Source organism: Chelmon rostratus, chromosome 21 (genome assembly GCF_017976325.1).
Source record: "Chelmon rostratus isolate fCheRos1 chromosome 21, fCheRos1.pri, whole genome shotgun sequence".
Classification (NCBI taxonomy): domain Eukaryota; kingdom Metazoa; phylum Chordata; class Actinopteri; order Chaetodontiformes; family Chaetodontidae; genus Chelmon; species Chelmon rostratus.
In genome coordinates this window covers 2,936,720-3,008,808 of record NC_055678.1, presented here as the reverse complement: position 1 = coordinate 3,008,808, position 72,089 = coordinate 2,936,720, and the positions used below count along the sequence as shown (strand labels likewise).

Below are 72,089 nucleotides of genomic sequence, written 5' to 3'. Positions count from 1 at the left end.
TGGGCATGGAGGAAGAGGAAATTGGTCTAAACATGCACTGACTCATGTTGTAGAAACAGACACATACAGATGGATATAGCTGTCACAGTGTGGATATGTAAACCCAGCTGGAGGAAATAAACTCATCTTAACATCACAAGCAATTTGCTCTGTATGTTGCTGATTGCTCCAGCAGCAGTGAAGTGCAGTGAAAGTGAACGACTTGAATAGGTGGCATACTGTATGTATATCCGGGCATAAACAGTAATGAGACGATGTCTGATTCTGCCGGGCGTGACATCCGTATCTGTCAAATAACATCCTGCTGTATTCAGAGGAGTACCTGGAGACATGAAACGTTCAGATGTGAGATGTTTGGAACATCTGCTGCCTCCTCCTCTGTACCAAAATGGAAATTTGTTTATGCTGCTCACAATCACTCATTCCTTTAATTTTCAGTCAACGTACTGATCGATTAATCGACAGCAATTTTGATAACTAGGTAATTGTTTCTCATCTTTTAAGCAAAAATGGCAAAAAATCCCTGATTCCAGCTTCTCAGATGTGATTACTGACTGCTTTCATGATGCTGAATTGAACATCTTTTGGATTTGGTTTGTTTTCACACACAAGGTCACCTTGGGCTCTGGTAAAATCTGATCGGCATTTCGCACGATTTTCTGTCATTTTCAAGATCAATTGATCGACAGAATAATAATCGATTGTTGTGGCCCTGTGGACAGTACAGTCCATCTCCAGAGAAAAATGTCCTGGTTATTCTGAATAATCCTCATTGTTGTCATTACAGTCATTAGTCACATGTTGATTAATTGCAGAATGTTTCTTCTTTACAAAATAGTTCCAGTGAAAACTAATGTGGAAAGAAAAATCCCCATATGGGATAGTTGGAAATATCTTGAGTTCACTATCACAGATGAGTAAGAAAACTAGAAAATATTTACACCTGTGAAGCTGCATCTGACTGATATTTGCTGTTTTTGCTTGTAAAATTACCTAAATGATCAATCGATTGTCAAAGCTGTGGCTGATTAATCTTCTGTAGATCCACTCCAGATTAACTGACCAAATAACTGCATCCTGTGTATCTCAAAACCTTCTTGGATAAAAGCTAAACTACCTACATAGCTAGTTAACACTAGTGGTCAGTGGAACAATAGCTGCGTTTCCATTTACCCCTAGAAATGCGCAAATCCTAAATATCGCAATAAAAAAACGGTAATGGAAACACCTAAATTTCAAAAATCCTCTCAAATATCGCAAAAACATTTTTCCACTCTCATGAGGTGGTTTTTCAGACGTGTCGATATTTACGTGTATCGCAAAAGTGTAATGGAAACACTTTTTTCGCATTTACACGTCTCCGAGGTCAGCGGGCTCCCCGTTTCGGGCCGGCCGCATGCAGTCAGATATAATGTCTTGTCAATTTTGTAGTGTTTGTATGTTTTCTGGATCTCAATAAGTAGCAGACAAAAACACTCCAGCTGTTCCAGCTGTCACGCTGGCTGATCTGTTAAAGACAATCCGACAGCTGTGATCTCGTCCTGTGAGCACTTTGCAAAATCTAATCATTACGTTTTCATTAATCGTGAGATGAACTTGTGATGAGTGTGTGCACCTCAGCTATGTGGGAGACACGCGTGCACGCCATTAACTTTAATATTTACACATAATTGCTGATAGAAAATATGTTCAAAGCACACTTCAGTAATTCACAGTCCTGTATTCTGCTGCTGCTCCGCCGGCGCGAGCTGACGCTGTCAGAGCGAGCCGACGCTGTCAGAGCGAGCCGACGCTGTCAGAGCGAGCCGACGCTGTCAGAGCGAGCCGACGCTGTCAGAGCGAGCCTCGTGTAATAACAAAGTGATCAATAATAGGCCATTAAAATCAGTGATCACTCTAAGTCAACAGATCATTTCTTTATTTCACCTTCAGCATGTGCTTTTTAATTATAGGGCTTTGTGTTAAGTTTTACCGATGCACAGCACGCACACACATCTCACGGGACGTCCGAGAACTTACCTGAATTTCGGCTGGTTCGCAAAACACTGTTCAATGGAAACACCTGCAAGTCGCATTCGAACTTTGCCGAAATTTCAGAAATATCGCTTTTATTTTGCGAACAACTGTAATGGAAACGCAGCTAATGTCTTTCTGTAATTTGGGTAAAGCAAACCTTTTAATATCAGAACATTGAAAGGCTGCAGTTGCTATACATTGTCAGGATAAATTACTAACACAAGCATAGGTTTAATAACATAATGTAGGCAACTGGAGGCAGTTGAGTTCTTGCTCCTCAAACATTCAGCCTGTTTTAATATGTTGCCAGACATTTCCAGATGGGATAAAGGATAGTCTGAGTCACTAACAACATTTGCATAGTGCATCTTTAAAAGTGTTGCCAGAAACGAGTACACAAAACTTCAAATGTAGCTGAAGCCTCTGCACAAACAAGCCCGACACAAAACACTGCGTCGGCGCCGAAATGACGCCGAGGTATTATCGCGTCCTAAGTGCTTGTATAAACAATAAACATGCATTTCTCAATGGCACAGCTGGAGCGGTGGTGTGATCACACAGAGGAGTCACTGCGACACGAGCAAGCCCGGACGCCGTGGCGTCGTAAAGACCTCGGTGGAGGCAAAAAGAGGAAAAGGCTTGATAGAGTTGTAGCAGTCATTAAGGGCAAGAGCGCTCTCTGCAATTCTGGCTTATCTACTGCAAGGTGGAGGCATGGGGAGGGTAATTCTGCTCAGGGCTCATGTGCAAAGCCGAGATACAGAACAAGAGGGAAGTAGAGGGAGAGATAGAGCTGGTTCATTTGCAGCTCGTCCCCGTAGACTGTGGAAAGGATTATACTCAGAGAGGGAGAGAGGAGAGGGAGAGAGAGAGGGAGAGAGAGAGGGAGAGAGGGAGAGAGGAGAGGGAGATGCTCAGGCTCTGTCTTAGCACACACTGAGTACCCTGCCTCCAATCTTCTACACTGCACTGTGCACTCTCCCCGTCTCCTCCACAGCTCTCACTTCTCTCTCTTTCCTCCACACACACACACACACTCACTCACACACACACACACACACACACACACACACACAAGTGCAGACACAAACACACCTGTGCCATGTAGAGTCTCGGCCAGAGGGGGACACCAACCTGCACAGGACCACGAGCCAGGTAACGCTCCATTCATTCGTTTCTGCTCACACTGCCACATTATGCACCAGCAGATTTTTGGGCTGTCGCTGTAGTGATCCAGCCACTCACTCTCTGCAGAAGACTCTCGCAGGCTGCATGCACCAGGATTATCCGGCTTCTTTGCATAGCCCCAAGAGAACCAAAAAAAGATAGCAGCGAGAGAGAGGAGCCAGAGAGAAGAGGAGAGAGGAAATGTGGGGGGGTGAAAGAGAGCAGAGAAACTAAGCAGTGTTTTGTCACGTAGGGCAAGAAAAGTCTGCGGTGGGCAGCCAGCTAACCTGGGTTGACCTTCACGTGGAAAGCAGTGCTCCTACTGGGAGCAACAGCATGTGGGACACTGTCCACGAAGACCCCCCCACCCCACAATCTCTTCATATCCTCTCTCTCTCTCTCTCTCTCTCTCTCTCTCTCTCTCGAGGGCTGTATTAATAATCATACATGCTGAACATGCTCAGGAGACTTGCTGCAATTGGTGGAAATGCAAATGAGCAGGCAGGCTGATGATTCCTTCCTGTGAGATGAATTTGTATTTGACAGAGAATCGGCGTGCACGAGGAAACCGGCGCGGCCGTCGCCGGGTCCGTTCTCTGGTGGTAACACATGCTTCAGGCTTCACCTGAGAGAATAGTGTTGATTTATTTGAGGTGTGTCAAGTTTGTACACCAAACCCCCGCGAGAGCAGCACCACTGAATCCCAATCAATTTCAAGCTTTTTGAAGTGGATGTAGTACTCTGCTCCTCCCCCCCCCCCCCCCCCCCCTTTCTTTCTGGAGGATGTGGTGACTCAGAATCTGGGGCTTCAGAATTCACTTTGATGCTGGTTTGATATCAGTTTGTACATCTCGAGACTGCGGGGCCCTTCCTCTTTCTGGAATATGGTGGAGTGAAGTTGTGATGGCCTGAAAACGCAAAGCAAGCTCCGTATGAAGCTTTTAATCCGAGTCATTGCTGACGTTTTCCTTCTGTTTTCTTTGATCTATCACTTACCAAAGAGTCTGCGAGACGACTGTCTGACAAAAAGCTTCAAGATAAGAAACAAATCCGAGCGTTCGGATGGAGCCCTTTGAAACAACTGGAGTATTATTCTGTTAGTTGTTTATTATGTAAGGCTTTGCTGTATAATTAAATAACAGCTCTAGTTACGTCATTGTCAGGCCAAAAATCTGTTGTGTAATTCTTTTCAAAACTGTCAAATCTCTTAATGGCACCTGTATATGTTTGGATTGGCAGCACACTATAAAAAGTTAACATGTAGATCAAAGCTGATGTCGTCTGTCGCTGGGACAAACCACGAACCTGCATTTAACCAACCATGCATACATACATCACTGCTTCTACACCAAATGTATGTGCGTATAAGTATTTATACTTGATGTATTTGTTGCGTTAATGCAACCTGTTATGTGGTGCAGACAATCCTATAGATTTACAACACAGAACAAACCAGACACAAACATCGCACAACCTCACAGGTGCTGAATTGATTTTTTTCTCTCGCAGCTGCCTGAGATATGAGAATATATAGATGTTGATAACTGTGCAGGGGTCAGTGTGAACCACATACATGCACAGGTGAATCGTCTATCTATCAGGTAAATAGCTACATTAGAGAAAGTAATGCAATCGATCGTGAAGCCAGTGTGATCAGCACACTATGACACTCGCTCGCTCACCATATTGTCAACAGACCGGTTTGTAAGAAAAAGTAGAAAAAGCCGCTACAGCGCTTCCTGTTGTGCGTTAGTTTAAAGTGCATCATCTTGACCCAGTTAGGTCAAAATGGAAGGGGATCACATGGTGGTGCGTTTGTATCACAGTTAAAGGATGAATGAATGTCATGAAAACACCAAAACCAACAAGTATTTGATCCAAATGACAAGAATTCTGCGTGTATGGAGAAATATACACGATCCTGATGCACCTGTTCCACGTCAGTAAGCCGCTGTGCTGCTCTGGATGACGTGACACCATCCTGCTCAACAAATGGGTCTTAATCCACCGCTGAAAATAGTCCCCAATAAACGCACCATTTCCTCCTGTCTGAGTTATGTGTGATATAAACCACGTCGCCCAACTGCTTCAGGAAATGAGTTCTCTTTTTAAAGAATGAAGTGATGTACTGGTGAGCTGCTGTTAAAGACAGACGTCTCCAGGAGGAGTCAGTGTTGTTGGGACTGAGAGTGGCAGATGGGAGGGAGGTCATAAAGTATTGACAGACCCATTAGCATATTTTTGGTTTTGGTCTTTTTTTTAGAGGATTTGTTGACAACAATAAAATTACAGGATACCACCAGCCTTAAAGTGTAGGAATGAAAAGCAGTTTAGCTCACAGTTGAAACTCACTCTCAGTACTGTCACCCCCACACCATGATTTCCCCGTGGCTGCAACAATTACCTGAGCACCGAGGCGCCCACGTAAATCGGAGCTTATGCATACAGAGTAACAATCGCTGTAAAAGATATTAAAGCCCCTCACTTAATGTTCTGTGCGCTTCCATTGTACCTACCATGTGTGCATTTAGCAGCATTGCACACTTTGCAGCATCAGGGTCGATGAAGCTAGTAACCAGTCATGTTGTTTTTTTTTATTATTATGACGTGTATATCATAGAGAAGCAGTGAAGCTGTGAGGAAGAAAGAGGAAGACGTGTGACACCAGCAGTGCTGCGAGAACATGACCCGGCGAGCCACCGGGGCGCGGCCTCCTGTTAACCGTATTGTGATTGTGTGTTTGCCCCCCCCCAGAGGGAGGCTGACCTACAACAGAGTAGAATCAGCTCTGGCTCACAGCCCACTGAGCTGTCAGCCTCACATGCCAAAGGCTAAGAGGAGACGGGGGACATGAACAGTACGGAGGAGATCAGGGATAACAAGCAGAGACGGAGGTAGACTGCAGCCTGTCTGAGTCCGCCTCCATTAGTGATGCTGGAAGGAACTGAGACGGCGCTCGGCTGAATAATTCTGTGGGCTTGAGATGGTGAAGTGAGAGCAGTTTAGACTTTACAATTCATATATGCCACAGTGTTCTCCTCATGTCCCTGACAGAGTGGGCAGATTTGAGGAAGTTGTTGTGCTGGATCCACAGTGACATTACACATCCGTCGGGTCACAGAGCCCAGGTTTTACTCAAGTCCCCTGAGCTGCGCGTCGGTTGACAGATGAAAGACTTTTCGAAATGCCAGGTGGAAGAACATTCCCGGCAAGTGTCGGAATGAGTTTTTGGATATCAGGGCTCATGGTTATTTATGGATTTGTGTGTTATTTGTATAAGCAGTTGGCACTTATGGTGGTGGGATTTCATTATCAGCGAGGCAACTTTAAGCTTTGAATTTCTGAAATATGCATACATACAGGCAGGCAGACACACACACACACACACACACACACACAGTCCTTTGAAACTGCCTTCTCAGCTGAGTGGATTTCCCTCCTCCTTCACTTTTCCTCAGAGCACATCAGTCTTGTTAATTACCTGGCCCACTCCATTTTTCCCGTACCAGTTGACTTATGACCGTTGATGTAACATGTTGCCAGCCAGGAATAGACTAATCTGCAAATCACGCTAGCGCCCCATCTGCAGGCAAAGCATATTTTTAGACAGTATGCTGGGAAAGGACCAGTTTGGTGAATTATTTTGATTAAAAACACCATCTGCTTATAAACTACAATTTTTTACCCTCAGTAAACCTTACACCAGCTGGTGGACTTAGGATGAATGAAAAAATCTTACTATTATTATTATTATTATTATTATTATCATTTTTGGCATATTGTGCCTTTTTGAAAGCAGGCAGATACCCCATCCTTCAGAACCAGAGAGATCTTTTTTGTTTATTTATATATTTATTAACAGTCCAAACAAGACCCAGACCATTATCTTAGCCCTGAATTCCAGAGGGTGCGTTCAGTCTGCGATGTGTCCACCGGAGCTCATCGCTGCCATTCTAAACAATGCTAAACATGTGTGCAATTCCACTGGGCGCCTTCTGTCCGTGTTTCAGGCGCGTCTCCGTGGAGAATACTGGTCCAGTCTGGTTTTGATGGATGTGTCAAGCTGCACACAGCAGATCCAGACAGGAAGTCAGACTCCGCAACAGTGTAGAGAATCCAGCAAATTTTCCAAATTAAACACTGTGTGCAGACTCCCTGTCGTACATCAACACTGAAAACAATAAAACCGACAGAAAAAAAGTCATTTAACTACAAACTGTACTTACTCAGCACTAATATCAAGGAAAAATGACCAAATCAGCAAAATCTGAGCGTCCTCCAAATCAGGAAGGCAAAACGCTCTGCTTCTGATTGGTTTGAAGGGTTTGATGCTGTGCGGCAAACGGAACAAAACCACGTCGCGGCCGGAACCTGACGTAGCCTCACCTGGTGCAGGTCAGTCAGTGCGGTCCATCGGCTTTAGAAAGGTCTGAAATGTTGTTGAAAGACTTGCACTATACCACGTGAGACCACTGGCCAATCCTGAGACAAGTCTGAAATTCACTTTGGAACCCAAATCTCTGAAATGTAGCCTCAGCCTAATGGAGATCTCCTGAATTCTTGGACTACAGTTGTTGCTCGCAGCAGTTAGTTTCTCTCTCATGTATATGAGTATACATACATACCAGATTCCATTGGTAAATTGTGTAATTTTAAGCCGTGTGCACTCAGTGCTCTCTGGATCAAATCAAGAAGATGACTTTTAAGTTAACACGTCATGTTGTGTCTGGAAAGAGACCCTGAAGAATATCTTCTCCTCTCCACCTAAATACTCAAAGCAATTGTTATATTTCATCTCATCTTTGTTCCAGCAGTAATTTGGCTCCGTCATTTATATTTATACACAAAGATGCTGATGTTCTGTCCCAGTATTTATGTGATAAATGAATCATGCTCGTCAGATTTCAAAGAGTCAGAGTTGCCCTAGTTGCGGCTCAAATGTTTTGTGTTGCATATTTTAATACGGAAGAGTTTCTTTTTCAAGTGAGATTTCCACCATTTGAGAAGAGTGACAGTCAAACAGATAAAATGACCCTTCCATCAAAATACATGACAAAATTCACCCATTTCCCCACAGGCATTTTGATTGGCTGCAGTAAAACCTTACAAATGTTTACAGACAGTACATTCAGCAATGTTGCTCGCATTTGTTTGCTGTGCTTTGTGACACAGCACAAAGCGGGGCCAGCAGTCATCCAGCTGGCTGCCTCCCAGAGCCCAGTGTGAGACACTGATTAGTGGCCACTAATAGATCTCGATCCCTGACTCATCCTGTCCCACTGTTCACTCAATGATACCAATTACTCACCTTCAGGATGTGTCCTGGGCTCAGACAAGCCAAAAATATCACTTTCTAATTACCAGAACTTCCTATCTGAGTTGGAATTGATGTCTGGCCTCAGACCAGGTTTTGTCCTGTGTTTGGCTGTGAGGTGTGGAGAGGGTGAGCCCGAGTGTTGCTGCAGGTGCATTCAATTTAGTGGTGTAACTAGAAAAAGAGGCATGTGTATTAGCTGTCAGCTCTTCAGGGGCTGAATTCAATCATGCGTTTGCTTGATAACCTCAGTCGGAATACCTGCACTCACCACCCGCCTCACATCTAACGTTCTAATCATGCAGCCTCTCATCCTACTTTAATGGCACCGGGGATGAACTGCATCCTGGGTGTTGGTAAATTGATGCACTGAGTGTCCCAAAGCTTGATACTTGGACCAGGATGAGCTGATATGAGTGTTACTTTTTTTTTTTTAAAGTAGCAGGTAGGGCTCATATTCACAGTACATGCAGTATAGATCCAGTACAAGACAGTTAGAGGATCAGAGAGGAGGGTAAAATGAAAGAAGATTTAGTCTCAGCTGTCCCCACTTCTCATCATGGAGGCATGTCTTTTCTTCCAGACTGTCCTAAATTATTATTCTCTTTGAAGACGGATCATCAAATTTAAGATCTACTCCCAGTGAGTCTCAGAAATCTTTGGAGTGGTTTGTTCTCGGCATAACGAGTGTCCTGGCTGCCACGACGGCTCAGAGATGACACCCAAAAGATGGTGTCGTCATATGCGCGAGGCTAATGTTGATACAGTGATAAATGTCAATGTTTACTGACCGTGTAACAGCATCAGCCATGGATAAATGTCACATGGGCGCATCACGTGGGTTGAAATGTACCTTTTCTTAAAGCCCTCATTCCTCATTTCATCCGTCTTCAGTATTTAAGTGGTAGAATAAGTTGTTTACGTCAATAAAAGTACTAATACGCACTGTGAAAATACTCTACTACAAGTAAAAGTCCTGCATTCAAAATCTTACTGAAGTGAAAGTGTAATCAGCTCATAGTCGTCATGTAGCAGTAAAATGTTCCTGTCAGTATTTTTCTATCATAGCTGATGTTTGTGGATTAATATTCCTGCTGCATTAATGTGGATGCTGCATTTTACTACTTTAATCTACAGCAATGCATCATATTCTATAGGATCAACAATGCATTTTCCAGCTGATCCAACAGGCTTTTTAAAAAGTTGATTTAGCTGAAGGAGGAGGAGAATTTTCTCAACACTTAAAGTGTGCTGCTGGGTGAAGCCTGGTTGCTAAAACCTTGTGGCTATCTGCCACTCAAAGCGACCATGCCCATAATTATGCGTAACTTTAAGCCCAAATATAATTTAAACGAGTGAGTGATGTAAAAAATCACCTCCTGTGCTCATTAATGGGGAAATTAGCTCTAGAGACCAAAATGTTTTTTGTACCAGGCTGTAAACATGTTTATTTCTGCTGTAACTTTTAATGTGGAGGTCTATGGGGATTGACTCACTTATGGAGCCAGCCTCTAGTGGCAATTTGAGGACCTGCAGCCCCAGAGCTTGCAGTTTTTGTGATTTGTGCTGTTTTCCTTTAATTACTTTTCATTTTTAGTGTTTTTTTTATTCTGTTAACATCTGAGACCTGCAGCTCTGAAAAGTGTTTAGGAGACTGTTTATTGGTGGCTCTAAATGGCCTGGATCTGTGAATGTGATTGTGATTGGTTGCCTGTCTCTCCACCCTTCACGTGATGTCAGCTGGGGTCCTGCCTCCCAAGGATAAGCTGGTACAGCTCAGGGATGTTCCTTAAATTCACAGTTAAGTTGTGTTTAATAATGTAATGTGAGACTGTAGTGTGTCGTTTTCTCTTGTACTCGTTTAGCTACGCTGTTAGCGTTTAAATGCAATCTCCCAAGTTAACAGCCTCCTCTGTGCTCCCTCCTTTAGACTTCTCAGCTTTTTGCTTGCTTTGTTGTTGTTAGTAGCTTTTAAAGATTAGAAACCTTAAAATGCTGACAACACTGTGGCACTGTGGTTCACGCTGGGTTCATTTACGTGACGGTGGAGGTGGGAAACAGTATCAAACCTCAGTATTGTGTTATTTTACTGTTTTCTAGTACATGTATGAGTCCTCATTCACTCCCAGAGGAAATTTCTTGCTAAAACATCCAAGCACGCTTTCACAGCTCTCTGTCATCTCAATCACTCCCCTGTGATTCATGCTGATGCTGTACGTATGTCAGCTTCAGGCACAGGTTTTTAACCGTGAGTAACTTGAACATTTCTTCCATAATTAGTGCTCTGTTGAAATTCATTCGGCGTGACATAGTGAGATGTTGTGGTTGTTACACACATTACGCTTTGTGGGTAAAGAAAGGAGGGGGAGGTGAAGGCGTGGGAGGACAGAGGGAGGAGAGATGCTGATGTGACAAGAGGGCAGAGAGATGGACTGAGCGTGCTTTCCCAGCAGAGCAGAGGACATTAAGTTTCCATGGTGCAGTGATGTTTATCTGGAGCTTAACCAGTTTGTCTTGGAGACACACAGAGACACACAGACTGGACCCTATTTTCCCTTGTTTTGTCTATAAGTGACTAATAGGGACAAGTTTTTGAAATTGGTCCAGTATTTAGCGACAGCTCTGCAGCCAGTAGCCATGAAATGAGCTGCAGTATAATCCCTGTGTGTGTTTATGCACCATCAAAGTACTTTCACGAAAAGTGCTTGTTTTTGCCAGTGACATTATTGGACATTATTTAAAGGATCCATAACAGAGACAGATCTTCTTGTTAAAGAGTAAGATCTGTTTTGTTTAAGCTGTTATCTCGCTCTCTCCAAAGCCACCAGACTCCATTTACAGAAACAGCGATTTTATCATTGTAATATACAATTAATGAGCCAATCAAGTAAATTATCTGCATGTTAAGCAACAATAAAAGTAATTGCTGCTTGAAGCTCTACAGTGCATCACCTTGTGGTATTTATGAACCCTCCATGTACATGTGGACACACAGGGGTCATCAGCCTTGTTTGGTCTCTTTCCCCTCTCTGTCCTCTCTCGATCAGTCCCAGGATCAGTCAGAGCCAGCGCTGCCTGAGGCTCTACAGAGACCACATGTCCAGGCTCGAGTGTCCTTCAGGGCTGTTGATGCTGCAGCTGCAGGCTGGAGCTTGACCAGAGGTGGTGCTCTGGAGCTGGACAGGACTGGGTGATGCGTGTCGGTAATTTGCTGTCTGCTCTGAACCAACTCTCATATCAGGAGATGTTTTTAATATTTTAGAAAGTCTCTCCAGTATTTTAGACGCCCCGTAACTTTTTTTTAATCAATCTTCAGGCTGTAAATGAATTATGAAGCACTCTCAAATTGAACTGGAGGTCAAAGAAAGTGGTGGAGGCTTCTCCATTCTGGACTTGTTAAAGCAGTGTACAGCATATTACACACTTTGTTCTCCCACAGCAGGATTACTATTGGTTTTACTACTAAGAACTACTGTAATTATAAATCTGTGCTCAAGGACCATAAGTGGTACAAGTCTGAGAATAGTAACGCTGTTAAATGTAGGAGAGGCTAATGTACATGTGACCTGAAGGGAAGGCACACTCTGTTCTTAATACGGGTAATGGTAGGTTAGACATGTGAGGCAGGCACCACCTCTTTCTAAGCGTAGCTGCACGCTGGCTCGCTGTGATCCTGAACGCCTCCCTGCCGGCAACAGTTTGGAGAAATTTTGTATTCAGCAAAGGCAGACCTTGTTCCAAATATAGCCCGCTCGGTGTTAGCGTTCAGATCTTGTTTGGGTTTTATTTTAATTTTCGAGTGCCCCGGAGAGTTGGATATTATAATTTGTGGATGGAGGAGCACCATTTTTTTTTTTCTTTCACTCATTCCTGCAACAGTGCCTCCCCTCGTAATTAATGATCTCTGGTGAATAGAGAATTTCTGATGGAGAGGGAGACAGAAAGGCAGAGGTAGAAGTGAAGTCAGTTGCAGCCGGTGGAAGGATGCCACCGGCTGGATCTTAGAATATGATTGAGATTATGAAAAAATGAATACATGAATAAATGAATGAGTCAGTGGAAGGAGGGCAAAGACGACAGAGAAACAAGGGGCAGGTGGAAAAATGCTTTTCACTGTTAGAGACAGAAACCTATGAACAGTGTTATTAAACAAACAGGGTTGAAGGCTGCAGGTTGTGGCTGTATGTCCTGATTGAGGCAGAGGTTTGGACACAGATATGAATATATGAGAGTTACAAATAAAGTTAAAAATATGTCTGTCGTATTTTTTAATCATATCACAGAAAATTTAGTGACATTTAGATCACCCTGTAAATTTGTGTTTTTTTCTCTTAATGTGGTCAGAAGTGGGACCTCTTTGCAGAATATGTTGTTCTCGAGGCTTGGTGGTGTGCTGATTACTCGCAGGACTAGTTAGTGAACAGCTGTAGCTAGCAAGCTAATAGCTAACGTGAACATGAGAGCAGTTACAGTAGCTCTCTAGGCTTCTTTGTATTCAAGCTGCGCTGTGCCAGTTACTCCTGCTGACATTTCATGTAAAAGTTTGAGTTAAGAGGAAAGAAGCTTGTTGCTAACGGGACAATAAATTTAGTTTATTTGGACTATCGATCAGTCTCATAACTGCCTGCAGACCATTCCTCTTTTGTTGAGCATTTTATAATCTGACAGCGGAGGTTAAGTAAAAGTGTAAAGTGCAACACAGCTAATAAGCTACGTTAGCTTCCTCCTGCTTAAAGCTTCCTGTTCTTTGTGTCTGCAAAAGTCAGTTATGTGACGACGGCTCACTGGGGGTCAAAGTTCACCACAGCTGAACTGTACTGCGTATACTTCGCACCATCTTTGCAGCCCTGCAGCAGATGCATGTGTTGTAACCCTTGACTACAGCTTCTGTCTCACCATTAATCCCAGCGCCGCTATAGACCAGACAGTGCACCGTATACACAGCCGTCAGCAGGGCGCACACTCCAACAAACCACAGCTTCCAAGTCAAACAGGAGCAAAATAATTTGAAGTAAATTTGAGTGAAGCTCAGACGAGTACAAATGATTAGACCTCAGCCCGATGAAACCATAAAACTAACAAATGGCCTCTGTCAGACCCTGGCCATCAGTGGCCAAGGTTGTACTGCGCACACACACACACACACACACACACACACACACACACACACACACACACACACACACACACACAGAGCCTTGTAATGAGAAATGTTTGGACGTGGCCTTGAGCAGCATTTTGGAATGTGTCCCAGACAGCTGAAATATGGTATCAGTGGCACAATGACAATCACTCACTTGGTTTTTAGTCTCCCCTCAACTATAATGAACACAGAATAATGAATCATGTGGATAGGCCTGCATGGTGTGCGTGTGCGTGCGTGTGTTTTAATGTCTGCTTGTAGTTACATGATAGTCCTCACAAGTCTGGTATTGTTATTCCTCGTGGGCTTATTCAGCACAGTGTTCCTCATGTGAGTGAAGCTGAAATATGATGTCTCCCCGATGGCAACATCACAGTGAAAGATTCAACAATGTGAGCAAAGTAAGATAATTAAAGGGGAATTCATCAGCTGGACTGGCCGCGCTGTTAGCTGTTAGCAGAGCCATAGTAACAGAGGTGGTGCCAGGAGCAAGCTGGGAGGAGGTGGCAGCCCATTAACTACCACCACGAGCAGTAATGACATGGTTGAGTTAAGAAAAAATAGACTGCAGGGCTGGAGCTGGTTTTACACATAGTGGAGTATAATGTCATGATTTAAGTCATATGTGCCAGCCTGGTCTATGTGCAGGAAGTGCTTCTAGCTGAATGCACAAAATAGGTGAGGCAACATTACAGCCCGAAACTGAGCAGAAGGAAAAGGAAACAACAACATCTTTACACACGGCTGTAAAACCAGTCAAAACAGGACCCCCATCACAGAAACACCTGAGACAGGTAACATTTCATCAGTCGTTCGACGTGCCCTGGTGGACTTCCCATCGGCACTCGCCCTCGAGGGAATCCCCGCCGCCATGTCATGACATTTCTCTGGAAAATTCCAGTGAACTTTGTGAGATCGACCCTCCGAGGGTCGCTCAGCGCTGCAGATCAGCCGCTCAGCTATGTAGATCAGCTGCTCAGCGCTGCAGCTTCTCCTCATTTCTGCTGTAATTTACAGCATTTAAAGCTCGATGTTTGCGATTGGAACAAATGAGCTACAATTATCCAGATGATCGTGTTGAAATTCAGGTTTTGTCCTCCTGTGGAATTTGTTTTGTGCAGCTACTTCACTAGAACGTTAGAATTCCCTGTTTGCATTTCCAGCTATTTATCTCGCTGAATTATGCTGTTCTGCACATTATAGTAATGTTAGTAGGCCATGCAGTAGTGATTGTTTGTTATCGTGGTATTTAACGGTCAGAGGAGACGTAGCTCGTCAGTGAAATGCATCAATGATTATTGTGATGTATCTGCAAGGCACAATAAAGCGCTGCACACATACCCGGCTGACGATCCATCGAGACCACTGACTGCAAGAGCAAGTGGATCCCGTTGAAATCCAGTCTCCCTCTGCTCTCCGAGCGGCCTCCCTGCGACATATGCTGTTACATAATACAAAGGGCTGAGGGGAACTAATGAAATGCAGCTCCTGTTTTACGGGTCCATCAGTTCCTAATGATAATTCCTAGAAAGTTTCCTGGAAATAATTATGTAATTTGGTGCTAATTACAGGTAAAACAGAGACTAATAGATGTCGAGTTGGTGCATTTCCAGTCAATTACTGCTGATTAAATGCAAAGGCGGCGTAATGTAAAGTCTTTTAGTCAATGCAGAAAGCTGATCATGTGAACATATGGTTAAACATAAATAATAAAAAAAAATTCCAATAGTATTTACTTTACTCCAATAATTGTCTCAGAGCCTTGTCTCAATTAGTAGAACCAAATTACACTGGAAATCATTAGGAAATAACAGAGCCGTTAAGTATGGCATTGCCAACAAATACACCATCAATAATAGATAAAAGAACTGCATAAATGACAATAAGAAAAGCTGGATGGACTATAATATTCATGAGAGAGGGAGAGACACTAGAAGGAATTATTCATAATCAGCATCTTGATGTAAAACGTATCATAAAAGAAATTCAGAAGTGACATATAATACATAATGTATATGAAGCAGTATATAAGGCTAATATTAAAAAAAAAAAATTACAATAACAAATACAAAAATGTGTCATCAAAAAAAAAAAAAGAAATCAGCTGTGTGTGTGAGCAGGATGTCATCAGGCAGTGAGCGAGGCAGCCAGCACTGGTCGCACTGGGCAGCTGCCAGTTTTGATTGCATGTATTTCTCTGAATATGAATCACACAATGAAACGGTGACGCTCGGGATGAATCGATTTAAAATGTGGGACGGCTGCTGTGCATCTTCACTGTAACACAGTTGTTTTTAACGGTCGCTGCAGTAAATTCCTGCAGGTATTCCAGCAGATGACCAGCAGAGCTTCTCATGGTAAAATATAGCATCTCTTTGTCCCACATACATCCCCCACCTCCACCCCCCCTCACATGCAGGGCTTTGCTCAAGGCTTCACATAAATTAAAGTGACAAGCTCTTGTCTGGATGTTCCCTCTGTCTCTCCCTCTGTTTTATAACTCTTTTTCCTTCCTGCCATGGAAACACACTGGCATGCCTCTTTGCTCCTATTGGAAGATTTACATCTGGGACCAACTCAGAGGTTTCCTCCAGACACTTTACAGCTGCAAACACTGCTGTTGTTAGGCTGAATCCCTGGACAACCAACATCTCAGGCATGAATGGAAGTGACTGTGATGATCAGACCAGCTTAATGAAACCCTTTTAATTTCGGGTGTGCTTTCCAGTCAGTGGGCTCCACTCACTGTAAAAACCCCACAGCCCCTCATTTCATTGTGACACCAAACCTGTGCCCGTTTCTCCCTCCATAATTCACTATGTCGGTGGCAGTAATAGATGCTTCTTATACGCTGGCTTTGGTGCATTTATAGTGAAAATATAGCTAACTTCTACCTCATCAGTTTCTGTAGTCTGAAGCTGAAGTTCATCACATAGTTTAAAGCTAAAGGACTTGTTTCAGTGCAGCTTTGTCGCCCAGCTTACAGCACAGAGCAATGATGTAGAGACTCTGTCTGCTGAAACTGACAGTTCATGTGATTTATGGTTTGAATCTAAAAGATAACTAACCTACAGAAACTGGAACAAGTAAGAAGCTTGTTGTCTCCTGTGTGTCCTCGCTGTTCGTACTGTCTGTGTCTGTTTTAAGATCATTTGGCTGCACAGAGTTTGCTCCTTTCCCGGTTTGCTCCATTCACTTCCCGTTGCTGTTGCAGTCAAACGTCGTCTCTCAAAGTTGGAAATGTGACCTGACAACAACCCATGTTTTAGATTTAGAAACGTCGGATTTCTTAAAATCCTGTAGAGCATATTTAAAAGAGACTGTTTTCACAGTGTTGTCTCGTGTCAGAGCCTCTGTATATCTACTGTTCTGTTGTATTTACAGTATATAGAAGTGTACAATAAGGCCTCCCTGCACATGTCCATTGTTTTCTTTTTTTGTTCTATCATGTAAAGACCTTAACTGTAACAGATCACCTTCACCAAGTCAGCAGTGCTTTATGTATCACCGGTCACAAGAGGGCAGTAAATCTGTCCCCATACTAGAGGACCTCATTTCCATTTATGTCACTTCTCCTTGACTGATTTTGACACAAGTGTGAGACAGTTCTGCTGTCATATAATAGCAGGAGACGTTGCTGTGCGACAGTTTTTTCTTGCCTCGGGGTTCCCAGGACAGTTGCAGTTGTTGGAATAGACAGATGCTGCAGCTGTTTTCACAAGGGCTCTGCATTGCTAGAGGTGTGTTTGTGTTTTTGTGTTGTTTCCCTGTGTGTGTGAGTGTGTGTGAGTGTGTGAGTGTGTGAGTGTGTGAGTGTGTGTGTGTGTGTGTGTGGAACAATAGGGCTGTGTATTCAGGTTCAGGGAGAAACAAGAGACAAACAGAGAAAACTGTGTTTCTTCTAGACATTAATATACTGTGCAGGTTGCTCAAGGACAAAGTCAGCGCATGCATGTTAGTGCTGGAGTATTGACAGTCCTCACATTAACACTCTGCTGCTCAGCTGACACGCCTCAAGGTCTAAACCATTAACTGCTGTGTGTTTACACAATACAGTTAGTGCAGTGATACTGGCACTAACCTCCAACCTAAAGTCTCACTTGCTTCCAGTGTAATGAGCGATTTGAAGCCTCGCAGCACATCTGGTTATCCGTTTGCCTGTTCACTATAAACCACACATACTTTACTTTACTGCTGATTATTATCAGATTGACTTTCCACTTTTCAGGCAGCGTCGCTTCGATTTATTTCACAATGAAAATGAACTTGCAGACACTTGAAATGTACTGATATGATGTTGATTGCTTTGAATGAGACCTTTAAAGCACCTTTTAAAGTTGTGTTGAAGCAACAACAAGGACCTTTCATTTTGTGTTGATTTTGGCGCCCCCTGTTGACAAACGCAATTTGAGCGCCATCGCCTCGTGTCGTAAAGATCTTCATCCATGAGAGTGCATTTGTTTTGGGCTGTGAATGAATATAAGTTTGATTATCTTATTTCAATGATCAGTGATTGTTTTGTTTAAACTGAGCATCAGATTCATTCATGAAAACAACCGTTTACTAAACAGCTTCCAGCTTTATTATCAGATAAAGTGACGGCGTCACCAGGAACATTTGTAGTTGTCTGATCAGTCCTTCACTTTCCATCCCTCTTTTAATCCAACCCCCCGTCCCTTCACCCCACCCTGACAACCCCCCTGCTGCAGGTCGAGAGAAGAGAAAGGGTCCCATGATCTCTGCCGGTGATGCCGAGTTCCCGCGGGATTACCACACCCTGGCCGGCGGCGGTGGCCGCGGGGCCCGCCGGTTCCCCAACAACACCAACGGGGGGTTCACGTCGTCCTCGCTGGACCGCCGGCACAACTCCGTGGCCGCCAAGAGCCTGGAGGCCCTGAACAGCATCCACAAGGCGGACATCGAACGCCAGCGAGACGCCCTCATGGATCTCCAGAAAAACAAGTACTCCAACAGCCCCGGCAGCATGTCGCAGGGCTCCGCTGCTGCGGGACGACAGGTAGCTTCACTGCACACGTCTCGCTCCTAACGAGCTAACAGCAACAAACAAAGTCACAAAGAAAGCTTTGGTGTTTTGTCGTGCTTACATGAGTATTATTATTTTTAGTAGTAGTGTTTTTGTCAATAAAATCCTTTATAATCCTTAATAACACATATAATAAGCAACATTTCCGACACTGACACTGTTGATTTCCATAAAAATAGAGTGAGATTGGACAATTCTGCTGCTTCCTAGAATTGTCCTGAGGGCCAGCAGACATACACGACTCACTGTATGTGGTAGTATGGTGTTACTATGGGGATCACGAACCAGGTTCTTTTAAAGAGAGTCAGGAAATACAGACAGTCCTTTGAGAATACCGACAGAAAATACCAGACATACTGAGAAATATCAAAGGTCCAAAATGAATAATAATAATCCATTTTTAGGGTTTTAAATGTGTCCAAGTGACCCACAGGACACAGAATAAAACATCATGTTTAGCCATAATCATGGTTCAAACTCTGGCTGATATCTGTTTACTCCCAGTGTCTGTGCCGGGCTGTTTCATGATTAATATTTGAGGAGGTGATGCTTCTGGTCTGTTAGTTTGTCTGAAAAGATGCATTTCCATCCGTCTGTTTTATGCAAATGTTTAGTGTCTGTGTCATAAAAACACTGAGTGGAAATTAAGGAAAAACAAGTTGAAACATTAACAATGTTTTTACGTTTGCTTGAAGTAGAAAAGTCGGCACATCGTAAATAAGAAGAAACACATTTATGTGTTAGTTTATTTAACAGGGACGTTACAGACAAACATAACAAGCCGCAGATCTATTTTACATCCTCTATCTGAAACTTATTCATGCTCATTTGGCTTTAAAATTCAGGTTAAAACTTCACAAACAAAGAGATAAAAAAAGATTCTCGTTCGGCTGTAGAGCTGGGACGTCTGTGTTAACCCTGAAGACCCCCGACGGGTTAATTAGAAAACAATGACCAGGATTACGTCAATGATTTCTCAGATATTTGGTATGTTGAACAAGCCAAAAACAGATGTTTTCAACTGGTTATTTCATCCATCTGGAAGGTTTTTCAGTTGGCTTTACTATATCACAAGGTGTCAGTATTGCAATATAAAATCACCTTTACCTCGACGGAGAATTTCTTCCACTTTTACACACATGGATCACAAGAGAGAAATTAATAAATTGAAAAATCGGAATCAGCCCTGAGAGTTACTGATGCACGATGTAGTGGAGTCATGTCGATGAAAACATGCAATGAAATTTCAAAAATTAGCTTTTAGGCTAACATTTGGACCAGAGAACTCGTTCTCAGCGTTAGCGAGCATCCAGGAGTCTTCTTGACATTGTGACGTCAGGTACTTTTCTTAAAAATATCGTGTGATTCTCTGAATTTTAACACAGATCCAGATTTTTATCCAATAACAAATCTAGGAGAGTGTAGCTGGGGGGAGGACGAGCTCTCTGAGTGCTTTCTGTTTCCACATGTGAACATTTTCTTCCTGGGAGATAATAACTCGGAAACCCACACGAGCGCATTATGTGGCGAGACGCCTCTGGGGCTGCAGACACACACACTTTTACACACATTTTTACGACTGACTCGCCGGGTCAGTAATGGCCACTTTTTAAGTGGTTGTCATCTGAAAGATTCAGCAGTAGGTTATGGAAAAAAGGATTTAAGTGAGACAGTGAGAAAATGTCAGAATGTGAAGCATTAAACTCACAGCTCCATCATATCTCTTCCCTCTCTGTGCTCGCTGTGTTCTCCCTTTCATTTCGCCATCAATCTCCACACGCTCTGACTTGATACCTGTGACAGATGGTCAGCACAGAACAGCCTGCGTCAGCGTGTTTAGCCTAGCTTAGCATAAAGATTGGAGGCTGGCGGGAAAGCAGTCCAACGTGACAAAATATGTCAAGTTTCATGTGGGAACTTTTTCTTGATGAACAGCTGTTTATCTTTCCGCCCCGTACCTCTATGTAACGTCTCCAGCTGTAGTGCGTGTTGGAGGCACAGTCCCTGAGCGCAGACTCTGCCTTAAGCTGTTTTTAGTGTTTGATGTTAGACTCAAAATCATCATTTGCCATTTTGTTTTTGTAGTCAACAACTGATGTATCGGCCCAGTTGACTTAATTTTCCTTTGATGGAGAAGAAAGAAATATGTGCATCTAAGAGCCAGGAAGTTAGAGTTAAGATAGCATGAATTCTGGGCAGCACAGACAGGGTATGGTTCAGGGAGAGAACTAACAGCACGATTTGCATCAGCTGCTTCGTTCATGCTTCACGATCGTAGGCTCTTTCATTAGCTGTGTGACTTGTAAAGTCCTGTCATATTCATGCAGGTGTGGATCGTGGACTTAACTAAGACTTAATGTTGAAAATAAGACCAAACATGCTAATCCCTGCACTTTAAAAAGGTGTGTTTCCTCACTGAGCCAAGCTAGCTCATGCTAAGCTAGGCTAACCACGCCCTGACACAGACATGAGCCCGACATCCTCTCAGCCTCAGTAAGAAGGCAAATAAGAACTATTCCTTTAAGTGTTCCCCCCTCTCTCCCTCCCTCCAAACCTCCGTCAGCTTCTGTCCATCAAGGCTCAGTCTGCTCCGTCTTCTCTCATCTCAGCCGTCCAGCTCCTCCTTCCTCTCCACCCACTCTTTGCTCCTTCATGTGCTGTGTCTATTTACCCAAACCACACCACCTATCTCCCGATGAAAAAGGTGGACAGAAAGAGAGAGAGAGAGGGAGGCAGAGATGGAGAAACAGGTGGAGTCTGCTGTCGTCATGGCAACCTACCGTTTCCCATATAAGGCAACTGTGTGATATCATATGGTTGGCACTGCCTGGGCTTTGGAAGGAGGCACAGGCTGTACCGAGAGAGAACGAGCGACAAGAGGAGAGACGGTGAAGGAAGGAGGGAGGGTTTTTTTACCGTTCATGTCAGCGGGGATGAGGGGCGAGAGACACTGACAGAGAGAGAGAGAGAGAGAGAGAAGAGGTTAGGACAGAAGGAGGAGGAGGAGGGGCAGGAGGAGACGCTAACTGCCTCTTAGGCGCTACTACGGGTACCAGCGAGGGGGACCGTGGCGGATCCTCAGGGCGCGGGAAAGACTCAGAGCCGCAGTGGAAAAAAATGGAGAGGGGGGAGGAGGAAGAGGGAGGCGTGTGGAGCGGGAGGATGCGCCAGGCGGCCGACGTGCTCGTTAAGTAGCAACGGTAACTCTCTCTAACCCCGTCCTTGCATCCTGAGCTGAGACGTCTCCTCTGCTGTGACTGTGTGACGCTGCTGCTGCTGCTGCGTAACGATGATGGAGTGATGTGAAGTACAGGAGTGTGTGTGTGTGTGTGTGTGTGTGTGTGTGTGTGTGTGTGTGTGTGTGTGTGTGTGTGCATCCTCTTAATATTTGTGGAGGTGTGTGTGTAGTGCCAGTAATGCGAAGACAGGTAGACCTGATGATCACACACCTCATCTCCTCCTTCCTTCCTGTGAGTAAGTGTGTGTGTGTGTGTGTTTTTTTTTTTTTTTTTTAGGGGAGGGTCCATTCGCTCCCATGCAGGCAGGTGTTGGCCAGGTGTGTCTGTGCTGCCGCAGTGATGTATGTGAACGCATGTGTGCAAAAGAAGAAAAACAAGAAAGTGATCGTGTGTCAGCACAAACACAAGTGTGTATTAGTGTACGAGTGAGTGCACATGTGTTGGTGTGTGTGTTTGGGCTGAGAGGAAGCAAGGCGGACTGTGAGTGAGGGGGGGGAGAGGGTGGGTATAAAAATGGCTACTTGGCATGCAGGTCAGGCTCGCATGTCTCTCTGCTCATCCCTCTCTCGCTGTTTCTCTCTTTCTTTTCTGTCTCTCTGAGCTCTGTCTGTCTCTGTGCGTATGAGCGCTTTGGGATTTCAGCTCAAGTGATTGAGAAATATTGCAGGCAGTAATCACTGAGTCACGGTGCATAGGGGGCCTGTTTGTGTTAGATGAGACAGGTTTTATGTTCCAAAAAACGTCCGCTTGTTGGTGCATTAAATTATTTGCAGAGTGACTTGCCGGTAGATTTTTAGCCGTTGCAATTTAAGGTGAACAAACGAAGCGAGCGGGTGATTACACAGTGCACAGCTCTGTGTGGATGCTAAGGTATATTAGGGATTATAACACAAAAGGTGCTTGACTTTACAATTATCAGCCGTTAATTTCTGTCAAAATAATTCTGACAAGCACCTGTGAGAACGGTGATAACATTAACGCCTGTTCCCCAGCTGTCAGCTTGTAATTATGAAGCCACCTCATGAAAGCGCCTCAAAGTTGAAAGCATGAAGTCGGCTGCAGGTTATGGAGGTTGTTGCCTCTAAATCTTGGGAAATGATCCTTGACAGCATTATTATCCTTTTGCGAGGATAAGACAGAAAGTAAACTGGTGAGAAGTGAACGTCAGGAGGGGGAATAATCACAAACATCCAGCATCAGAACGATTTCCAGAATTTCTGACAGCATGTGAAAGTTGGTCGTGATCATGTTGATTGATTAATCTTGATGAAGAGCTTTAAAATATTACGATGTCATAGAATAGAAGACAAGTTTATTGTGCACCAAAGTGGAAAACTGCCTTTAGCTCATCAGGCATGAAAACATGTTGTACATATAAAACAACACTGAGAGGAGGAATAATGGACACAAAGATGAACCAAAACACAAAAAGCCTGTAATCAGTGAGCCGCTCAGTTTCCCTGTGGGACGAATTCAGGTGTCTTATATGATCTCTGTCAGCACAGGGACCTCCTGGAGTTCAGGCCCCTGGAGAACGAGGCATGTCCTGCTTGCTCCTGTGTCTACTGTTCATGTCAGATTTACAGATTTGCTGGCTCAAATATAGTGTGTTGTTTGAGCTAATGCAGTAAATGTGTACATTACACACATTTCTTAATGACGTATCAACATTCACAGAGAAGTGAACCTCTAAGTTGTCTTTGGTTGATAGTGACTGGCTCAGTTTTAAAGTCCTGTTTGGAGCAGATCAGCAGCTCTTTTGTTTTACTGCAGTTGAGCTCAGGTTCATTTTGCTGACACCAAACCTGGAGAGCAGTCACACGATTCAAACGCCACCTCTTCATTCACAGCAGCATCACACAAAAGGCCAGCAGAGGTCACGTCAGCTGCAGATTTGTACAAACCATAAAGAAACTGACAGTGTTTATAATGTTTATCAATTAATCATTTCTTAAATGTCTTTCTGTCAACTTTTCCATGTAAGATCAGCCAGAATCTCCTGGATCACACTCACATAGACGATCAGAAGTAACAAGAGCTCACATCAAAAATAATGAAAGAAATCAGAGTGTGAGTGAAACCTAAATGAAACCAGAATCAATTATTAATAATAATTAAACTGTGTTCACTGACATCAGTTTCCTGAAGTGTTCCTGAGTCCAGGTATTAATCTCTTTATCCAATCACGTGTTGACAAAGTGGTGAGCCTCGCTCCATCCTCGCTGTGAACCACTGAGCCTTTCAATCATGATACTATCACCTGTTACCAATCAACCTGTTTACCTGTGGAATGATCCAAACAGGTGTTTTTGGAGCGTTCCACAACTTTTGTTGCTCCTGTCCTAAGTTGACAGGAGGTCAGACTTTACATATGTTGACTTTGTGCTGTTTTCAGTTGAATAGATGGAAAAATGATTCGCAGGTTTCATTGATGAAACAGAACGTGACAGATTGATTCAAATTGTTGTAGAATCGGGTCGTACACCTTCTGAAAATGTTTCTCTTCTCAAAAACGATGAGCTCAGATTTCAAGACTTACTTGGCTGATATGCGTCAATGAGTCAAATAAATTCAAATTCAACACTTTATTAGATATTACCTGCTGATGTGGTTCTGTGTGTCGGCCTCACTAATCTGCCCAGTGTGAAGAAGAGGAACGTAAGGACGGCAGGGAAGCAGAGTCTGGCCGAGCAGACTTTAATCGTTTTGTTTGGTCGCTGTGTAGCTGAGGTTAGCTGACCTCAGATCAGGTTGTCCTGGTTTGGTCACCGGGCTCGGGCAGAGGCCTCCAAACCACACAGAGCTCTGAAATCTGGGTCACGGCAGCCCACAGGCCTGTTGGTCTTTCTTTCCCAAACCCGGCTTCTTCCGCCCGCTTCTCGCTCTAAAATCAAGAATAAAGTGAGATGGATTTCAAGAGTTGCGACTGAGATTTCAGACGAGAGCAGAGGAAATATTTGGAATCCAGGCAGCTCCCAGAACAGCTGCTCAAACATGAATTTAGTTCCACCTACACCTGAGTTTAATTATTAAGGGAGTTGTTTTTTTCTCCAAAAGCTCTCACAGCATATGTGATGGAATTCAGACGCGCAGACGATATTAACACCCGCGCTCTGAATATGAAGTTACTCAAAAGTGGAAGTTAGTGTTTGCATTAATGCAGTGATGTCAAATCTGCGCTCTCAGTTTCCCTCAAATGGTTGCAAATGGTTTGTAGTGAGGGTTATTTGGGGGTTTGTTCTCGACATGGAACAGTTTCAGTGTCTCGTACGTGTGATGACTCGGGGTCAGAAGTTTCTTTTTAATGATGCGGTCTGTAGCTGTAATCGTCCCCCACAATCAATGCAGCTGGAGTCTCCTGTCAAAACATGAAGGAGTGATGCTTCTCAGTTCTCTGCTGCAACGTTTTCTAAACCCCACGGACGAGCCCGCGGTGCTGCTTCATTGTCTGTTCCTGTATGTTTCTGTATGTGTCAAATGTGACTCAGACTCTCAGCTGCAGGCCTGTTTGGCTGAGATGAGGTCTGCACAGCCTTCGCTCGAACAGACGCCTGCATTTACTGTTAACCTGCACTAAGAGCCCCTGATCAGCCACAACTTGTCATAATGTAGAAAAAACATTGGAGTCAAACAGTTATATGTATAGAAGCGGACATCTTGGCACAAATACTGAAAGAGCAGCCAGTTCTAATCATCCCATCCTCGCCCAGAAGCTAATTCTGTGCCATCATGTGTGATTAATTGATGCCTTTTAAGATCACGGTTTCCTCTTCTTATGAAGCAGAGAACATTCACTGGGAAACACCCAGCTAGCTTTGTATTTAAGCTTTGCATGTCTTGCACAAGTGATGAAGTAATTATTTGACATGCAGTAATGAGTATTTGTATCTGTTGGTAATGAAACTTTAACCGCACCATTAGTGTGTTAATTCGCTCTCTTCTTGCTGCTCAGACATGAACCACAACGGACACGAGACTGAGACTGAATCTTTACCTTATTGGAAAAATGATTATACTGACCAACTTGCAAAATACTGTCATACCCATTAGCCTCAGGTCTGCTTGGTAAACATTACGCTTGCTTGGCATCAGCATTAATGTTGTTAACATTTTACTCAAGGATGTACAGCGTCACTGTGCTGCTGGCATGGCTGTAGACTCTTTCTCTAACACCTCTGTATGTACTGTAGGTGCAGTTAGTTCAGTAGAGCAGGAAACCCTGAAAGTATCTTGCAATGATCATTAAACCGTTCACAGGTTCTGGAGATGCTCTGCTAAATAACAAACACATTGGACTAAAAACACGACCTGCTTGGCAGAAGAAATGAAACGTTATTGTAGAGTATAAAACAGGCCACACAACGTCACTTCTCTTGGAGGACAGCCGTCAAGTCTGTCTCTTTTATGCCTGTCTCACTGGTGTTGGGACTTAAAAGAGACTCTGAATGTAAGGACCTTGTGTTTAGATGCATTTTCAGCCCAGCTGAAATTGTGTATAAGGCTTTACACACGATAGCTTCCATTCAGGAGAAAAAGACAGAATCCAGAGTGCTTTTCATGCCAGTCGTGACCAAATGTCAACCTGAAAGTGCAGCACAGGTTAGGTGGTCAAAAGTATGCGGACATCAGCTGCCACAGTGTAACAGTTTCTCTCCTGCAGGAAGACTTTCATTCACATGTTAAACTTGCTCCCGTTCAGCCACAAGAGCACCAGCGAGGTTCAGCACTGATGCTGGGCGATGAAGTCCGGCTGGTTGTCACGGTCCAGTTCATCCCAAAGGTGTTGGATGGGGTTCAGGTTAGGCCTCTATTTTGGCCACTCAACATCTTCTATGTGCCTTTGTGCACAGGGGCAGTGCCGTCTTGGAAAAGGAGATCCTCTTAAGAATTTAGCCATCTTATAATTCATAATTGATCGTTTCTGGAAATCAATGAATCTGTCAAAAGCTCCATTAAAGACACATCAATGAGCCTCACTGCTGCACTGGCTGACATGTTCCATCGTCACCGTGAACACACACACAATGTAGTTTATTTCCCACACACACCGTCCCACAACAAATATGGATTAATCCCCTGCAGAAAATAGTCCCTTAACAATTGGACTGTTTCCTCCTGTTTGAGTAAAGTTTAATAAAACTACTGTGAGTAGCTGTTTTTTTTATTCAACTTTAAAAAAATGAACTTTATATTTGTGACCAGTTTTAAAGGAGTTTTGTATTTTGTAGGGACTAGTGGGCTCGAGGGTTGAGAGTTGGAAAGCACTGAATGATGGACTTTGATGGGATTTGTTGACAATAAGAAGCATATAGAATATTGTCTGAATCTTTTAGTGTAGGCACTTGGCAACAGAGGAATTAGAGCAGAAAGATGACTGAGATTGAGTTTATGCTTAGCTGTGATTGGTGTATTGAGGGAAGGGAATCAGTCGACTGGAACCAAGTAAACCATGAAAAACAGTCCCAGACGTACGGGAGTATATGTGGATAGAGTTACTCACGTACTCGTAACCTATAAAGTGTGTGTTAGCGGATGAACATATTAATTATTGGGCATCCAGTGATGTCACGGATGAGCACACATGCAGCTTCAGCCGCTGCATCCTAAAGAATCAGAAGGACGTTGACCTGAATGTTGGCTTCTTCCCAGATGAAGTGCAAACGGCAGCTTCTTAATCCAGTGTCGGTGCATTGCTTTAATCCCGCTCCTGGGTCCACGCCAGCCAACTCTGCATCTAGTGAGTGTGAGGGGTGACTTTAGGAGCTGCCTGGGCCGACATCATTAGTGTGTGTGAAGTCGCTGTAAACATTTGATTAATTGCTGAGAAGCAATTACAAGCAATTAAAGTCCTATTATGATGGCAGTGAAGGACAACGCAAGTTAATCTGGCTATCATCACAATAATTAGCCCATCATTCTCACCGAGCCTAATGTACAAAAAAATAAACCATTTATTGGTTTGTTTGCTTAAGCTTTGCTACAATTTGTGGTCATTTTAAGCAAAGTGGTGGAAGCATTTAGGAACACACTGCACACGCTGCCTTAAAATTATATTCAAACTTTATTCGTCACACGTTGTGGTATCACTTGCGTATCTTCACATGAGAACTGAAGCGTTTCCTCTCAGTTCTGGTTCTATCCAGCGTTCTCCTGCTTGGTCTTTTGTACTGTTGTGTTTTGCAGTTTAACACATGAGAAAATGTCTCACACTCAATCCTTTTTTCCCCTCCTCTACCCTCCCCATCCCTTTTCTGTCTCCTTTGCTCTTTGTTTTTCTTCCCCCCCCTAGCAACAACCAAACTACTGGAGCTTCAAGGTCAGTGCCAATATTGTGTTTGTGTTTCAGCGTAAATCTGTCCCTCAGTGTGGATTTGTCTCTAATAGGATAACTTTCCTTTGTGTCTTTGTGTGCATGCTTGCCTTTTCTCCATTGCATTTAGTGTTGGTCACATGTTGGCACACACTTTTGTGTTTAACTCTTTGAACGCTCTCTGTTGCTGCATGCTGTGGCATTTCTGTCTGAGCGAGTGAATTCTTGACTGGAAACGAAGATTGATTTGTGGTTGGCAGGAAAAAAACCCTCCAGTCTCAGAAGCGCTTACTAGTACTTACAGTGGAACTCGGTTCTGCCACTTTCTAGTGATTGTAGCTAATCATGGTATGGTTATTGGAATTATCAAACAAAACAGGCCCATTTCCTGCGAGAGGAGGCGAAACCGTCCGGCTTCTGCGTGAAGTACAATGTGTGGTCTCGTTTATCCGGAAAGCAGCTGGCTGGAGCTTAGATTCCTGCTCCCGCTCCCGAACGTCTCTGTAACGGCATTACTCCGAGCCCGTCACAGCCTATTTCCAGACCTGTGGAAGGCTGCCCACACCTGCCATGTTTACAGTGAGTCAAGCTGGTCTGGTGTTGTGCTCATTGACTGCTGTGAAAAAAAGACAGGAAACAGTCGGAGTTCTTTCTGTAGAAGAACCAGACAGCAACAGCGGAGAAACGGCCACAAATATGGGCGGCAAGCGTGGACGAGATCAGGTTGCTGTGATCAGCAACCCAATCAACATCTCAACATGTATTGAATGAATTAAATCTTTTGATTAATTGGACATTGATGGTACCCAGATGATGAATCTTAATGACTTCCTTGATCTTCTGTCATTTCCTTTAGTGCCACCATGACGTTCGTTGACATCTGTGGTTTTGATTGATTGACTTTTGGATAGATTTGGGTGAAGTTTGTTCCACACATTCATGCCCCCCCCCCCCATCATTGATTCGTGCCCTCAAATGCTTTATGTGCTTGCTGTGCAGCCTGTGTGGCAAAGGTGTACAGTTGCACTTAATGTGCCTCACTTGCAGGTTTGGCTGCTTTCAGCCCTCAGGCCAGTTACACCTGGGTTATTATTTGATTAGCTGAAGGAGAGCTTCTGAGCAGCCCCAAGTGTGGTAATGGAGGCAGCTGAAAGATAATCCATGCCTCTTATTTCTTCAGCTAATATTAATGTAATCTGTACTGTATTACACCATTTACTTTACCTAGTGACAGAAAATATGAGAGATGGGATTTGTTGGCATGAAGTAAAAAATTGTGAGCCAAGTTTAAGCCCACACTGATACAAACACATGGTTAGCCTCCAGGATTTTTGCAGCGCTCCGTTGCCTCTGAATGTGTGCCCACATTGAATTCCACCATCAAAACGAAACCTCATTTTCAGTCGGAGTCAGAATTTTTACCGAGCACTGGCAAGGTTGTGCTGTAAATAGTGTGAAATACACAAGTTAATCTGAAAATGGAGCCATTAGTGGGTTCATCAATTGCTGCCAAAGTTTGTAGCCGCGGCTGTAGCGCGACCAACCCGCTTCACGTTCTCCAAACTGGGGAGCTAGACTCACATTATGTGAAAGAATAGTACCAACAGGAATTACAGAGTGAGTTCACATCAAGCAAGTCTGGACCAGATTCATCTATATCCAGAGTGTTTGTTCCTTTGGATGCATATTTGAGAACAGCTCCTTCTAAATTTAAGTGTGAACTGACTGAACAGCTGCGCTCAGTGATTCAGGGGAGGCTGCAGTTTGGTTTATTAAAGGGAGAATAAAATCATACCAATTACTTGGAAGAACTGAGCGTTTCCTGTGCAATTGTTTGTTTCTTTGTGGTATAACAGTAGTGAACATCTGAGTTCATGTGATTATGTTTAAAGGGTCAGTTCACCCAAATTACAGAAACTTACTGTTAGTGGTGCCCAGCCACGCGGAAAGATCTGGAATAATGGGTCCAGTTTCTTCTGGGACTTTGAGGCACAATAATTCCTGACGTTCTGTGGTTTATCCGGAGCAGCTGAAGCACTGCTTCTGGAAAGACATGCTTTTGTAAATGCACCACACAAGCCTCCAAGCACCTGCACTGCATTGAGGGAGGGGTAGAAATCTCACAGATGAAAATGTCAAACACTAGATAACACCAGAGCTAAGTGAGAAGGTTTGTTTTTATAATTACAAAAGTCTTATCTAATCTAACCCTTAAAGTTATGTTGGTATACAAAAGCAATAAATACAAAATGTTTGTGATTTCAACCTAAAATTCAAATGTCATCATTGTCCTTCTCAGGCTAAAGCGAGTCTCTGAACAGAGCAACAAAAGGCTATAATGCATGATTAGTTCCGCCTCAGACCTGAATACATTATGCTCATTGAACACACCCTTTTGACCCTCATGTCAGTGTAACCTGAGGGAGATTGTACTGTTGTGCATGTGCTAACCTAAGCACTTACTGCAGCTTACAGCATCTTAACCGTAAAATTACTTGATATTCTCGAAGGGTCTTTGCATACCTATTGCTGATCCAGCGAATATAAACTCTGCTGAAGGATTTTCTGAAATGGAACAATAGAAAAGCTGCTTCTTTAGAAATAAATGAAATATAAATGTTTTATAGATATTTTACAGTATGAGCAGTTGATGTTCAGTATTTTTCTTACTGTCAGCGAATCCTGAAGCCAACAGTGAACTGATCCTTCTCACCAGTACTCTGTGTGTTTAGAGCTCCGCTGTTGCACTTTAAACTCTTAAAGTCACAATAATGAGCCACACTGTTGATATGGTGTTTATTACCGTCAACATGCACACTGTAGTTTATATATAGCACCTCTGTTTCCACGGTTAAGTGCTTCACCAATGATGCAAACAAGCATTTAAACAGCAAACTCAGTAAAAGTGTAAATATGAGGAAAACATCATGTAACACAGCACCCATATATGAATAAACATCTATGCACTGAAGTTAATAAAGTACATAAATAAAATTATTTTAAAAGCTTTTTCAAAAGTGGTTAAACACAGCTGTATTAATCCACGACTGAAAATAGTCCCTAAAAACAAATGCACCATTTCCTCCAGTTTGACTGACGTTTGCTTAAACCTGCAGAGACCAGCTGACTCAGGAAATTACTGAGCCTTTTTAAAAAAGATGAAACTGTACTTTTATGACTTGTTTTTATAGATTTACATGTGTAGGAGCAACAAATGAGCTTGTGGTCGAGAGCTGGGACGTATTGAGAGATTTCAACCGTTTAGACAACTTTAGAATAACAGCAGCTTTAATCCTTTTACAAGAACAGAACAACATAATGGAACAAATCAGATAAGAGCACATAAGCCAACAGTGTTAATAGTGCCAGTAATATTCTTTTAAGTCTAATGTGCGTTATGATATGAGCAGATTCTGGATATAAAACCCTCTGTTATTTAAACATTGAATCGTCTGTACATATGATGTGGTGTGCTCCATCTCTACACTCCCCTCGTCTGTTTAGCTTGTGACAAACACACATGCTGTTTTTTTTTTTTTTTCCAATCTGCCCCTGTTTGTTGCTGGTCTGCAGCTCATTCAGGATTGGTTATCGCTCCCCTTCCTCTCAGGGAGTCGGGGGAGTCTCGTCTCCTCTTCTGATGCAATAGAAACCCCTGCAGCAGTGCGCTGCTGTGCTCGTGTGTGTGTGAGGGTGTATATGTGTTTAAAAGTCCCCCACTGCTCCCCTTTGATGTATCATTGGTTTGCCAGCTCACTAAACGCACTCACAAGCATGGGTGATACTCCCCCAGCGGGAACACTTCATAGATTAGCAAACAGTTATGCTAGATGCAAGCACACACACACACACACACACATTTTCGTGCACGCGTGGACTCGCAGTGGTCATGGAAACTGTCATGCATATGTGTGTGTGCATATATCGAACACACATTTCAAGACTCCTCACGTTTGCTGCACATCCTCGAAGGCGACGTGCAGAGAGGATTGTCGTCTTGTCTGTGAGGTGAACGTGGACTCGAACATCAGCCCGCTGCAGCTGCTGCAGCTGCTACTGACTCTGTCAGAAACACAATGGAGCAGAGAGCTGCGTAATTCTGTCCTTTTCAGCGCTCACAGCCTCCCTTATACAAATATTAATGCTCCATTTTGTGCCTTGAGCTCTCGTCTGTCAGTCTGGAGTGGCCAAAGTAATCACAACCTATTGTCTTCTCTGTTCGCGTCTCTGTTGAATTTAGAGGAATGTACCACACAGTGGGCTCAGTCAGGGCGAGGGGATCCTATTGAAGCCGTCACCAGCTCCAGTTATTCATCAGCCATCTTCATTTCCGAGGGAATTATTGCGGAGCCTATTCCTTCTTGGGTTTCCCTTCCGCTTGTTAAAGTAACCATAGAGACAAAGCAGAGGAAATCGTTAATTAAAAGAAATATCATTCCTGCGTCCTCGCATCGTTTTATAAAACCATTCATAGCACCTCATTACCAGAGCAGAGCCAGGACAAGAGGCTCTGCTCAACCTGCGATGACACAGAGTTTATGAAAATTAAAAAAGGTGAGTGTGTCGGTCGTGGTTACATCTTCATGGACGAATTGACCGTTTTTCTACAAGTCACGACTTCAGAAATTTGAAAAAGACGAGAACCGCCGAGCTTGTAATTATTTTCTGATGCCATTATCTCGAGATCAGGAGTCAATTATTTCATTATCTCAAGATAACAAAGCTCGTTTTCTCGAGATGATCAGATAATTTATCAGGAGAAAGCCCCACACACAAACACACACACACACACAGTTTGTTTGCTGTAAGAATGTTTTCCCGGATTTGATGTGAGGGAGTTTACGTTATGGCTGATTACTGTGAAGGACAGACAGTGGTCGAATTAAAGCAGATGTGTTACCGTCCAGGAAGCTTCAACTAAAAGAATTCTCACTAGCAGAGAGGGACTGGAGGAGAAACTGCCCACACTGGTTGGTGTTTGATATGGTGTAACAGTACAGGAAGTTAAATTGAAGTACGGTGTGATGCGTTGCTCAAACATGCAGTAGTCAGATCTGTGCATGCTGGTGCTCCTGATCTCTGATAAACATTATGTATTAAGAGGAAACAACCTTTTGTTTTTTTTATTGATAACAAATTGATTATCTCGTTTTTTCAAGATACTGAAATAATTAACTTGTGATCTCGACATAATGCCGTTTAAGAAAATAATTGCAGACGCTGCTGTTGTGTACTCTTGTGTACTTTTTGGGTCAGGAAAATGTAAATAACGCTGGCACCGCAGTTATTGTGCGCATTTTATTATCTTTTACAGAGTTCTGAGATATTTGTGGAAACTGTGGTTAAGCCCGGAGCCTCTTGAGGGGGCGTTTCCCATGACAACAGTAGAATGACAGCTTGGAGATACTGTTGCTAGGCTACCATCTTCGTCATCTTCTATTCAAATATCTTGGTCTTTTTTCTTTTTCAACTAGTCCGCGTAGCTTTCTAAGCTGTCCGTCCCTGCATTAATGCACCATGTACTGTTATTCCACTTGGAAAGAGCAAGGTAGTTCGCCTAGCTTGCTTACTTAAGCGTAATGCTTTTTCAACACTTTCCAAGTTAGTAGCTCCTGCACACTCAGTGCTATGTTCCTCTAGCACTGTACTGTAGATAGAAGCAGGTCTGGCTGGTGTTACTTCACACTGATGGATAACAAGGTCAATGCACCACTGCAGGTTCAGTCAGACCCACATACACCATCCTGATACCGAAAATACTCACCAGAGCAACAAATCAGCTGATAATCGTCCTCCTGTATGAGGAACACGGCCTGAAAACTACACCGTTGAATTGAATTAAATTATATATTTCAAAATTAATTTTAAAGATACTTCAGTAAGAACCACAGACAGGAGACAGACCACCTACTGGTTTTGGTCTTTTGTTAGAATTTGGTGACAATAACACTGAATATCTGTTAAATTACAGCTGTAACATCATCACTTAGGAGCGCTTCTTCATTACACTGAATTACACTCTAAATTACATGTTTGTGGATCAAACAGTCGTACTAATTATTTTTGGTATCAGTCATTATCTGAATCGTTTTCACCTGAGAAGCTTCAGAACGATCAAACGCTGCATGAATCCTTTGATGAGAGGATGCTTTTTGATTTATTTTAGCATCATCACCGTTCAGTGAGTGAAAAGGTATTTTGCAGTTGCCGTAGTGATTCTGTATGCAACAACCTTTAACGAGATGGAGGGATAAAGAAGAGTGTCATCTGCAAACATCCATTAAAACACTTGTCCGTCTTTATAAGGACGCTTTTGAAAGCACTTGTTTCACGTCAGGGAGTCTGGAAGCTTTGCAAGGCGCTCATCTGTGTCTCAAGTGTCTCACGTACAGAATGTAACCAGGACTTCTTCTGTACCAGGAGGCGTCCCCAGACTACCCCCGCCATATTTGTCCCAGTGAGCTAGCTCAACTCTAACCCATTCAGACAAATGCTTTTGTTGCCCTCGTGCTGTTTGGCTGTTGATATGATGCTCGGTGGAAAATCGCTATTCCCCAATCTGACTCAGAGAATAGCGGGAGTGTTTTCCACCGCTAAAAGGCTTAGGAGTCCGACTGCTGCAGTGTTCCCCGACTGGCACTGTGCTGAGGCACGTGGCCAGAGTCACTTATTGACACTTCACTGCCATCTGCCAAGACTGCAAGGTTTGCTTAGCAGGCTGCACATTAATACGGCTGAACTTGGTGGAAAGCAATAACAGGATGAAAAGTTCCCACTAGCTTTTATGTGGAAGACAATTATCTTTCACTGTAGGAATTTACTCTGCAGACTTGGACGACTGCACGGCTCACAAGGTTGTTGTTTATTTTATAGAAGCATTCAAAATCCTGTCTGCAGATGTCAAGGTCAAACCCAGACTGTAGTCATTGCACGGAGAGTACAAAAGCTCTGCCTCCCTCGTTCAGCAGGGAATATCTGGGCAGGGAAGTGAACGAGAGGTTGCCTCCTCTCACTTAAAAACAAGTGCCCTTGAGCAAGGCAATTAACCCCCAGCTGCTCCCGCGGAGCTGCTCTGTGGGCTGCGGACCGTAGCGGGCTGCTCACATGTGTGCGCCTCCTTCACCTGCCTCTCCTCCTTCAGGCTGTTGGTTTAAAGACGTGCAGTTTGCGCCTCGTGTGCTGCAGGAGGTGCTTCGTAAATGGCAGTTCACGTGCTTTAACCAGCACAGTTTATCTGTTGAGTCTCAGTGGAAAGGAATGCCACGCTATGCAGCAGTAATGCCCATGAAATCTCAGAGTCGGGGGGGCACGTTACAGCTGCGAACAGCTGCCTCGTCAATCAAGACCCTGTGTATTAACTGGTGGGAAATGTGTTCTAACTCTCGGCATCAGTCTACCGTCAAAGATCGTGTTCACGTTGAAGCTTTAAAAGCACCAGAAGGAGCTGCAGATGAATATAAATACAAGCCTTTAAAGACTCCTGATATGACTGTGAAGGGGAGCAGCTAATGGAGCTAAAGAGTGACCTCTCCTCATGCTTAACAAGATGCTGGAAGTGGAGGTAGGGGTCAGCTGCACATAATGGAGGATGGTATTTCATCTAAATCTGCACCTCTTCAGATGTTATATTGTTGGATATTTTGCGTTACTTTCACAATAATGCTGTTGGTCACAACGTGTGGCGTCACCAGCATGTGGTTAAGGCTGCGAATGAGGCTCATTATCGGTGAGTTTTGTTGATTGCGCTTCACATTAACCCTTTGGTTTGGGGACATTGTCTTAACTTTCCTCTTTATTTTGGGCTCCCATAGAGTCTGTATGTGTAAAATGAATCAATTAAAAAAAAAAAACCTTTAAATTTGTTTTTCCTTTCTGCTGACGGCATTTAAGCTAATTTATAGAAAAGTGTTGAAGTGGTCGCCCCCTCATGCCGCAAACTGATTACAAAAACAATGAGGTTTTTGATCTTTTATATGCCACAAAGTTATTCACAGACAAAGACGCATCATGATGTTACTTATGTTTGACTCCAAAGAGGTCTAACTCTGATAAATCTCTCATGAAAAACCTACAAACAGAGTTTAATTAATAAAAAGTACACCAATCATAGATACACAATCTGTTGTATTTAACCATTATTTTATTCAACCAGTCATTTTCTGCTTCGAACACAATCAGTTGAGAACATGTTTATAAGCAGTGACCATAAAGCTGATGAAAAGATGATGAATATGTTTTCTGAGCTGTAAGGGAGGCCCCATTTATTAAGGGTTAATAATTGTTTTGTTTCTCAAATGTCAGAAAATCAGGACGAATCCCTGTCACAGTCTCTCTGAGCCTGAGGTGAGGAGATGTATCCAGTTCACCGGGTGATAAACACAGAGAAGTTTGATGAATTACTTTAACCATTAACCAACGATCAAATCTGTTGCGGCTATATTTTTTATTAATGGACTAATAAATCAGACCATAGTTGTGGTTATATTCAGAATTTATCACCACTCCTCATTTCAGACTCACCACCCCTCCACATAATGTGTCCATGCTCCAGTAGCTGATGTTAGAAGCTGCAGTTTCTCCCACAGTAATGGCGTTTAACGGATACGGTGAAGCCGTCATGTACCACCAGGTTCCTCTCAGACTCTCATCGAGCAGACTGGCCCGTTTTGTTGGCTGAAGGTTGAGATCCAGGCTGGATTTTACTGCATCCGCTGCTCGCTGGGTTTGAGGTGGGAAAGACCAGCTCACGTTCATTACACAAAACAAACGGCGTTGGCTTAAATCTTGTCGTTATTATTCTGTGATGATGAAACCAAAATGAAAGAAATGTGCAGCTCTTTTCAGGATTTTACATGTTGTACTTTGTAAGCGATCATGAAATAATGATGCTGCTGTGAAAACACCATCTGGGTTTGATGTCACAGCGTTGTGGTGGTTCAGTGAGATCTGGGACTCAAACGTGTTTACAAAAACCTGAAATCTAACGAACCAGCTCCGAGCTCTGCTGTAAAATGTGCAAAAAGACAGAACAGTGAAACACTGACAAATGGACTTAGGAAGGTTTTCTACATAAAAGCTCATTAATGGAAACTTGACAGTTTTATTCCTGAATGCATCGCAGTCAGACAGGAAGGCGGAACAAGTGAAATTATACACCTCATTTCATTGTCTTCTGTCAGTGATTCCAATTCAATTTCAGGCTGTAGAAAACCATGGAGAGTAGTTATTTTTTATTATTTTTTCAGATACTTGCATGACTTTCTTCCCTCATGAAATTCAAAGAATCCGTCATGCAGGGAAATAAAAATAGACATTTTCCTGACTGCATGGACTTAATACTTGACTGATGTTTTATGCACATTTTGTAGCAGCTGGTTCAGCTTTAGAGACCTTTGTGCTGTCTGTTATATGGAAGGATGACTGTGTGAGTGCACTTTGTACTGTTCCTACAGTCAGCAGCATGTTAGTTTGTGTGTAGGGTTGGATATCAGCTTCTAGACACTCTGCTTATTTTACAGCCTTTTACCTGTTGGAAGTATGTGTTTACTCTACAGATGTGATAAAGTATTCAGTTTATAGGTATTAAGGTCTCTTTTCAGTGGCAGTTAAAGCAGAAGAAGTAGTTGCATTTTACAAAGTTCAGTGAACGACCTCACCTTCATCCACAATTTTTATTTACAGTGTTGAATCACAAAATGCCTCCTCATTTCTTCTCACACGTTATTTACCATTTGGTGGGGCTCACTATAATAACAATATATCACAATATACAATAACAGCAGCCCAGTTTTATTGAAGGCAGCAGAGCGTGCAATGGGACAAACCATTGCCTGATTATACGCTGTCACGGTTTTTCCACTTTCAAATGGCCATTTATCTGCATTTTTCTCATTAGTTTATACTGAGTTTACCATTTACTGTTGCTCACCTGTCAAGATTTCCATTCCATCTAGACACATATGTAGCTAACAGGGAGCTATTCAGAGCTAGCTGGCTAATTAGAGCTAACTGCTAATGCTGCTTGAAAACTCCAGCTGATTGCTTAAAGTTTGTTCTGTCTGACTGCTGTCAAAAATAGAGACTTCTAAAACAACTTGAACGATACACACAGTACGTGATATGCTAACTTAGCGCTGCATTAGCATACATGAATGGTCGAGGCTAAAGTTGCAGGGAAACGTCAACCGTCTCTCCAGTTGATGACATTAAACATGTAGCAGCTTTGTTTTTGTTTAGCATTGTTAAACCGACATGGTCTCCTTACTCTTATAAAGAAAATATAAAGATCAGAATAGTTTCTTGTCAAATCGAAATTCATTTGGATTCTTACTGTATTTAAAAATACATTAGGACGAGGAAAACAAAGGTTAGGTTCATGTAGGACTGCAGCTAATGATTGTTTTCATTTTCCATTCATCAGCTGATTAGCAGCTCGTTTCATTTTACCAACAGACCAAAAAAAAACAAAGATTCTCAGTTTATTCTCATTAATGACGAGAAAAGCACCAGATCTTCATCTTGAGAACGATTGTTCTGTAATTACAATAGCTGCTCATCGACTAATAGAAGTTGTAAATGTGCGCTTTATTGATTGTTTTCAATCAATCTGTTTCACTTTAACAAGCCATGAAGCTTTGTGAGTCATGACTAGCTGATGTGTTTTAAACCCAAAAAGCAGCAGGACGCAGATTCCAACACATCATGTCTGATCAGCAGTAATTGTCACGATGCGTTCGTGGAACAATCACCTCATCACTGCGATGAACTGAAGACCGCAGCAGTAACAGTGATGTTATAACGGAGAGCTTTTCCTCTGATGCATCTCTCAGTATTCAGAAAGCACCTTTTCCTTCAGGACTTACTGATATTTTGTCTTTGATGCTACGTTTGTGCATTAGAAAACATTTTTCATCAGTCAAATAAAACACACGCTGAATGTTGTAGAGGGGAGAAAGATTCGGCCGTTAATCTGCTAAATGTAAATGTAAAAACTTTTATCCTTTAATCCTCTGTAAGGCCTGTTTTTATGGACGATTCTCCAGCAGTGAAAACAGTACTTGTCAGATTTCCAGCATCACGAAGAACTCTTCTCTTTGAATCTTTATTCGTTTTATTTCCACGTTCTCTTCAGCTTTATCAACCCTCTCAGACGTCGCCTCATTTTTCCGCCTCTCTTGAGGTTGAGTTATTGCTAAAATCAAATTCATTTACACTTCAGTCAAGAGAACGTTCCTCATATTCACGCCGTGTTCCATGAAATGTATGAATTCAATCACTGAACAAGTGTGATTGTGGCGATTCTTGTCAGCCATCTCCTGTAATGACTTATCACTGTAGCCCAAGTCGCTTAAATGTGACAGCTGCAGCGAGCGCCTTACGAATGAATGAGCCAGAGAGGGAGATCCTGTGGGAGGGTGTATCGACTGTCTCTGCGTTCGCCAAGCCGGCTTTCTTTGTTTTTACCTGAAGAAATGAGCCTCTGCAGCGAATCTGAGAGAAAATGGAAACTAGTGAGAGGAGAAAGTTGGAGAACGTTTCACTTCATCCATCTTTGAGTTCCTCTCCTCTGTTTATTCCCCTCCTCGTGTTTCATTCCTCCTGCGCGTATACGCTCTTTTCCTAACCTCTACCCGCTCTTCCTCTTCTTTTCTTCACGGTTCACTAAACACAAACTTTATAATTCCCCCGTTGCCGCGTTCTTTTCTCCTCACTTGCTCGGTTCTTGTGTGGTTGAAGGCAGAAGGTGTGCAGCGTCTGGCTGACAAGCGCACGCCGAGACCATAAATCTCCAAACATATGAGAGGCAGCACACATAATCTGTCAGGCTGTTCGCCGTGTTTGGAGATGTGTGTGGGTGCTTGTGTATGGTCTCAGCATTTTAAAGACTCTCAAAACATTATTAATGTAGAAGCAGCAACGCTCCGAGAGATAATTTGGTGCAACAGATTGTAAGAGTGTTTGCATGTGTGTGCGCGCGCGCCGCTTTTTATCCTTAATGTTATGTCTTCCGACACGATTAGTGTTTCCTACATGTTTGCGCACACATGCATGGCTGAGTGTCATGCCCGCGTGCTCTCAGCTTGTCGTAGCCTCCGGAAATCAAACGGCACCCATGAAACGCCCGTGAGGACTCAGCAAAGACCGCAGATGCAGAAGGCAATCGGAGCTGGCTTCACACAGCACTGTGGGAGCTCATTACTGTATTCTTTGGGCTGGAAAATGTCTGTCAGTGAGGATTCATTAAAAGCCAACCTGCTGCAGCAGCTCCTGGTCGTGCTGTAATGAGAGGTCCTTCACAATTTGGCCTCCCCAGTGGTTCAAATTGGACAGGTGAAATATCAGCGGTAATCTGAATTACGGGTAGAGGCTGCAGTGATGGAGTTTGGCTTTGTTGCTGTCATTAGCATAACAATGCTCATGTTTGCTCAGTTCTTTGCGGAGCGGTTGAAACTGGCTCTGGGCCAGAATCCTCTCCAGGAGCTGCAGAATAACATCCATTTATTTTATCTTTGCTCAGAAACATTTCACTCTGCTGCCCAGTTTTTATCAGCGTTTGCACACACTCTACTCTCCTCTTCTGAAAGTTAATTGAAGCGTTGTTGTTGTGCGTCATTATTAATGCAGGTGGACTGTGGCGTATTTAGGCTGTGATGTTGGCCGGAGTCGGTTTGTTTAACCTGGCTGCTGCTCTGTCTCAGACGCTCTAATTTTATCTTCAGGATTCAGCTTGGTTTTTGTTGAGCCTCTGCTGGTAGAGGAAGATGTAAAGGCTGCTTTGTCTGAGGTAACGTGTTCATTTGTCTGCGCCTGAGTGCTGAACGCTTTCATTTTCAGTAGCTGTTTTGTGTCTTTGCATTGATTTCCTGAGGCCATTTTGTTTCTCTTTTGTTAGCCTGTTCTACATTTTTTGGTGTCAACTCATTGATTACTGTACACAGATGTCTCAGCATCATCTGTTCTTTCTTTCTCTATTTCTGCACTCCACTTGTGTTTTTCTCTCCTAACTTCTTATCTCATGTCTTGCAGACTCGCACACCTCGGGTGACGCGACTCAGCCCAACACAACCGGCTCTTGCTGACCAGGCCAGCAGGGTATCCTTTGCGTCAGCTGAAAATCTGGAGACCATGTCAGAGCCTGATATCCCCATCGGCTTTAACCGGATGAACCGGCTTCGCCAGAGCCTGCCGCTAGCCCGCTCGTCCAGCCAGGCCAAGCTGCGGGCGCCAGGTCAGACCACTGTGTTTAAGAAAAACTGTGGCGTGTGGTCTTCGCTGAGATGCTGCATGGGTCCATCTGTCACATCAGCTACAGCAGAAGCAATACAAGCGTTAGCAAGCACAGTTTTCAGTTTGGTCTCCGACATTGAATGTAGCATGTGCACATGTGCGTGAGAAGTTACTGGGGATGTCAGTGTCAGTTCTGGTGAAATATTATCTGTGTTTATAGACCTTATTGTCCCATGTTTTTGTGTGAAAGTGACTAATGGGGACAGCAATTTTTGAAATTGGTCCAGTATTGAGCGAGGGCGCTGCAGCCGGCAGCGGTGAAACAGGCTGTGATGTGATGTGATGTGTGTTTGCAGCGTCAGTGTGAGTCCACTGCAGGTGCTGGTTTTTACCACTGACAGGCTCAGACTGGGGCTAACAGCTGTACTGGCAGCAGAAGACTAGCTTCCCTCCAATCAGCCGCAGAGCTGCTAGCATCCTCATCACCGTCGCCAGTTTAAGGAACACAGATATTTTTGCCTGTATTTCAGACGCTTGGGGTCCACATCTGTCTGTCTTTGGTTGTAGACAGATAACACTAACACTTCATTCTTGTTGGGAAGCTTGACAAGTGACAAGTTAACTTCAGTAATCTTCACTTCACCTGTCTCTCCTCTGCTCCACTATGTATGTCTGTACAACAATACAAGGCAAGCTAGCTAGGCTAGCCATTTAGCTTAGCACTTAGTGAGGCTGATTACTGAAACAAGACTTTACAGACATTACAGCGAAACAATTAACACACTGAATATCATATAATATCATATAAATACAGAGAGAATGGAGTTATTGTGCTACAGTATGTGCTATAATCTTAGCACAGAGGATGAGCGGAAACATTTCTAATTAGCAGTAACTTTGGTGATTGTCTGATGTTTCCTCTAGCGCCATCCTCAGGTCAGAATTTTAAAATTGTCCAATACTTTGGAAAATATACAAGGAAAACTAATGACATTCCCGTCAGCCTCAATTGTAATGTAGTACTAATGTTTAGTGCTAATTAGTAAATGTTAGCATGCTAATGTGCTAAATTAAAGTGGTGAATATTGGGCACCTCAGTAGGTCACCTGGTAGAGTGTGTAGCTTGTATCAGTAGCTGGTATTAGTCCTTACCGCTCTGTCACTGTTTAAATAAAGGATAAATATAATCTAAAAAGAAAAAGGACTGTGACTAATGTTGTCAATGTGAGCATGTTAGCTTGCTGACATTAGCATTTAGCTCAAGCAGCTCTGTGCTCACAGAGCTGCTAGCAGGGGTGTAGACCCTTTGACTTGTTAATTAATACAGCTAAAGCTAACCTGCAGAGCAGCCGCCTGACATGTCGTGTTTTACACATTTTACCTGTAAGGCTCGTACTTCAGTGTCTTTACTGTCGCCTAACTTGACGGCAGCAGAACAAGTGGCGGCATTGTTCGACACAGCTTCCTGTGTCGTCCTGATCTGTCCTCCTCCTTAATCACTCATCTCTATTTCCACTCACAGTTCAGCCATTGTGAGACAAGGCCACGTTTACAAAAGCTGCCATGTTGTTTTCCTGCGTTGCTCTGAGTACAATGACGCTGCAGAACAAAATGCTCAAGGATTCAACTGATAACATTCAGCGCTTGGAATTGGTCGCTCCTCAAGTGATGATTCAATTCATCCCCATTCAGGGGGCAGCTCCAGTTAATGCACCCTCACTTTCACTGTCCTGAGTCAGCCCTGATGACTGTGGATACCTTCAGTCCACATTGACCACATCGCTTTGATTGACACGTTGAGAACATTTTCCAGATGTGTCCATGCGTGTAAACAATCAATCTTGTTTTTGACAAGCAGTAACAAACAAGATGCATTAGTTGAGTTGACTGAAGGCATCGAGTGTTAGTGAACCTGATATAACCCGAGTGTCGAGTCAGTCGGCCCACTGCCTATAGGAGCGCTGAATATAAACAGAGCTGTCTAATGCTTCCAGGCGATCTTGCCAAGCTACCTGTCGTCTTTGATTAATTGCTTGGGCAAGAAGCAAAATCATCTCCTCCTTCAAAGTATCCATCGCGCAGATTAGGAGGAGGATGATGCATTTGCAGGAGTTAGAAAACGTGGGACAAAGTGCGTCCAGTGATGGATTGGACTTCTTGGCGGAGCATCTGTTAAGAATCTCTCATTTTCTAAAATATTTCACAAAGTACCTGCAGATTGTGAAGCTATATTCATGTACAATCCTGCAAGCAGTCATTTTATGACAGGTTGTCGCTGAATGCATCATGTAGCCATTCAGAAAGCTGAACATGGCTTTTCTAAATGGAAGGTTTTTGTTTTGATTTTTGATTAGGTGTTTAAACTGTTGTATAACACATCTATCACTGAGCTAATTTTTCCTTTCTACACTTCATGTTAATTGACGTAGAACTTTGACTTTGCTCATGTTGCTGTTGCAGCTTCCAGGTGGATGAAAATTATGTGTCCTTTCATGGGACTTTATTTGTTGAGGAGTGATGCACATCAAGGTTCAGAGGAGAGTTAGTGTTCTAAGGAAATATTTCTTTCATTTCATAAACTAATTAACTAATATAACGCACCTCTTTCAGGATACAAACCAGACGTGAAGCTCGAAAGAGCATCTTAAAAACCAACTTGACACTAAATTCACTATTTTGAGTCAGTAAATTTAATAAAAACAATTGATCCCAGTTTATACAGTTATTTATCTTTTTCAGAGAAAACCTGTGAAAAATCTTGTGCTCGATGTCTCTGAACTTCAGTCCAACGTTACAGTCTCCTGCTCTCACGCATCCCCTACAGGTCGATATAGATACCAGTAGTGAGTGAAACGTTGGCACCAAGTTTAGACATTAAAATGATGGTTATATATGTTGCTATGGTTCTGTGAATTCTCCAGGTGTGTTTAGCATTAATACGACGAAATGTGTTCATTAAGACGAGAGATTTGACAGATGTAAGCAGGTGAAAGTGTCAGCAGTTGTAGGGTAACTGCATAACTGCAGGGGCTGGTGAGTGTGCGTGTGCGTGTAAATCAGTTGATTCTTTTACTCTCAGCAGGCACAAAAACATCAGCATTTTGAGGTGAAAATTGTTCCTCCACTCTCTGTTTTCATCCCTGACTCTGAACTTCATCACCCCTCTTCAACCATTGTGGATCTCCCTCATTGCTCCTCCCCATCCATAAATGCAGGGATCTTGTTCCTCCAGCTTGGGGAGGAGACTCGCAGGGTGCACCTGACCCACGAGCTGACCAGCCTGGACACTCTGAGGGCCCTCATTGTGCACATGTTCCCCCAGAGGCTCACCATGGCCATGCTCAGGTACACCTGCATTACATCACAACGGGCTCCAAATGCAAGTATGTGTGTAAATGCACGTATGCACACAGGTTATTGAGCTGCCTACATGCCCACTGATTGGCCGAGATGTTTTCAGAACATCTGCTGCACAGTCAAAAGAAAATCAGGGCTGCCCCAAAGCTCCGGAACAAACTACCTCCAGATATCAGAGAAGCAGTTCGCTCAATATTAAATAAAACTAAAAGCTGATCTCTTCACTTTAACCTTTAACCAGCTCTGACTTCCTGATAGAGCAAGAGCCTGAAAATGTGTGCTTTACCGCACACTCCTGCTCTGCAGCACTTCTTTTAAAATGCTGGATTTTACTTGATTTTATGCATCCTGTGGACACTGCTTTTACCTAGAATTTATTAATTTAGTTTGTGTTTTTATGCATTGTCTCTATTTTTGTTTTCGTCTCCATCTTATTTTACATGTGTATCTGTTTTTATGTCCATTCGGTCTCTTCTATGTGAAATATTCACTTAATGCATGGGATTTCTATCTTGTAAAGCACTTTGAGCTGCAGCACCTGTATGAAAGGCGAACACAAAAGAAAGTTTATTATTATTGATATTATTACACTGCAGGATTTTTCAATCACAAGGTGAGCAGGCCGAGTGACACATTGCAATTTCATCCTCAGACACATGAATAAATACGTTTAGAAAACAGATGGAGAATGAAAGCAGGAGAGAGTGAAACAGATAGGAATCAATAAAGCCAAAGGAAGTGTGAAATAACTGCCCTCAGGCCTCAAGTGGACACGCATAAAATCTCAAAGCTTAAGAATCATGAAATGACAAGTTACAGTCAAACTGGAAATTGATTTTTCCACAGAGTCTGAGTGAGGAAATGTAAACTAACACCACAGCTGTTCACGTTCTTACATTCTTCAGAAGAGGATAAAAGCGTTTCTGGACATATTTGTGGAAACAGCGTCTTAGCTTGGAGCCTCTGAGTGGGCGAGTCCTGCAGTCCAGTGTGTTACTAACTGGAGCGTTTCATTGCCCTGAAGAGCCCACGAATGTTGACAACAGGTTTTTTTCTCCTTTTTCAACAAACCCGTTTAGTGTTAGTCTTCATGGGCGTAATCTGTCCTTTACAGCATTCAGTGTTGTGCTGTTAAGTTTGTATTCAACTATTCAACTCAGCTAGCGGGCTAGGCTAACCCGTGCTGTAATAAGATGATGTAGTTAGCCTAGCTTCCTAACGTTAGCATTGATTTCCCCTAGACTTCATGGTTGAATGAGGAGGGCCTACTTAGTGTTGTAATGAGGGGTCTATGGGGGGCTCAAACGATAGACGGGGTCAGCAGCGGCTAACAACGCTCATGCAGAGGCTGCTGTCGCTGCAGAAAACTGGATTAACTGTAGAGGTCTTCTTTTTCAAAGTCACCACGTTGATCAAATTAGTCAAAACAAACACAATCGACTTGTTATTAAACATGAATTTCAGTTTGACTTTAAAGCTCAAACTGACGTGAAGTTTGTTTACAGGACGCCAACTTTTCCTTCTTTCCAAAGAGTCAATATTCAGTCTTTGTCTTTGTGGTGTTAATTATAGATTATCTGTTTAATCTGCCCTGAAACCGCTCGGCAATAGATGCGATTCACACTGTTATTGTCAGCAGGACTCTGAACTCCAGACGCACTGAATATTACACTTCTGATGAGTTCAGAATCAGACTGCGTCCAGTTGATTCTCTCATTACAGCCGCCTCATGCAGTTAAAGATCTTCCAGCTCTCCTCGTGGTCTGTAAATGAATGTACATCACTGATTATTAGCGGGTAATAGGTGCTGAAATTGCCTTTGCATGGACTGTTTATCAGTGTTTTGATTTTTTGGTTTTTGTTTTGATGACTATTGATGTTCAGGTCTCCCAGCACGGCTCTGCTGATCAAAGATGAGACCCGTAACGTCTTCTACGAGCTGGAGGACCCGCGGGACGTTCAGGACCGCTGCGTAATTAAGATTTACTGCAAAGAGCCCATCTATGGCACCTACCCCGGACACCACAACCCACACCTGGCCAACGGAGACCTGCGGGTAAGTGCTTGTGTGCATGCATGTATTATGTGTTATCTTGTTCCACCATTGTTGTGTTGGTGCAGACGTTTTTCTGCATCTCTGAGTTCAATTTGAAGAACGTAGAAGAATTTTACTGATGTAGGAAAGTCCAGTCACAGATCGTAATGGGGAAAAAAAAGATGAGACATTATACAGTATTCCTTACTTTTCATCCGGATTAGTTTCGTGTTATTGTGGTGCCAAAATGTAAAGTGATGCCAAGAAAATGATCCTGCTTCAGTCACAGTCACCTTTTCCTTCATTACCAATTCATTCTGTGTGCAGCTGGCTTATGACTCATAGATTAGAGAGCGAGACAAACACTCGTCTCTTTCTGGTGGCGGCAGATAGCAGCCAACCAAATCATCCCACCAATAATACATTTTGTAATTCCCCTTGAAATTTGTTATTTGTTCACCCGCACGCCGGTATCCATCTCCCACCTAACACTGATATTATTGCTGCCTGTCTACAAACACTAGTTTGCATTACATAATGTGTCCAACAGAAGTTGGTCTCATCCACTCCGAGAGGGTAACAGTGAGTCATGTGACCTTACTCCAGCACTACTGCTCTTGGACCAGCGCCAGCCCTTCACATCATCGGTGCTGACTAGGCTGGATGCCGACTGACTGTAAAACAGCGTAAACACTGTTCAGAGATGATAGACTGAGGTCCAGTTCATCAGAGGACGGGGTCGCCGATGCAGAGTGGGATTGTTGTAGTAGAAGCATTGCGAATGGAAAATGGACTGCACTTACTGGTATAGTGCTTTTAACCTGAGAACCTGAACATTAAGCTTCACAATTACTCACCTGCACGCATGCACACACACACACACACACGCACAGAGAGTAATGGCGGTTTGAGGCTCAAAGAGGCTGCAGCCTGTAAAAGTTGTTATTTTATTTTTTGGATGAAGTGTTTGGGTCCATAACAATGTTCACAACAACAACAACAACAGTGTGATGATGATTTAGAGCTAAAACAGGCCATCAGTCAGCCATTTATCAGTATGTGCTGTGTTCATACTGCTGTCACGAGTCTGTTTGAAACTGAGCAAAAGCTGTGTTGTTTTTGCCTACTATTTGTTTATTTTAGCAGTTCTTCATTAAAATCGAGTGAAATATCGCGACCACACAGTAACTACCTGCTGCAGTAAACTACAAGACGCCGCTCGTTCATCCTGTTTCTACCTGTGAGCGATCATTTATGACACAGAAGCTTGAGTTGCAGTTTCGCCAAAAAATGCTCATAAAACTTCTTCCTGAGCTCTTTGTGTCACCGCAGAGGATCAATGCACACATCCGGTTCAGTAAAGTGCTGCTGTCACTCTCTGGACTTTCATTTCCTCAGGTGGGTCTGTGTGGTGCTGATGATGATGCAGGGTGACATCACAGGAACCGACCAATCAACTAGCAGCCTATCAGTATATTTAACGCTGTGTTAACTGGTGGTGGTGTGTAATCTCAGGTGTGATCCCCGACCTGAATTTGATTCACTTAAGTATTGTGACTTTTTCAATCTTTGATTCCTGAATCGTTTTTATATACGTACAAATAACTAGCGCTTAGTCTGTTAGCTTGATGCTAACACATAATAGCAGTTACCATTAATGCTAATGGAAATTAGCATCATGAGCGTGATAGTGGTAACAAATGATCTATTTTACTTCACATGCTTAATAAGACGACGTGTGCTCATACTTTCAGGTGTATATTTCAAGGCATTAGCTTGAGGGGAAGGAACGGCTAAATGTAGCCATTTATTTCAAAAAGTGCTTTATTTACAACTTTCATCTGCAGCATAGCAACGGTGCTGCTGACATGAGACTCAGAAAGACTGACGTGTGATGGTCATTGTTTTTTTTTAATATGACTAATGATATACAGTCTGTAGAAGTGTAATATTGAATTGCACTGCTTGAAGAATCTCCATACCTAAGAATCACAATTCATACAGAATCATCACCCAGGTATCATGAGTTAGGAGGTGCATCGAGTCAGCAGATAAACATATCGTCTGAGCACTATTAATGAACTGTTTGATCGCTGTGGATGCAGGAGGCAGCAAGAATGTGTTAAAATTTAGCTGTTAAATGAGTTTAAGAAGTGTTTTTTGATCCTCCTGCTTTATCTTTGTCCCCAGTACCTGTAACATCCCTCCTGCTCAGTAGCTGGGCTCTTATTGATGAGCCACAACAGGATTTATCTTAATTCATCAGTCGGCCGCAGGCAGAAAGAATGTGGCATCAGCCTGATTAGCATGATTACTAATGCTGTATGCATTAGGTTACAGCTGGAGCACAATAAACCTTTGCCAGTAGATAGACAGAGTGCCTGATGTCATTCAGTTTTGCAGTGTTAGTGTTTTCTGTACAAGACCTTGCATTTTGTTGGCGTCTAATTACAGTGTGATTATGGAAATGAGACAGCGGTAATTTAAAGTGCTAGAATGCCGCTTTTATGGAATAAAATAAATTAGAAACTAGATAAATTACATTACAGAAAAGCAGACATATGCGGCGCGCACACTGTGAAAAATGAATCTGCATGTTAAATAGTTGAGCTGATGCGAGCGTTGCCGACAGCAGGCCGTTTTTGACACATTTGTTGTTTTTGTTGCCGTCAATCAAACAGCCTTTTGTTTACACGCTGGTGTGTGTGTGTGTGCGTCTGCTTTCCTGCCTGCCGGTGTGTGCGATCCGCAGCTGCCTGCTAACGCTTTGGAGGTCAGCTGTTCGTCTCTCTCGCGGGGTCGGTCCTCGTCTTCAGATCGTGCAGCAGCTTTGAACTCTTCTAGCGTTTTACAGCCTAATCAAACCAGTGGGCTTACCTTGAGTTTTATGTGTGTGAGGTACATTACTGCTTCTGCCAGTACCAAGGTGAGTCACAAGGACGTGTGTGTGTGTGTGTGTTTGTGTGTGAGCTTATTGAACCCCGGCCAGCGCAGCCAAGATTATTCCCTGATTGCACACCACAAAGCATGACCAGGATTTCTGAAGTCCGTCCAAGCCGGGGACCGGAGGACAGAATATGGTTCAGGATGAGATTGATTGGCAGATTTTCCTCAGCGGGAGAAAGGCCAGTTTTGAACGGCGCCATGGGACGAACCTTTCAGGAGCGTACCTGCGATAGACATCTTGTGACTTCAGGGGGTCTTGGAGGTGGGATGAAAAGTCTGTATGTCTTCAGCACGGCTAAAGGATGCTGTCGATACGAGGCTGTTGCTAAGATACAAGATGGAAGATGATGGCACTGGAGTCATTAGTCTGCTGTGAGGCTGTCCGCAGGGTGTTGTTGCGAGAGGCCTGAGGGTTATTATGTAGAAATATTGGTTTTTCACTTTGCATCGTCTCCAGGAGATAGCTTTGTGCGTCATAAGCAATTACAGCGTTGTCTTCTTTTGTGTTTCCGTGCTGTATCTATTACTCTTGGCTGGAACCCTTTGACGGAGGCCTTTCACTTCCACTCTGCTGCTGCTTTGTTTTGCCTTTCCCTCTCACATTTGGGATTGATGCCAAAAGATAATCCCTTCATGCTCAGTCTGTCAATAAGCTGTCAAGTGCAACTTAAAACGCACTTACGGGGACAGTTTGGAGTCTTTCCTGTTTATCTTGGAGCAGCATCTGTGAGTTGTTGTAAAATGTTACCGTAAACCTCTTTGCGACCGACAGATTTTTTTTTTTAATGATGAGTTTGAGTGATGGAAGATTAAGTAAAACTCCAAGGGTAACGTGAACCTGGAGCATCTTGGCAGCTGAATGGTCACAGTGTTTGCCACATAGCCACAACATCTCCGGTTCAGTTCCAGCAGGGACCTTTGCTGCACTTCATACCCTCCTCTTCCTCCTCATGTTTCCTTCCTGCTTCGAAGCTGTCAAACTGTCCAGTACAGACAAAACATCTGGATCATGGCGACATTTCAAATGCAGCACATAGCAAGATTTTAGTCTTCATGTGTATGCACATGATAAAGCTGACTAAGCTAATCTAGGTTACAGTACAAATGGCACAAAGAATAAAAAGCTTGAATCTTGAATTTTAACCATTATTCTGTTTGCTTTGGATGCAGTAGAAGACAGTTTGACTCGAGCGCGTGTTAAATCCTCGTCAGCCTCATCCAATCACGTTGTTTAACAGTCTTTATATTAGCACCACATCTTGCTTGTATTTAATTAGTAATTATTTGCACACAGGCCCTCAGCGGGCCTGTGGACACTTAACCCATCGATAACTGTCCAGTTTCCAGGTTAATTACACTTCCTGTGAACTCACGTGCCCTCACAGGTGGGAGATAAATTATCAAGTTGTTATGTGTAAATTGGAGCTGTACAAACCATCAAAATCTGATTTATTGCTGCTGATTATCTTTGTTGTTTCGGGCCCAAATCGTCACTGCAAAGCAAAGCTTCACTTCCTGCGATCTTTGTCCGGCGGTGAAACGTGGAAATAAAGACAGGAGTCATTTTCTGATTAGATGCTCACTTCTCTTTCTCTTCTTTTATTTCTTGGTAGAGAGAGATGGTGTACGCGCCTCAGGACTCTCCACCCAACCGCCGCCTCAGCAACCCGCCCATGTCTTCCCAGCACTCGTCCTCCTCTGCCTCCCCTCAAGGCTCGCCGTCCCGCGCCCGCCTCCTCTACAGCGGCGGCAGGCCTTCTTCCTACGCCGGGCCGCCCCACCACACCCACTCCCTGCCTCATCCGCACTCCCAGTCCCACCACTCCTCTCCCCACCAGCAACCACAGCTCCACCAGCCCCATCACAGCCAGCAGGCCTTCTGCGCCTCCTCCAGTGCCATCCTGGAGCGCAGGGACGTGAAGCCCGATGATGAAGTGGGGGGGTCCAGGAGCATGGTGCTGCTGCGGGGAGACGAACGTGGAGGAGGGGGGATCTACGCGGACCCCTACTCTCTGGGCCCAGACACAAGTCGGCTGAGTCTGGCAGGAGGTCCTCACTCCCCTCTGCCAGCCAGAGCTGACCCCTATGGCTCCTTGTACCGCCGAGGAGGTGGGGGAGGGGGAGGAGGTGCTGGATCGATGCGGTCGCTCACCTCCTATACAGCAGCTGCTTTACAAGGAGAGTTGATGGAAAGCGGTGCTCTCTACAGACCAGGAGGGCCGCTGTATAACGATGCCTACGCGGCGTCGATGTTGGCCATGGGGCTGCGGGTGCCACCTCCTTCCTCCCCGCAGAAGATACCTGACATGAGGGAGTCCTACGCCGGCACCATGCCCGGCCGGGGCTCCCCCGGGAGGCAGAGTTTGAGAAGGGACTCTGTGACCTCCTCTGTGTTTGCGGACAGTCCCAAAGCCCGGGGCCAGGGCTCAGGGTTAGGTCTCACCTCGGAGCAGCTGTGCTTGATGGCCGGTCCCGGAGGCGAGGGAGGGAGCGCCGGAGGTTTCGGCTCCGCACTGGTGGGAAATGAAACAGAGACCAGGTAGGATGGCGTCTACACGTCTGCATGCATGCTGTTTGTCTCATGAGGACCACTGTGATGTTCATATTTTACAGGTGCAATGTACAGTCTGTTGACTGCATCGGGGTATTTAGCACAACACAACATTTATCAATTCAAGTGAGATGAACTGCTGAAAAAAATAAACATTTGTTCTCTCCAAATGAAAGCTGAACTCATGAACTCATGTCCAGTCAAAAACACTCTGCAGTCTCACTTCAGCTGTTATCACCAGTAGCTTATTGTGGCTAATGCTAGCTAACATTAGCAATCAAAAAACAGACATTAGTTTGTCGACAGTCTCCTCGCCCAATGCTGGACGCTTGGTGACGTAGTTACGACTTGCTGTGCTGCTATGACTTCGAGCTAACCGGTGACATACGGATTAGCTGCTGTAGTAGTAACATTCCTGTGATAACTAACTCAAAATACCTCACCAAGCTGCCATCATATCAGCTACACAGCTCTGTCATTAGCTTGTGCAATTGATTCTGGGCTCACAGCTGCTGCAGAATGTTTCTTCAACGCCTCTGTAGTACGGAAAAAGTAATATAAAAAAGTAAAATCAAAAATCATTTTGCCTGAAAGTTACAAACTGTTCTTAAAATAACTGATCATTATTCATGAACTGCTTTAACATTATACCCATTATTCAGTCATGAAGCAGGGGAGAAAATTGTACCAGGACCTGCAAATGGGGCTTGAAAGGTGAACACAGGGGCAGTTTTCCAGAGCTCATTCTGCATCATGTTAGAAATCCATCTGTCACAGTGTTGTTTGTGTCTTTGCTGTGTGGGTCCAGGGAGCGAATGGAGGCCATGGAGAAGCAGATAGCAAGTCTGACCGGGCTGCTGCAGAGAGTTCTGAGCAGAGCGCCTGAGGCAGAAAGCCCGTAAGACACAGACACACACACACACACATAAATACTGCATGTGAAAACACACTCCATTTACAGACACGTTTGCCTCGATACATGAAGGCTGCGTCCAAACTTCATCCCAATTTTCCACCCAGCGCTGTATATGTTTAACTTTTTTATGTGATTGACCAAAACGCCGAGTTCAACATTTACACCGTGTGCGCCGCCAACAAAACTGCAGAAACATGGAAAAATACCTGAAGCAGAAAGTGTTCGTAGCATAAAGCAGCACAGCGTCAGTCAATGGTGGAAACTGACCGTGATTCTTATCTGAAATCTTAATTTACTGCTGACTACTGTGCTACACACACACACACACACACACACACACACACACACACACACACACACACACGCTGCAGGAAGTACATTGTGAATAAAGCTGCAAGCAGCACATACATTTCCCACGTTTTCCATCGTATATCAATGGCTGTTCAGTAGCTAAGTCGATAGTGTGTTCTGGCTCTAAGCACTTGCCTTTTCCAGGGAGAAGATTGAGTCAGCCAGCGACTGCTCGGGAACTGACAGTAAGTGCTCACTACCAAAAAAAAAAAAAAAAGACAAACTATTTCCTATCACTGCCTGTCACTGCTCCCCACTGCTGCCTGTTTGATAGCCACATAAATTGGCTCTTCTTCCTCTCGCAGATCTGCCGCTATTTCATTTTCTCTGCATAATTCTTAAAGTGCCTCATATGTGATCGTAATGGCTGACTCTGCAAGCTTCTTCATGCTGTACGTGCCGGCTTTTGCTGCTGTGTAACCGGTGCCCATGCTTCTTGTTTTAGCTGGACGAACTAAAAAAAAGAAAGGTAGCTATGTGTTCCTGACGTGTCTGGTACCTGTTCCCTCGTCTACCCCCCCCTGTGGTCTTTATTCTTTATTTGGATCCCCATGAGCTTCCAAAGAGTCTGTGTGTGTGTTTGTGTTGAAGGACTTACCTCCCTCTCAGTGGGTGTCCTTCACTTTCCACTTGTTTTCTGTCTTTTTCAGTAAGAAATCATTTGAGTTGCATTAATTCTGGAACAAAAACACGCTGTTTTGTCAAGGTTTTCCTGCTCGTTTCTTCTCCCAGCGAGTTATTTTTGGTAGTCCGACATCTCCCGTGTTCAAAAAGTCCAGCGAGCTTTTGAAAATTTGTTGGCACTCTTGAAAAATAATTTGCTGTGTTCACACCTCTCAGTAATGAAATAAAAAACTGCTGCACCCACACAAGTGCTGATGAAACTGCGTGTTTTCACAGCTGAATAAGGGCAAAATTAATTGATTTCTTTTGATAAAGTGTTCAGTTTGGGCTGCTGTTTCTCCGTTGGAAGTATCCGATAGCAGAACTTCTGTGACTTAGATTAGTTCTCTCTTGTTATCTGCAGTATTTGATCTCATGTCGCAGATAAGCCAGGACATTTTGAATCTTTCGCAGATTAAAATGGACTTTTCTTTGAGTTTTGCTGATATCTTTTGTTTGTTGAACTGCATTTCTGCTGCAGTTTCAGTAAAGCTTTGCAGACTTTTCTTCCTGTTAAGATCAGATTGTTATCTGTCTGTCAGGATGATGAAAGCGTATATTTTCCTTCAGCCAGTAACAGTAAATGGACATTTGGACTCAGATGGATTGTTATCTGACTGTACTTGCAGTTAAACCCTTTCCTCTTCTTCGTCTGAAGTGGTGAGGCAGCAGACTGTTTTGGGTAACGACCCACTGTTCCTGTTCCTGTCCTCCTCTGAATGTGTCTTGAATTGTGGTCGAAACCCTGCACAGTGGCTGCAGATCTCCTGCTCAGACTTTCTAGGACACACGCTGCAGCTAAAGAAGTCGTCACCTTGTCTGCAGAGGTGTTGCCACTGAGGTGTTTGAGACTTTCAGCTAAAGTGTTGGTCTGGTGTTGTCACAGGAGTCCAGCTCTTCATTCGCTTTAGTGCATGAAAGTGGCCTTAAAATGCAACTCTTCAATCTGTTATTGATCGATTGTCTTGTAGTTACTTTCCCCTGTCTCGTTCTGCATGATGCGTGTGACTCAACACCCTAATTACTGTCAGAGCATTCATTGTCATTTCAAAGGATTATCTGAGTTGGAAGCACTCATACATTGAGGCTGTCTGGGGACTCTTTTATGATAAGAGGTACTCGGATTTAGTGGAAATGCTGTTTTTCACTATTGACCCTGTTTGTCCCCGAAGCCTTCCCATGCTGTTTATCATTGTTAAGTCTATGTAAGACTGTAATCTCCACCCTTGACCTCCAGCACAGATAGAACATGTCCTGAATTACTGCTGCCAAATCCTGGAACAACCAATCTCCTGGATCCAGTCAGTCAAATTGTTTTTCTACTGGATCAACTGTTTAGGTCACGAGGGTCAAACCTTTGGAGATTTGGCTTCCAAGGAACAAATGTTCTGTTCAAAACTTTGTCAGCAGTGTTTCGGGACACCTTCTATCAGTTCTGCTGTGCTCTAAAGGAACCCAAACCAAAGCTAAGAGAGAACGTTCCCTGAATCTAAGCTAGCTTTTTGTTGGGCAGCTTTGACACCGTCTGCTCCTCTGGCCCTGATGCCACCTCCACCCTCGGGCGCCAACCAGCCTGTGACAGTCTCCCGTCTGCAGATGCAGCTCCACCTACAAGGCCTGCAGCAGAACACCAACGCTCTGCGCAAACAACTGTCGCAGCTACGCAACATGCAGGTGTGTGTGTGCAGGGTGGAGGATGAAAAGTTGCTTCGTTTTGTGCCTTCTCGATCGCAGTTTATGCATGTGCAGTTTAAAAGTATCAGGTGCCATTATATTTGGTCCACCTAGCTAAAGCTAATGCTAATACAAGAGTCCTGCAATAAATCCTCCCATCATGTTCACTTTGTGTTGAAGCTGTTTTAGAGAGGAGTCGATTATGAATGTCGATCAATTGTGGTGGCGTTTCTGATATTTTGTCCACCCTTTTTATGTCGATGAAGGTAGACTAAATAACAGAAACACCTCTCCGGCCTCCACAGTGACCCAGTTTCACATGTTTACACTGGCATTGTGTCTCTTTTTGAATCAGTTTTCAAAGTTTTATTATTAGATGAAAAGAAATGTTTAGCACCTCCATGCAAACACTCTGCTCCAACTACAGCGAGAAAATAGAGTATAACAAGGCAGCTGTGGAACAGCCTGCTCACAAATATCTGACATGCAGTAAATTTGTTTTCTTTGTCATCGTATTAAAATGCATCTGCGTAAAACCACGACTGGCAGGTAAATTGACCATGTGACTTTGCGTCCCAGCTGGAGAACCAGGACTCGGTCTTGTCCCTGCTGAGGCAGACGGAGTCGGAGCTGAGCCTCATGATGCTGGACGCCATGCGCACGCAGGAGGACCCGCTCCAGAGACAGCGCCTCCTGGTGGAGGAGGAGAGACTCAAGTACCTCAACCAGGAGGAGCTGCTCATCCAGCAGCTGCAGTGAGTCCAGAGCACAATCAATTTATTCAACAAGCACAATAAAGAGAGGGTCATTTGTCTTGGCTGCAGCAGTGTAGAGGAACACACAGGGACAGCAGGACCTCACACACAGCTGAATAATCAACCGAATCTGTCCCGAGAGCTGCTGCTGAATGTCTGGTCCGCTTCATGGTCTTGTTAACTTTGTTTCTGGTCAGGTTTGAGACTTTTGGCTTCTTAGAAAAATAGACTTGGGCTTCTCAAAGTAAGATACTGGACATACCTCTGATGTACTGTACGTTTGGTGACATCATGTCTGCATGTGCAGTCAGAGGACCGTGGCTTCAGACAGCAGATGGGACACACAAAGTCTCATTGGCTGCGTGAAGGTCATCTGTATGCGCTGATGTAGCATGAACGAGACAGAGCTAACATTATTCACCACATTTAGCATTCAGTGGTATGACCCTGTGACCTGGTCCTCCACAGTGACCTGGAGAAGTCCGTGGAGGAGCTGCAGAGGAACTCATCCGTCAACCACGGCCTGGTGACAGAGCAGGATGTGGAGCAGAAGAGCAAAGAGCTGAGGATTCTGGGAGAAACGCTCACAGAGCTGAAAAGTACGTGTTGTTAAGACCTCCTGTGTGTGTTTGGACGTTACTGTCATTTCTGTGGCTTGTCTGGTGTTTGCTGGAGTCATTTTTTGAGTTGGCTCACCAGTCGATGTGCTTCCCTCGTAGCTGCAGCCACTTAGTGACTTTCACTATCTGTCTCCGCGCTTTTATCCGCAAATTGCAACAAATTTAAGAGCAGCTGCTTTTAGAAATACTGCCAGGCTTATGCTGACGTCCCCACTCTGCTGTTTCCCCACAGCTTCAGCCTCATTACATACATACATACAAAAGCATGTTTCTTTTCATAAAAGATACATCTGGTGATATTCTCTATGTTTATTATTGCCTAAAAACAGCAGTGAATGTATCTGCTAACAGTTCTGTGTTTGTCACAGCCTGATAGAGCTCAGAGCTCCATTAAACCACATCAGTGAGCCTCACTGTTGCTCTGGCTGACATGTTCCTTCATCACCATGAACACACACACTGTAGTTTATTCTGACTCAGTCCCACACACACCATCCTGCTGCCACAAACACTCACTACAGCACACAATGTGGATTAATCCGCCGCTGAAAGTAGTCCCAGCAGATGCTCTGTTTCCTCCTGTTTGTCTGATAAAAACAGTCAGCAGCTGTTAACCAGCTCTGGACTGAGAGCTGCAGACACGGTAGGAAAGCACAGAGAGACGGACTAGCACGTTGTTGGTTGTGGTCTTTTCATGGGATTTGTTGTGTTAATTTAAACACAAGATACTTGTGCTCAAAAAGAGGATTCATTCTCAGTGAAGAACCTTGGAGCCCTAATCTGCCTCTATACCTGCCAAAGAGCAGTGATTCCTAACACGTCTCTGGGGGTCATCAGGTGGATACCCCCCTTCAACAGTGTTTCGCCTACTTAGTCCCACTACACCTCCAGGAGGCTAGGCGGTGAACTCCGGCGTCCCAGAGCCACCCCCCCAGTGCCAGTTCACACTGCTCCTACACAATCCAAACAGCACTGCCACGTTCAACTGACCCAGAGATGCTCCAGGTAGTGGCCAGTACCGATGCTACCATTTAGCTAATGCTAATGCTAACGCTAAGAAGAACAGAAGAAGACAATACTGTTCCGATGCTACCATTTAGCTAATGCTAATGCTAAATGCTAACCACTACCTGCTAAGAGGAACAGAAGACAATAAAGCTAGAAATGAAAATAACCAAACATGAGTCTTATCCTGTTTGGACTTTCTGTGCATTACTGGTTCGTTTGCTACAAATACTTCAGTATATTCCCCCAAAAACTGAAAATGATTTTTTTATTGGATTTATTTTTAAGACCAGATAAGAAATACCAGTTGTATTCATTGGTTGCACGTTTTTATTTAGGTAGTCTTTTTTGCTGCATGTCTTCCAGTGTAACGCGGCTGCTACAGTAAACCTGCTGTATGATGGTGTGAATATTTACTGCATTAATCCTATGACTAAGGGTCTAAAAAACAGCTCTACTCATGAATCTATCCACGTGCAGTACTGTAGCTGTAGTGCTGTATTGCTAAAATACTATGTGTATGTCAAATTGATGTCATACAAAGTCACAGATGAATATTCATGAACCTTCTCAGACTGATATTCATGAAGTGGAGGTTTGGCCTCTTGTCCCTCTTCTCTGACCTGTGTACCTCCTCCCTCCATCTTGAATATTAATGAGTATTTCCAAAGCTCTCGGGGGTCTCATTATAACGTGAAGACTGACCACTGCTAGTTAGCGTGTCCACCTAGCGCCTACAAATGCCTCACTGGGCTTTGATTGAGTATTTGAGTGGCAGGCGGACAGTTTTCAGCGTCCAGCATTTGAAATCCTGGCAGCGAGTGGTCCACGCAGACAGAACGCCCACAGACGAGCACAGACTTTGTTTTTGTTGCTGCGCGTCGAGCATGTCCTCTCATTTGGCCGACCTCCACTCAATCCTCCTTCTGGATATGATGGGAAAATCCAGCGGCTTCAAATAGCAGCAACAGAAACGGCATCCAGTCCTCCCTTCCTGTAATCTCCTCTTCCTCCCTCTTTATCTCCCTCGCTCTCTGCCTCCATTCCTCCACACGCCATTATCTCAACACATCCCCCTGACACGCTGATTCCTCTCTCCTTCCATCTGTCTCTCCCTGCCTGTCATTCTCCCCGTCCTCACCCCTGTTCTGTCTCCCTGCCATGCAGACCAGTTCCCCAGCCTGCAGAGCAAGATGCGAGTGGTGCTGAGGGTGGAGGTGGAGGCTGTTAAGTTCCTGAAGGAGGAGCCGCACCGCCTGGACGCCCTGCTGAAGCGCTGCAACACCATGACGGATGCGCTCAGCACGCTGCGCAGGTATACATATCAAACACTCCTCATTTTCTTATTAAAGTGCACATTTTCTCCTTGCTGATGTTTTTATTGTGATTTTCTGTGAGCTTGTTGTTCGATTCAAAACTGTGAAACAAGGCTGAGAATCTAAAGTTATGTCAACGTGGTTTTATGTATTTATTTATCTTTATTTGACACACAACATTACCTGTATGTATATTCAGATATACATGGATTTAAAGTACACAGAAGCTCGTGCAGGAGAGGGAGGAAGGCAAAATCAAAATAAATAAATAATATTAACATAAAATGCTCTGAAAAGGGGCTTCTAAGGTTGAAATTTAGATAAATACTCTTTACTTGTGGAGAAGCTTCTGCATAAAACAGATGTTACAAAGGTTTTCTGCGTTTAAGATCAACATTTAACACATTTATAACAGAAGTCTTCATCCTCACCTGATATAAAAGTAGCACCAAATGCTAAAGAATCTCTAAGTCCTGAAGGAAAAAGCTGCTTTGTCAGTGCTGCGACGCATCGGAGGAGGAGATGCAGTTAACAGTGAGCTGTTCAGGTCAGGGAGTTCATCAGACGGCATCCTGGAGGAGAGGGTCGTTTCATCAAAGCGTCTTGTTAACAAGATTGTTGAGAATCCACTTCGGTGTCGACCTCCGATCCTTTCAGATGTTTCTGTTCCGGTGCTGATACCGGACAAACACTGTGCATTTAAAAATTGTAGCTTGTTTTCTTAAAGAGTCTGGTTTTAATCCCACAAAAGAAGCCAGCGTTTGTTGTTGTTGTCGAAACCCGAGCAGTTTAGCCTGAATAAAAAGCACAAACATGCAGCGAAGCGACGGCAGTTTCAGCTTCAGCTTCAGTTCAGGCTCTTCTCCAGACCACCGCTCTGCATTCACCTCACGTTCGAGGCTATCTGCCGTCAACAGGGTGGTGTCCGAGGATGTTTCCTTATGAGCAGCACTTCAATCACTCATGTGACTTTTAAAAAGCAAGTTTTTTATCCGTAAGTCGGCGATGGGAAGATTGCTGAAACACCGAGGTTTGATTCTCAGCCCTGTTGAATATTCTCTCTTATTTGGTGTAAAATGTGAAACGAATGAGAATGACTGCAAAACAATAGAAATCATGTTCTGCATGAAAGGATGAGGCCACAAAATACTTGTAAGGATTTAATCAGTTTAGATCATTTGTATTTAGTGCAGTTTAAAGAAACGTCTCGTAATTTAAAAGCCTGCAGGTAAGTGTTGTGTAAGAGTTGTTAATTTAACAAAGCTAGTGTGGTAGTTTGAGTGTTTTTTAAGTTAAATCTACAGGTTAACAGGAAATAAATCACCTGTTCCGATAATCGATCGATTCTTTTTAAGTTTTATCTTTCAGCAAGAAATCCCAAATATTTATCTCAGATTTCAAACGAACATTTAAAGGTGCAGTGTGTAAGATACGGCCAGAAGTTTAGTTAAAAGTGTTCTAAAAAACAAATATTATCAACAGAATTTCAAAAATTGATGTCTTTTGGTCTCGGAGGCTGTGCTCGGTCCTGACCTGGTTGTGTTCTCTGGGAGGCTGCTGATTCGGCTCTAATAGCTCACAGGGCCACTAGCTGCACGGCTAGCTGAGCTAACTAGCTGACAGCAGCTAGCAGCTACAGCCAAAGATGGCTACAGCTAAGAGCGCGGTGGACAGTTGGCCGGTTCTTACACATTATACCTTTACATAAAAAGTAAATACAGAAAATGATAAAAATAGTTAATTAAACAACCCAAACAACATAAAACAGTTAACAAATGAACATCAACATAAGAGGTCTCCCAAACCTCCCACACTCACCTCTGTGTCATCTGCACGAAATTAATGAGAATACATTAATGTAAAGCTTCCAGACAAGATGAATAAATAGATATCGATTAAAACAACAAATATTATATACTGTGTTATAATTATTCTAAAATGCACCTGTTTGCTGTGACGATGACATTTGGCTCTGGGAATTTGTGTGAATCATTTTTCACATTTTGAAAAGATTAAAAAAGTAATCAGATGAATAGATGCTAACCGGAGGTGACTGGAGGTTCGAGTCCAGCTGGAGACTTTTGTCTTCTTCGTCTCATCGCTCTGCTGCTGTTCATTTGATGAAGAATCTGTTTTCTGTGATTTATCTTCTGTCTCTTGTAGTTTGTAGATTCTTCTCTAACACAGTTTAGGACCTTCATGGTGTCCTGTGTGTATTGTAGTCTCTTGTATCCCTCCTATATGTACAGACAAGTCACAGAAGGTGTGTGGAAGAGCCCCGAAGACCTCTCCAGCCAATCACAGAAGAGGATGGACGACACGAGTCACAGCTCTGACCTGGATATCCTGAACAGTCCTCCTCTCAGCCTCACCGACCTGAGCTCCAGCACTGGCCTGGCTAACTGGATGCCCGTGTCCTCTGGCGACGCAGACACCTCGGGCCCCGAGCAGGACACCCAGCCCTCGATGACCTTCAGAAACCGGGTCCTCGATGAGCTGCCAAGTCGGCGTCCCGGCGATAAGTCCGTGTCGGCTGAAGTCAGACTGGTAATCAGCCGCTGATTGTGTTTATCTTTCTTCATTTGAGATCATACAGCTGTGCACAATCTAACACTGAATGCACATTATTCTTATATTTATTTTACGTCAGCGTTAGCCAGATGGCGAGTTTGAAACTGCATCAAAGCTACTTAAATGTGGTATTAAGACTGCGTGCACAGAGCAGCAGCAGCAGCAGTTGGTAATATTAGAAAACACAGTGCATGAATGTGTCTTAATTATGTTTTTCCAGCTCGGCCTGTTGGAAGTTTGCATGTCGCAGCCCGTCATTTGTCTATATCTGAATATGTGTCAGGCGGCAGAACGGGACTGGGAGGAGAAGCGTGCCAGCTTGACCCAGTTCAGCGCTCAGGACATCAATCGTTTGCTGGAAGAGACCCAGGCTGAGCTGATGAAGGCCATCCCGGACCTGGACTTCGCTGCCAGGCACATCAACAAGCCAGCAGTGCCCCCCAAGCCCCAGATCACCATCCCAATAACCTCCACCACGGTTACTTCTCCTGCAGCTGGGACCACTGGGACCACAGCCACCACCACCTCAACCACCACGCCCAGTGGGGAGCAGCAGCCTGGCAAAGTGCAGCTGGCTGCCCAGAAGCTGAACAGTATGGAGGGGGCTGGTTCCCATCGAGGGTCGGGTGAGTCGTCTGTTTTTTTACCAGTAAATTCTGTTTATTTAAACTTTCACAGGTGATTTATGTTGCAGTCCTTTAAGTTCTGAAGTGTTGTCCTCTGTTGACAGTGGACCTCAACGTGGCCAGGTACCGCACAGAGAAACCCTCCAAGTCTCCACCCCCTCCTCCGCCTCGCCGCAGCTTCCCGTCGGCGCACGGCCTCACCACCAACCGCACCGGAGAGGTCGTCGTCACCAACAAGAATCTGAAGGTGAGACACTTTCAGGACGCAGGAGGAGGAGGAAGTCACGCCGACGTCCGTTGCTTTTCATCGTTACTTATTTCCACACAAACATTGTTTCCTCATCAGGCTCCAGAATTCACCTTTTCTGCCAACAGCTGGTGAACTGAAACCATCAACTGGCCAGAGTATTTTTCTGTCGGCCAGTTTTCTCCCTTTGATGATACCGAGTTCGATTATAAGTACCCGTGAGTGAGACAAAGTAGGTGTAACCATAGCAACGGTGGACAGTGAGGGTCAGTCAAAGAACTGTGATACAATTATTGATGGTCATGACGAGTTGATGCAAAAGAAGAAGAAGAAAAGAAAGAGAGTTTGTTGTGGCCTCATTGATTAGAGATTTTTAGTCCCATTTGGCGAGCGGCGGATGGTAATTCTGGACCCCGATCCTGAACGTGATCAAAACTTCGACTCGTAACAAATCTAATCACGCAGCAGCTGAGCAGTTAAACAAAAGGTTCAAACCTTTTCCCACTAAACAGAAGGAAGCAGCTCTGGTGACTAAAATTAAAGCTACAAGCAACAGAGAGCGAGTTTCAGATTCTGCAGAGCTTCACAAAGTCACTTCATCTGGTTTCTTTTTGTTTAAAGAAGCCGTCAGACCACGAACTTGCTTCACCTCCGCTACTGAATGCAGCGTTTCCACAGGAAGTGTGTTGGTTCAGGACACAGTGCAGGATGTCTCCACTGACTTTAATCAGGGTTCACTTAAAGCAACTTGAGTTGTGGCCAATTTCCTGCTAAGTGTATGAAGGTTTGTGTTTTAGAACCGTTCTTTCCCAATTATAGAGCGTCTGTGTATCTGAGTGCTCCTAATTTGGAGTTGGTGCAGTCGAAATCCAAAAAGTAGATGTCACATTACTGGTTGTCACATTATGCAAATAAGCAAAAAACTTTGTGAGCCAGTTTTCATGTTTTTATTTGAGTCTCAGAATAAGACGAAGAAGATAAGAAACATTAGACATAATAGTGGTAAGAATTATGATAATAATAATGATAATAATATACCAGCACAGAATCAATGAGGTTCTACCCCCTACAGGCTCCAGATCAGAGCCGATCCTACTCTTCATTGATGAAAACAAAAAGTCTTATTTATTGTAAATGACGCGTGCTTTCTCCTGGAACGATAGCTGTCTAAAACCCCTCTCTTGCCTGAGCAGGTCTGCGAGCGAGTGAACCGCGGAGCTGCTACGTAAACAGCCAGCAGTTTTAATTAACATGACAGCGATGTGAGCAGAGCCGCTGCTGTCACTGTGCAGGTGAACCACACCTGTGCAGCTGCTGGGTGACAGCTTCAGTGTGATGCTGTTTAAAACCGTCCTGCAACAGCTGATCCACAACATCCTACAAGCCATTTTAAGTCTCTAAGAGATGCAGTTTGAAGTCGCAGCGGTCTCGTATGAACAGAATCTGTGACAGGCTGGATTCTGACCCACACGTTAAGAGACCTGCTCTCACATGTAAAACAGAGGGAGCTTCCTGTCGGCTGGGGGCAGTTTCAGGGTCAGGAGAAGCCGTCGCTGCTCTCATGCCTCCTGGATCTCTGAGGAGAAACCTGCCGAGTGGAATTAACTTTTGTCTCCTGAACAGTTTGAATTCATCAATGCATTGATTTCTACAAAGTGCTGAAAGGCTTCCTCGGGCTGCTCGTTCTGATTGAACCGTGTGTCAAATAGTTTCTTACTCATCACACAAAGGTTCAGTTTTTAAATCTGTGAAATGTGTTAAAGAACTGTTAATGATAGAGGAATTTCTACCCTAATAGGTGTAAATTATGTCGTCCTGCCATCAACTCTGAGAAATGTCACCAGTTACCAGTGATGGAGGAAGTCGTAAAAATACTAAAACCACACTGAGAATGTTGCTACAGTAAAAGTATGTGAGTATAATGAGGAAAATGGACTTGAAGTATTAAAGTAAAAGCTCTGAGTGCAGTGAAATGTCCCCTGTGATGTCAGATTATTGTGACTCAGTCGTTCATGTCAAAGCAGGATTTTACTGTTGGTTGACTATAATACTGTAATAGAAGAACCAGAGAAGTAGAAAGTGTCATGAAGAGAACAAACTCAAGTACAAGTACTTCAGATTTACTTGAGTACGTGTACTCAGTTACATTCCTCCACTGTCCTGCTGTAAACGGTTTCCTCTTTTATTTCCTGGTTCGGACGCTGGTTTCAAGCCTGTTTGGCCACAGAGGAACAATCAGCTCCACCCGTCGTCCCCCATCACCTGACAGTCTTAATCTGATGAGCGCTGGCGGGAGGGGGGCAGGTGTATGAAGGCTGTTACAGGTGAAACATTCGTGAATTTCATCCCGAGCTGGACACGAAGCACACGCAGCATCGTGGGGTCGCCGCGTCCATGTTTGTGTGTTGATATTTGAGTTATTGACACTCTGTCAGTGTTCAGCTGCTGAGTTCTGCTTGTTGGAGACTCGTCACGCTCAGTTCGCAGCCGTGAGGTTCCTCGGTTACCTTTACTGCCGGGTTTGTGTCGCCATGGCAACCTACAACACAGGGCCTTGTTGTTTCCACGTTGTGTTTTTCACCATTGATTTGATTGACATCCAATTGAAATGCTTATACTGGCCTTAAAAGTGGGAAAGTTGATTTTTAGTTTCACACAGATCATCTGGGGTCCGTTTCACAAAGCAGGTTCAACAAACTCTGAGTGTAACCCTGAATTCTGAGTTGATCAACTCTGAGATAGGAAACTCTGAGTTTTCGATTCCACAACAGCAGATTTGAGTTAGTTTGATTAACTCAGAGTAGGTTCACCTCGAGTTAAGCGCGTGCACCGCAACTTTAAAAAGACAGCATCAATGGAACCCCGATTTAAGGATTCACCATGGCAACGGGGAAGCGGAAGGCTGCGTACTTCACGCCACTGGAATTAGACATTTTAATGCGCTCATACAGCGAATATGAACACGTTTTTAGACGGAAGTCCAACACCGCTGCAGCTGCGAAGGAGAGGGAGACGGCGTGGGAGAACATTGCTGCTCGGGTCAATGCGTGAGTATAAATGTAGTCCTTTGAAATCACAATAATATTACAGGGCAAAACTGCTTGAATGGTTGCCTATTAATTTATTTCATTTAGGTGCAATCGGGGGAGACGCGCACTTGGCAGCAGCTTAAATTCAAATATAAAAACATGGTTGAAACAGGTAAGACCTCTGCATGATCTCATGGAGGTAGCTACCTCATTTTGATCATGTTTTACATTGTAAAGTAAATATTAAGTGGCTCCCTTTCATTGCAAAATTGGTTATATTGTGTTCATATAATGTTTTGTTTTTTGCTAATGAATGAAATAAAATTTAAAAATGAAAAAAGTGTTCTCATCTATATCATGTTATGTTAAATAATTAAGCCTATATTTAAACTAACACAGACTTTTACTCAGCCAACAGAAAGAGGCAGATGCACGAAGAACGGGTGGTGGCCTCTACCTCCCGACGAATATTTAATTCTCTGCGCAGTATCGCTGCACCTTCATCCACGGGATCATGATCAAAAGACGTTAACATGCCATGTTAACGAAACAAGTCACCACCTACTGTGCCTAATGGACTTCTCACTGACTGATATTTTTAATGATTTTTTTTAATAACAGACGGCAGAACTATGCAAAAACTCGTCTGCCGACTGAATGAATGAATGAGGAAATGAATGCGGTGTGCGGTTGAAAGAGGGCGGAGACACAGAGAAACTCGAGGTTCCTTGAGTAAAACCTGGTCCCGACCAGGTTAGGTTCATAGAGTCTGTTACTGCGGTAACTGACTCGGAGTTTAACTTACCTCTGTCTGTGAAACAGGCTTGAGTTACCCCTCTTTCTCTGGTTTGACTTACCTTCCTATGTGAAACGGAAAACTCAGAGTTTCCCTCATTTCAGGGTTAACATACTCGGAGTTTTCAGTAAACCTGCTTTGTGAAACGGACCTCTGGTGTTTTCCTTCATACAGACAACAAAGCTTCCAACAATGCGTTTAATATATGACTTTCTATGACATTATGGGATAGATGTGTGGATGGCTTATTAATTAAACTGAGCTCAGGAGGCCGAATAAACAACAGATGTCTGCAAATGTGTCGGAGACGATGCATGTTTTTTATTTCCATATAATCTTCTGTGATTAAGTGAATAATAAGTCAAATAAATGTTCACTGGGACCAAAAACAAAGAGATGCTGCTGAGTTTATCTGCTGCTAAATACTCAAAACTTAAACACACTGCAGACAGAGCTCAGATCTGCTGCTGCAATGCAGACGAGTGTTAAATAAACTGTGTCTCATTTGCTGTTATTATTATTGAATTGTTGTATTTGATCAGATAAAAAACATGATCTCAGGATCACATGTCAGCCGCTCTGCTCTGTGATCGTCAGTCGATCACTGGACTGATGGCTGTCCTGGCTGCAGAGTCCACCTCATCTCACAATAAATGAGCTTTTACAGGACAAATTACTGAACGTTTTTAAATCCTATTATTTTAATGAAGCGTAAAATCATTTGTTCGCAGTGTTTTTTCACCATCATGTGTCTGTCTGCACATCTCACTGTTCCACTGAGCCCTTCTGACTCTTTCTGGCTTGTCTGGAGTCAGTCCTGTCCCACAGGACGGCCCTGACTGGACTGCTGTCACTCTGTACTCAACTCTGTCATTAATTTGTTATATTCTCAATTATTATTTTGGTGCATCTGCTTCAGTCCATTTAGAAAACATCACCATCATCACCACCAATGAGGCGTCGGTGATGCTTCAGCAGAGGTTTAACATAGTTCGGAGGTGCAGTCAACCAGAAGGATCCTGCTTGATAACACAAATTCTTCATTTTTCCTTTAAGATGGAGGACGACGGCGAATTGCCGAAAACTCTCGTGAAGCTGAGGCGGACCCCGTCTGACACGCCTCGGCCTGCCTCCACCCCACCTGTGATCGCAGCGTCAGCCATTCAGGACGAGGACGACGAAGAGAAGATTATCGCTGAGCTCGAGGTACGGCCACTGATTCGTTCGTTACGCGGAGGTTCATGTTGTTGATTTGTGTCTCCCACATCAGTGTGATAACATGTCTCTGCCGCACTCTCTCACAACACCCACGGATCAAAGATATTTCAGAGAACGCCTGTAAAAGATTGTAATAAACGGTACAGCAGTCTACCAAAGGCCACGCCCACCCGTCCCTGCACCATGAGCAGAAAGGTAAACTTCTCCGTCTGCCACGCCTGTGGGCTGCTTCTCCTCCTGCTGACTTCATACTAAACCTTTATAACCACTAATACACAGCGCAAAGGTGAAAAACACTGTTGAAAAAACTGAGCCGGTTTAACACAGGCTGATGGCTTTCATGTGTCGGAGCGTCGTCCTGAAAAGTTTCTGTTAAAGAAGAAAAACTTCAGATAAAACACACAAAGCAAATTATGCCATTACATCGTTTGTCCAGCAGAGGGCAGTGCTGAGTAGATTTTTCCGCTGTAAAATGCATCTCTTCTCACAATTCTGTCAAAAAATGTAGTTAAAGGATCTACATCGAGATTGTCCATTGTTTTTTTTGTTATTGATTTCGGTATCGGCCTCAAAACTCCAGCGTCTGTCGTCCTGTAAGGCTTCAGGAATGTACCGATATCAAATAAATATTACAGCTTACAGGCATAAGTCTCAATAATCATCAAACTTTCCTGAAGTACAGCAATCAAAATGACTTCATACCACTGTATAAAATGCTCTGTTCAGGAACCGTAAACTAGCCGTACAGCTAACGTTAGCATAGCACGTCATGGCTTTATCTACACAGATGAGGAGGCTGTGCTGTGGACGCTGTGTCCCGGTTTGTCCGTTGTGGATAATTCACACTGTAGATCACGATGTTCGTGCTTGTATGAGTGTGTTTTACACAGTAAAATCTGTGAACCAACACGCCTTTGTAATACAAAGTTTTTATTTCGTACATGAAGAATTAAAACGTGTATCTTCCTGTTAACACGTGTGCGTTCTGACATTTCAAATTCAACATTTATGTGAAGATTTTCAAAATAAAGAGTAACATAAGGAAGCAGACATACAGATATATATGTTTATGTCACAGTGTGGTTTCAGTTTCAGATGCTGAGCTTCTCTTTCTAACTTGTTCACGCTTCCTCTGCTGACTTCCAGCTTTCTGCTCTGAGCACAACTTGATCTTTGTTTGTGAGTCTTTGTCTCGTCGTCTCAGTAACGAGTGTAAACATACAGCCTGGTAATAGATGCTGTGATGCGCAGCCAGTTATTGACTGAAGCAGATGACGTGTTTCGTCTCTTCTCTGCAGACTCTCGACAGCTCTGGTGACACATTTAACTGAGTAATCTTGTTTTTGTTGGACTTACCGCACAGCGGCAGCTAGCTGCTAGCCGCTGGGGGGGAGGGGGGGGATTCAGAGCTGCAGACTGAAATGTTGAATCTATTTTCTCACATGCAGGTGTTTTAAATTCAGATCCTGCTTTTATCCTCTGAAGGCATTCGGGGCACCGTGCTTTGCTTAAAGTTGTTGCCAGCAGTGATTAATGTCAGAATAAGACTCTGTCTAATATTGGCCATTAAATCTATATTTCCCGCAGTGGAGCCTTTTTCTTTACAGTGTGCTGCTGTTTACAGATTCATGAAAGGTTCAGAAGTAAACCTGGACTGTAACATTTCCTCACTGTTTTTTCCATTTGTTTATTCGCACAGTAAAGAAATATAAAGATAACGAGAGCAAACTTTTAATAGATGAGAACACAAAGAGAATCTACAGTAACGAGATCGTGTGGTCCCCTCTGAGGAGAAAACATCCCATTTCAGGAGATTAATACCTGCAGACTGAATATATGCATGTTTATATAGACACGGATCACTTCTTCTTCTGCACGCTGAAAAGTGAAGATCTTCTCATGTGAAATAACTTTATATGTATCTGTGCCGGAAACAGATGGAAGGACAATATACATTATGTGGCCAAAAGTATGTGGACATCATTTGTCTGGGGCTTTTTTTTAATGGTTTGAGCTCCTTAGAATAAAGGAAATCCTTTAACAGAGAGCTTCTTAACTTTGTGTCAGCAGAGTGTGACTGGTCAACCCCATACAGCACCTTTGGGATGACCTGGAACTGGAGATGTTCACTAATCGGTCACATCGGTCACATGGGTACACATCGGTCTAGTATTGGGTGTCCGCATACTTCTGGCCTTGTAGTGTGCTTTTATGGTATGTACGATGATGTCATAATGGTGGTTTTGTGCGTCTGTTGCTGTAAATTTTTTTCCTGTTGGCTCCCACAGAACAGCAGTAACTCCCCGGGGCCAATAAAGGGCCCGACCGTCGCCGCCAGGCTCAAACACCTACAACAAGGCAGCCTAGAGAGGCCCAAAACCCGCAAGCAGAAAGAGGATTTCCCCAAAGTCCAGGGCCAGCAGCAGGTATTCCACTTCTAACCCCTCCACCTCTGATGCTTCGTCTGCCTCTCCTCTCTGCTGTCCCTTCAGAGGAAGTTTCCCCTCCGACTTCTGCGACATGAGAAAAACTGTATAGGCCCCACCAGCAGACAGTAAGAGACGACACAACAGGGGAACTTCTCCACAAACCTTGATTTTTACCAGTTCTTGATGTGTGTTCTGAGTTCCTGGATCTAACCTAGCTTGCTTAGAGATCAAGTTTTTTGTCGTACGAGTATGTCGATGTTTTGATTTCCTGAGGAAGGTCTTGGTGGTGCTTGTGACTGATTGAACTAGCTTTCTTATAATAGCTCTATTCAGATACATGCTCTGTGTGACACAACCATCAGTAACGCCAAGGAATGATTACATATCTCAAGGTGGAAGTGATGATACGGTGTTTCACCATGATCAGCCATGTATTCTCTCACTGAATCCTCATCTCTCGCTCCGTTCATCCACTAATTACCACATGCTGCTCTCTCTGCATCGCCCATCCTTTAAATCTCAAGGTAGCGCTGCAGCAGTTGCACAGTACGTCGGTGCGGCGGGAAACGAGCAGCCTGCAAGGCCCACGTTCCAGCCAAAAGGCCAATCCATTAAGCTAGCGTACTCAGAATTGCCTTTTAACAGCTCTAATGCTACGATTTATTATGCAAGATGACGAGAGTGAAGCACAAGGTGCAAGGTTACCTGAAAAGGCTGTTTTTGTAGACGAGCTCTTCAGTGTAATGTGTGCAATAAATATATTTATAGAAGCAAAAGAGAGAAGAAAAGGAGCTTTGTGAAGGGAGACTGACTGAGGCAGCAGATTAAAGACGAGAAGTCAGAAAAGCTGCAAGGATTTAAAACACAGAAGCAACTTAAATGTAATGCCGCTGAATTTCTAACCTTCCCACATATCTGAATTTATGTTGTTTAAATATCCGGCTTGCAAGTAGATCATTTCAAGTGGTGCCATTTCAAAAACTTTATTCAGCTTTAAGTATTTTCATAAAAACTGTATTCAAGTTGCTCAACTTGTAATTCAGACACAAAAATTTCCAAATGAAAAACTGAACAATGAAAACACTAACAGGCTGCAGCGGGAAGACGTCTGTCCAATCAGGTCACTTTCTGCCAATCACATGACCCACGAAAGAAATCATTCAGAAGAGATTTTGAAATTTCCAAACTTGAAATCTTAGAATCACAAACAGTGAAATGAGTTCAGATAAACGTTTGTCGAAGTGAAATATTTCAGTCCTGTCAGTGCAGAGCTGAATGAAAGCCCAAAGTCCAGAAATCCATATTTAGTTTGCTATAAAATTTAAATTATTGTGGCATTTCTTTGCTTCCAACCTTCCACCCTCGTCTGACGTACGCACTCAGACACCGGAGCTGCGACTGGAAGCCATCTTGAAATAACGTCCGGACCACCTCGGCTCAACGGCGACATTTGAAAGGTTCAACTTTATGCAAACGTCCTCGTGGAGACGACCAGTCGCCCTCATGTTCCCTCTGCAAGTCGTT

At 43.7% G+C, this 72,089-nt stretch overlaps 1 protein-coding gene across 1 annotated transcript; it reads left to right on the top strand.

Annotated features, from left to right (window-relative positions):
• The first annotated feature begins 18,372 nt into the window (after window positions 1–18,372).
• Window positions 18,373–70,577, top strand: LOC121625030 (SRC kinase signaling inhibitor 1-like). Its single transcript, XM_041963044.1, has 18 exons — window positions 18,373–18,657; window positions 28,213–28,239; window positions 41,260–41,461; window positions 44,676–44,805; window positions 46,702–46,873; window positions 51,412–52,337; window positions 53,158–53,247; window positions 53,761–53,801; window positions 55,793–55,953; window positions 56,533–56,708; window positions 57,177–57,307; window positions 59,501–59,648; window positions 61,872–62,196; window positions 62,504–62,846; window positions 62,951–63,093; window positions 67,975–68,124; window positions 68,239–68,331; window positions 70,425–70,577. Exons 1-18 carry the CDS (start codon window positions 18,373–18,375, stop codon window positions 70,575–70,577), a joined length of 3,696 nt encoding a protein of 1,231 aa, XP_041818978.1.
• The last annotated feature ends 1,512 nt before the right edge of the window (window positions 70,578–72,089 follow it).

Bases quoted from the DNA above. Each gene is read 5' to 3' on its own strand.
- LOC121625030 (XM_041963044.1), top strand. From the start codon at position 18,373: ATGATCTCTGCCGGTGATGCCGAGTTCCCGCGGGATTACCACACCCTG. The intron at 44,806-46,701 runs GTACACCTGCAT...ATTGATGTTCAG, and splicing joins CTCACCATGGCCATGCTCAG to GTCTCCCAGCACGGCTCTGC. The intron at 59,649-61,871 runs GTATACATATCA...TGTGTATTGTAG, and splicing joins GCGCTCAGCACGCTGCGCAG to TCTCTTGTATCCCTCCTATA.